This window comes from Zingiber officinale, chromosome 11B (assembly GCF_018446385.1).
Source record: "Zingiber officinale cultivar Zhangliang chromosome 11B, Zo_v1.1, whole genome shotgun sequence".
Lineage (NCBI taxonomy): Eukaryota > Viridiplantae > Streptophyta > Magnoliopsida > Zingiberales > Zingiberaceae > Zingiber > Zingiber officinale.
The window spans coordinates 60,315,628-60,387,716 of NC_056007.1; the positions used below are offsets into that span (position 1 = coordinate 60,315,628).

At 39.9% G+C, this 72,089-nt stretch overlaps 2 protein-coding genes across 2 annotated transcripts; one reads left to right on the forward strand and one right to left on the reverse strand.

Annotated features, from left to right (window-relative positions):
• Positions 1 to 32,329: 32,329 nt before the first annotated feature.
• Positions 32,330 to 33,161, reverse strand: LOC122033951 (uncharacterized protein ycf23-like). The gene is made up of 5 exons (XM_042593095.1): positions 33,078 to 33,161; positions 32,939 to 32,998; positions 32,758 to 32,847; positions 32,573 to 32,680; positions 32,330 to 32,497 (listed from the first exon to the last, which is right to left on the reverse strand). The coding sequence occupies exons 1-5, from the start codon at positions 33,159 to 33,161 to the stop codon at positions 32,330 to 32,332; spliced, it is 510 nt and encodes a 169-aa protein (XP_042449029.1).
• Positions 33,162 to 34,871: 1,710 nt separating this feature from the next.
• On the forward strand, positions 34,872 to 57,323 carry LOC122033952 (cytochrome c1-like). The gene is made up of 2 exons (XM_042593096.1): positions 34,872 to 35,250; positions 57,235 to 57,323. Exons 1-2 carry the CDS (start codon positions 34,872 to 34,874, stop codon positions 57,321 to 57,323), a joined length of 468 nt encoding a protein of 155 aa, XP_042449030.1.
• The last annotated feature ends 14,766 nt before the right edge of the window (positions 57,324 to 72,089 follow it).

Sequence of the window (72,089 nt, forward strand, 5' to 3'; positions counted from 1 at the left end):
ATTCTTGAAGAAGAACTCTCCTCCTCTTCTTCCTTAGATGTTGAGTAGCCCTCAACTTCTAATTCCTCTTCTCCATGATGTGAGCTACTTGGCTCACTTGACTCCTCTTCATGGCTTGAAGTGGAGTTCCCCTCATGGAACTTAGCCAAGTTGTTCCACAACTCCTTGGCATTGTTGTATCCATCTATCCTACACAATATATCGTTAGGTAATGAGAATTCAAATATTTTCATTACCTCGTCGTTGATTGCGGATTGGTGGATTTGCTCCTTCGTCCACTTCTTCTTCTCAAGAGGTTTTCCTTCTTTATCCATCGGAGGAGTGAAACCTAATTGTACACAAGTCCAATTTTCAATGTTAGTCATAAGGAAATACTTCATCCTTACCTTCCAATACGCGAAGTCGTCGCGATCGTAGAAGGGTGGAATGGTGATGTCTTCTCCGAGTTGATCCATCTCTAGCTTGTGCTCCCTCGGGTGTTAATCCGGCGAAGAGCGACCTCGCTCTGATACCACTTGTTAGGATCTCTTCGTACGGCTAGAGAGGGGGGTGTGAATAGCCGACCCCAAATCGCTCGTTTCTTCCTACAATTCGTTAGCGCAGGGGAAAAATAAACTAGAAACGAAAGGAAGAATATCAAACCTTAACACAGCGATGTACGAGGTTCGGAGATGATGCTCCTACTCCTCGGCGTGTCCGTAAGGTGGACGAACCCAATCAATCCGTCGGTGGATGAGTCCCCGGAAAACCGGCTAATAAAAACTCCTTCTGGGTGGAGAAACCTCGCCACACTTGTTTGCAACAGCAAACAGGAGTACAAGTACAAAGAATAAGCAAGAAATACAATAAGAATACACAAGCACTCTACCAATCTTGCTTTCTCGTCGACTGGAGTCCGGATGAAACAGCAGCTTCAAAAACCAGTCGGGGAAGCTCACGCGAAGCTTTCGGAAGGAACTCAAACAGAGCTCTTATCACAGCCCACAAATCTTCAGCAGAAGAGAAAAAAAGAAGAGAGCACTAGCACCGAAGATGCCCTCGATCCTTTATACCTGTGAAGAAGAAACAGCGAAGAAACTAGCCGTTGCGTCGATTAGAACCACGATCGGCGTGGACCGATCAGGAGGTTCCCCGATCGGTCCATGGACCGATCAGAACCTCCTGATCGGTCCACGCATCGATCAGGAACTTCGATCGGTCCGGGACCGATCAGGCTTTAGCCGATCGGTCCCCGACCGATCGCCCCTCTGTCCGCTCGATCAACTCCCGATCGGTCACCGGACCGATCAGTTATCAGATGCTATGATGATCGGTCACCGCACCGATCGAATATTCAGCGGTATCACTGGATCGATCACGGATCGATCCATCTTTGCGCTCACAAACCAACTCAAAACCAACATCCGGTCAATCTTGACCTGTTGGTACATTGCGCCTAGCATCCGGTCACTACTAGGACTCCCTGCTAAGTGTCCGGTCAATCCCTTTGACCCACTTAGACTTTTCTCTCCGTACCAAGTATCCGGTCACTCCTATGACCTACTTGGACTTCCCATCACCAGATGTCCGATCACCCTTGATCCATCTGGATTTTCCCTTGCCCGGCTTCACTCACCAGGACTTTCACCTAGCTTCACTCACTAGGGTTTTCACACTGCCTAACATCCCAGTTAGGACTTTCACCTAGCTTCACTCACTAGGGTTTTCACACTGCCTAACATCCCAGTTAGGACTTTCACCTAGCTTCACTCACTAGGGTTTTCACACTGCCTAACATCCCAGTTAGGACTTTCCCACTGCCTGGCTTCACTCACCAGGACTTTGCACACTGCCTAACATCCCAGTTAGGACTTTCCCACTGCCTGGCTTCACTCACCAGGACTTTCCACACTGCCTAACATCCCAGTTAGGACTTTCCCACTGCCTGGCTTCACTCACCAGGACTTTCCACACTGCCTAACATCCCAGTTAGGACTTTCCCACTTGCCAAGCTCCCTGCTTGGACTTTTCCCGTGCCAAGCTCCCTGCTTGGACTTTTCCAGTGCCAAGTCTCCATACTTGGACTTTTCGCGTGCCAAGCTCCCTGCTTGGACTTTCCCAGTGCCAAGTCTCCATACTTGGACTTTTCTAGTCAACCAGGTCAATCCTTGACCTAGGGTTGGACCAATAATCTCCCAACCATCTATTCTTGTCACACATCAAGAATAGAACTCTCTCACGAGTGTCAAACATCAACATGCAACTCAACTAGGTCAACCTTGACCTAAGGTTGCACCGACAATCTTCCCAAGTCAAACATCAAAATACAACTCGAGTCAAGTCACCTCGAGTCGGGTCAACCAGGTCAACCTCGACCTAAGGTTGCACCAACAACCATCTTCTCTTATCCATGTGGTGCCCACTAACTATCCTTAGGATCATAAGTCTCCTATTCAAGTCTATTAAAAGGAAGTGAGAGTTCGACTGACTAGACTATTGTGTGATCGAAACAATTTCAGTTGTCTTGACTATTTAAGCCACATGAATGATCTATTTTGTTTTTCTAAAGAAATTACGCATTAAATGTTAGCATGCCTAAGTCTTTATGTCTTTAAATACAATCACTCCTTTTAAATATGCCGCCTGCATCATCCACCTCGATTCTTGAGCTTAGAATGTACTAGTGTATCTCTTAAGTTGCATCACATTATTGTAATATTACCTACAATAGAAGAGACTAAGCGTATTTTACCAAGTAATGGTTACTTGGATTTTATTTGTTTCATGTGCTTGATCTTATGGTGAAAGATTTGTCCCGCTCCTGTAACAACATAGATCCAATGATGCCTATTGAGCAAGTCGGACAATATTAAGTTAGATAAAAATGTCCCTACACACAATTGCTGATTCTGCATTCACTGTTTTTTTATCTTCTTCGTCTATGAGCTTTCCTTCTCATCCAATAAGTTGTTTAAGTTGGTCTTTACTATTCTTCTTTTCACCAGTCTTTGCAGCACACTCTATGGTCGAGGAATCTTCTTCTGCTCCTTGGTATAGATCTACCACCTTAAATTTTATCGATACATCCTTGGATCAGTTATGAACGACCTATGAGATTCTGTCCGATCATCTATTAGGGCTTCCAAACGGCAATGATCGGTCGAATCCTCCTCCAAGTGTTGTTTTTTTCTTTCGAAGCCACATGTTGAGTGGGTTGTATTTTCCTATCCCAGTTTTCTTTATCAAAGTATCATAATATTTTTGCATCCTATTATCACAATTTCGCCCCAATTCCTTTTACATCTTCACTAGGGTCGTAATCCTTTTCTATTTATATCATATTCTGCTTTCTCCTTGCTTCTTCTATTTCTTGTTTTACCTAAAGACGATGGAGAATGGGGTCCTTTTCTTCTCCTCTCGAGTTGAGATTTATCTGATCAAGGTGCTTTCTTCATCACACAAGGGGTGGAAATCCCAGTTCTTTTTCGCCAAACTCCAAGGTTCCATTTCTTATTTGACTCACTTATCAATGGGAATTGCCTCCGGCTCTGGCTTTGAAGGACTACCACCTAGAGCGGGGTTACTTCAGTGTGTCCCAAAAGCTACTAGGTTTGTAGTTTAGCAACAATGTCCTATTCAAGGAATGATTATCCTTTTCCTAAAATAATTTGAGATTTACATGATGGTTATCCTTTTCCTGAAATGGTTTTGCATTCCAAGTTGAGTCGCCAAGGAGAACGGAGACCAAGGAGTCAACACATCGAGAAGTCAAGGTGCATCCCAAAAGTCGAGATGTGCCCAAGAAGTTGGGGCGCGCCTCAAAAGTTGGGGATCAACTCAGTTTTAGCTTTGTTAGAATCACCACCATAGCAAGGTCACCATCTTTTTTATCCATGTGGTGCCCACTAACTATCCTCTGGATCACAAGTCTTCCCTTCAAATCTAGTCGAAGGAGGTGAGAGTCTGACTGACTAGATTATTGTGTGATCGGAACAATTTCGATTGCCTCGATTGCTTAAGCAACTTGGTAGATCTATTTTGTATTTCTAAAGAAATTACACATTAAATGTTGGAAAACCTCAGTCATTATGTCTTTAAATGCAACCACTCCTTTTAAGTATGCCATCTGTATCATATGCCTTGATTCTCAAGCCAAGAATGTACTAGTGTGTCTATGAGGTTGCATCGTATTAATATGATGTGACCTACGATAGAGGAGACTAAGCATCTTTTACCATGTACTGATTACTTAGATTTTATTTGTTCCATGTGTTTAATCCTATGATAAAAGATTTATCCCTCTCTTGTAACAACAGAGATCCAACAGTCCTTATTGTGCGAGTCGGCCAATATTTGGTTAGATAAGAATTTCTCTACACACAATTGCTAATTATGCATTCGTCATTCTTCATCTTCTTCATCTCCAAGCTCTCCTTCTCAACCAATAAGTTGTTTTAGTTGGTCTTTAGGATTCTTTTTTTCACTATTCTTTGGTAGCATACTCTATGATCGGAGAATCTTCCTCTGCTTCTTAGTATAGATCTACCACCTCAAGATTTACGGATACATCCTTAGATTAGTTAAGGATGACTTATGGGATTCCGATCGATCATCTGTTAGGGCTTCCAAATAGTAATGATCGGATGGATCATCCTTCTCCACGTTTTGTGACCTTCTTATGAAGCATGTTGAGTGGGTTATGTTTTTCTATCCTAGTTTTCTTTATCAAAGTATCGCAATATTTTCACATCCCAGTTTTACAACTTTGTCCCAATTCCTTCCGCATCTTGACTTGGGTGGTAATCTATTTCCATTTATATCGTATTCCGCTTTCTTCTCGCTTCTTCAATTTCTTCTGTTACTTGAAGAAGATGGAGAATGAGGTCTTTTTCTTTGCCTCCTGAGTTGGGATTAATTTGATCAAGGAGCTTCCTTCATCACACAAGGGTTGAAAACTGATAAACCCTAATTTTTTCATGAAATGAGTATCAAATTAAATATCAAAACCCCTTCCTACACTAGTACAATATAGGGAATAACTCGAATTGTCTCTCAAGGAGTGTATCTGGTGAATTCAAATCTTAGGATCAAATTTATTCAAAATTGGGTTGGATTTTCAAATGCTAAAGCTACACCCAAAGAATGGAATTCAATTCAACCATTATAAATACAAATTCACTAAACTATGAACATGAAGGAAATAATGGCATCATGAAGTAATACAATGACATGAAGTAAAACATGTATACTACATCCATAGAACAATTCATGAAAGAACATTACAGTAATAAAACAAGGAAACTTAAGGAATGCAATTAAAAAATATTCAAGAAACCTACACTACGATTGCAATTCAATTTATGAGAAATTAACAACAAGGAATCTAACTAATCTAACCTACTACATTGAAAGAAATAACAAACAAAAATAACCTAATGCAGTAATTAAGCAAAACCTAGATTGTGTAAACATCGAGAACAGTGCCATTAACCGAAGGTCTCAAAGCAATAGCACGGGAGATCAAGGAGTCGAGACATCAAGAAGTTGAGGTGCACCCAAAAGTCGGGGTGCGTCCAAGAAGTCGGGGCGCGCCCAAGGAGTCAGGGGTCGACTCAGTTTTTATTTTACTGGAACTACTAGCACAGCTAGGTCACCATCTTCTCTTATCCATGTGGTTCCCACTAACTATCCTTAGGATCATAAGTCTCCTATTCAAGTCTAGTAAAAGGAAGTGAGAGTTCGACTGACTAGACTATTGTGTGATCGAAACAATTTCAGTTGTCTTGACTGTTTAAGCCACATGACGGATCTATTTTGTTTTTCTAAAGAAATTACGCATTAAATGTTAGCATGCCTAAGACAATCACTCCTTTTAAATATGCCGCCTGCATCATCCACCTCGATTCTTGAGCTTAGAATGTACTAGTGTATCTCTTAAGTTGCATCACATTATTGTAATATTACCTACAATAGAAGAGACTAAGCGTATTTTACCAAGTAATGGTTACTTGGATTTTATTTGTTTCATGTGCTTGATCTTATGGTGAAAGATTTGTCCCACTCCTGTAACAACATAGATCCAATGATGCCTATTGAGCAAGTCGGACAATATTAAGTTAGATAAAAATGTACCTACACACAATTGCTGATTCTACATTCACTGTTTTTTCATCTTCTTCGTCTCTGAGCTTTCCTTCTCATCCAATAAGTTGTTTAAGTTGGTCTTTACTATTCTTCTTTTCACCAGTCTTTGCAGCACACTCTATGGTCGAGGAATCTTCTTCTGCTCCTTGGTATAGATCTACCACCCCAAATTTTATCGATACATCCTTGGATCAGTTATGAACGACCTATGAGATTCTGTCCGATCATCTATTAGGGCTTCCAAACGGCAATGATCGGACGAATCCTCCTCCAAGTGTTGTGTTTTTCTTTCGAACCCACATGTTGAGTGGGTTGCATTTTCCTATCCCAGTTTTCTTTATCAAAGTATCATAATATTTTTGCATCCTATTATCACAATTTCGCCCCAATTCCTTTTACATCTTCACTAGGGTCGTAATCCTTTTCCATTTATATCATATTCTGCTTTCTCCTTGCTTCTTCTATTTCTTCTTTTACCTGAAGACGATGGAGAATGGGGTCCTTTTCTTCTCCTCTCGAGTTGAGATTTATCTGATCAAGGTGCTTTCTTCATCACACAAGGGGTGGAAATCCCAGTTCTTTTTCGCCAAACTCCAAGGTTCCATTTCTTATTGGACTCACTTATCAATGGGAATTGCCTCCGCCTCTGGCTTTGAAGGACTACCACCTAGAGCGGGGTTACTTCAGTGCGTCCCAAAAGCTACTAGGTTTGTAGTTTAGCAACAATGTCCTATTCAAGGAATGATTATCCTTTTCCTAAAATAATTTGAGATTTACATGATGGTTATCCTTTTCCTGAAATGGTTTTGCATTCCAAGTTGAGTCGCCAAGGAGAACGGAGACCAAGGAGTCAACACATCGAGAAGTCAAGGTGCATCCCAAAAGTCGGTATGTGCCCAAGAAGTTGGGGCGCGCCCCAAAAGTTGGGGATCAACTCAGTTTTAGCTTTGTTAGAATCACCACCATTGCAAGGTCACCATCTTTTTTATCCATGTGGTGCCCACTAACTATCCTCTGGATCACAAGTCTTCCCTTCAAATCTAGTCGAAGGAGGTGAGAGTCTGACTGACTAGATTATTGTGTGATCGGAACAATTTCAATTGCCTCGATTGCTTAAGCAACTTGGTAGATCTATTGTGTATTTCTAAAGAAATTACACATTAAATGTTGGAAAACCTCAGTCATTATGTCTTTAAATGCAACCACTCCTTTTAAGTATGCCATCTGTATCATATGCCTTGATTCTCAAGCCAAGAATGTACTAGTGTGTCTATGAGGTTGCATCGTATTAATATGATGTGACCTACGATAGAGGAGACTAAGCATCTTTTACCATGTACTGATTACTTAGATTTTATTTGTTCCATGTGTTTAATCCTATGGTAAAAGATTTATCCCTCTCTTGTAACAACAGAGATCTAACAGTCCTTATTGAGCGAGTCGGCCAATATTTGGTTAGATAAGAATGTCTCTACACACAATTGCTAATTATGCATTCGTCATTCTTCATCTTCTTCATCTCCAAGCTCTCCTTCTCAACCAATAAGTTGTTTTAGTTGGTCTTTAGGATTCTTTTTTTCACTATTCTTTGGTAGCATACTCTATGATCGGAGAATCTTCCTCTGCTTCTTAGTATAGATCTACCACCTCAAGATTTACGGATACATCCTTAGATTAGTTAAGGATGACTTATGGGATTCCGATCGATCATCTGTTAGGGCTTCCAAATAGTAATGATCGGATGGATCATCCTTCTCCGCATTTTGTGACCTTCTTATGAAGCATGTTGAGTGGGTTATGTTTTTCTATCCTAGTTTTCTTTATCAAAGTATTGCAATATTTTCACATCCCAGTTTTACAACTTTGTCCCAATTCCTTCCGCATCTTGACTTGGGTGGTAATCTATTTCCATTTATATCGTATTCCGCTTTCTTCTCGCTTCTTCAATTTCTTCTGTTACTTGAAGAAGATGGAGAATGAGGTCTTTTTCTTTGCCTCCTGAGTTGGGATTAATTTGATCAAGGAGCTTCCTTCATCACACAAGGGTTGAAAACTGATAAACCCTAATTTTTTCATGAAATGAGTATCAAATTAAATATCAAAACCCCTTCCTACACTAGTACAATATAGGGAATAACTCGGATTGTCTCTCAAGGAGTGTATCTGGTGAATTCAAATCTTAGGATCAAATTTATTCAAAATTGGGTTGGATTTTCAAATGCTAAAGCTACACCCAAAGAATGGAATTCAATTCAACCATTATAAATACAAATTCACTAAACTATGAACATGAAGGAAATAATGGCATCATGAAGTAATACAATGACATGAAGTAAAACATGTATACTACATCCATAGAACAATTCATGAAAGAATATTACAGTAATAAAACAAGGAAACTTAAGGAATGCAATTAAAAAAAATTCAAGAAACCTACACTACGATTGCAATTCAATTTATGATAAATTAACAACAAGGAATCTAACTAATCTAACCTACTACATTGGAAGAAATAACAAACAAAAATAACCTAATGCAGCAATTAAGCAAAACCTAAATTGTGTAAACATCGAGAACAGTGGCATTAACCGAAGGTCTCAAAGCAATAGCACGGGAATTTGAATCAACTATGCCATGATCAACTGCAACAATAAAGTGACAATTCAAACAAAGATGAAAAAACTAGCATACAAAAAGATTCACACTAATCAAACTAGGGAAACCTTAGCTTGGATCTTATGTGCATCAGATAAGGAACTCGGCAATAAGATGAACTAAGGAGGCTGATCGGAGGTGATGATTGGACTACGATTGGTAGGTTGGAGGTGGAATTTGAGAAGTAAGGAAAAGCCCTTGAACCTCTTGGTGATAGGTCGCAGTGTGGATCGTGGAGACGAGCGGTAGCCGATGATCGAAGGATGAAACTAGCGGAGAATGGAAATGATGGCTGGAGCTCTGATGGATGTGGAGATGGAGATGAACGAGGTAGGAAAATCCCCTAGACCTCAGTGGATGAGAAGGATCGATCTCTGGTGGCCGACAGTGGTGGTGGAAATCGTGATCTTCCTCCCCCTGCTTCGCACTATTGTGTGCTTTGTAACAAATTTGACGAAGCTTTCTGTTATGATAGCTTCTCAATTTAAATCTCCTAGATCTGAATCAATGGCCTAGAATTCTCTAGATCTTGATCAATGATTGGATCGATTCAGATCTGGTTCAAAAGCTTCAGATCTAGATCAGTGGTCCTGATCTACTCTATCTTTGACTTGGATGGATCAGATTGTGATGGATGGCCTAGATCTCATCAAATCTCGAATGAACAACCTAGATTACTTCAGAAATTGATCTCCCCAATTAATCTCAGAATTGAGCCCAATTTTGATAGATCCGGCTTGAGTCCATGGCCCCTTCATTGCCTACAAAGACCACGTTTAAATGATTAACCATAATTTCACAAATAAATGATATATTGTATTAAAGCTCAAAAATAAGTCTAACTTATGAAACATGATATAAATATAGATTTAGCACACAATCAACTCAAAAAATTCAAATATAGGATCCTAAATAATGTGACAAAATGATGGTTATCAAAACCCGAGTTCTTCTTTATCAAACCCCTAGGTTCCATTTCTTGTCTGACTCGCTGGCAGTGAGAATTGCCCCCACCTCAAGTTTTAAAGGACTACCACTTGAAGCGGGGCTACTTCAGTGTGTCCCAAAAGCTATTGGATTTGTAGTTTAGCAGCAATGCCCTATTTGAGGAAGAACTGCTGCATATGTTTAGGTTGAGCACTAGACCGACACCCCTCAACACTTCGTTTGGTAAGAATTCTCATCATCACAAGTTTTAATATCTAACTAAAGACATATTATTTTTTATAGTTGGCAAGATGATGAGGACATCACTGAACAAGGTGATGAAGCTTACTATGGCAGAACTAGAGGCACAGAGCAACCATTATTGATCTTTTCGAAGTAGCACCCGAGGAAAGAACACCCCTGACTCTGGTTACAATCCCAATAGAGGTGGCTCCCCAATTGGTGGAGAGAGCACCTATGATTTCAAGAAATTTTTTGATAAATCCAGTAGATAGAAATCCGTATTGGAAAATTTGGAATATATACAGTTTCTTAAAATCATTACAATTTGGCCTTTATGATTTCTCAAATACCAGTTTCGCCCTCTAAAATATCAAAAATTTGGAACTTGTAAAAAAAATTGAATTTGAGCATGTAGAATCCTTGTTGAACATCTCTATTTGATCTTTTAATTTTTATTTCCATTTTTAATTCATAGGTGGGTGCTCCCCCTTCATTGTTGCTCTCTTCTGAAATGCTTTGGTCGTCTTTAGGTTGGTGGTTGGTCATTAGTGCTAGTTTGGCATATTCCTTGGTCTTGAACTCTTCTAAAGACGAGTCGCTCCACATTGCTTTGACTTATTATGCTTGAACTTTCTTGACCCTTTGTTCTTGCCCTTTTTTGTGCCTTTTAATTTTGGACAATTATCCTTGATATTCCCTTCTTCATCACAGTTGTAGCACCTAACTTTTCTTTTTCTTTGTAGAAACTTCTTTGCTTGATTCTTATCAAAATTGTTAGAATTAAATAATTTTTAAAATTTTCTTACCATATAAGCCTCCAAATCTTCGTCGAGAAATGACTCTGAATCCAGCTCATTCTTTGTTTTAACTTTTAGAACTAAGTTCTTTTTGGCTTCTTTTCTTTTCTTAGTCCAACACATCTTGACTCGTGTAATTCTAAAGTAGAAAATAATTTTTCTAAATTACATACCTCGAGGCCCTTAGAGATGTAGTAGGAGTGTACTATCGAAATCCACTCTTGAGTTCTTGGAAAAACATTTAGAGCATATCTAAGTGAGTCTCAATTTGTTACCAATTAACCAAGGTTGTTAAGTCCTGTAATTAACTCCTTTAGCTTGGAGTGTATCTGAGCAACTATTTCTCCCTTTTCAAGTAAGAAGTTACTTAGTTGTCTTTTGAGTAGATCTCTTCTGGCTAATTTTCTTTCAGATGTACCTTCATGTAATTCTAAAAATTTCTCCCAAAGATCCTCGGTAGAGTTCTATGTACCAATTCTATTGAGTTACTAAGCTGGCAATTATTAGAATGCATACTAAAAGTCTAGCTTTTGTATAAACATTTATTTTGAAATAAGAATCACATTGGTCAAATGTCTGCATTTATATGCTAAATGTAGTTGTTCATTTAATTTATATTGTAGATAACATGGTGTGTGGTGTCACACAGAAGATCATGTTATCAGTTCCTTATAAATTATAAATAGTAGCTCACAACCAAGATGGAATGGGACAAATCATTGGAGTGATTGTATTGTAATTTGGTATTAGTTTATCTTGATAATAAAATTATACTAGTACACTATGAGTGTATTGAGCAGGACCATTTGAGGTAGTTTCTTTTTATACTGACTACATAAAAGAACAAAACCTCTGTTATTATGGAAGTGCTACTCTTAATCATGATATAATAACAAGCACGTATACTTAATATTTATTTCTTTAATTTATCAAAGGGGGAGATTTAGTTCGTTAAATCAATAGGGCCGATAAGTTGGGAAGTGATATTATTTATATGGTGTGTTATTGATTATAGAATGAAACTATGTCCTAGTAATCTAGGTTGGTGATGTCCCCTTGAGGAGCTCATAAGGATTGTCATGTAAACTCTGAAGGTGGACTTAGTCCGAAATGACAATAAGATTGAGTGATACTACTTTTGGAGCTAGTATTAATTAAGTGAGTTGTCGGTAACTCATTTAATTAGTGGGCATTCGATATCTTAAACACAGGGAGACTAACACACTCATGATAAGAAGGAGCCCATATTGTAATATGGGATTGGTGCGGTAGTTCAATAATAACTCTTTTGTGGAATGAGATATTATTGATGAACTCGAGTTGGATGTCCGGGGTGAACACAGGAACTCAAGTTCATCGGGAGACCAAAACCAATTCCTCCTCTCGGTCCCTGTCGTAGCCTCTTAATTATAAAGTCTTATACCCACATAAAGTTAAGCTGCTTACCCATCTTGTTGTGGCTGGCCAAGCCAAGTTTGGAGCCCAAGCTAGGGCCGACCAAGCCAAAGGATGGATGAGTTTGTAAGTGATGCAACAAACTTGCGTGTTGGCTCTGTGTGCCTCCCTCCACAATGGATGAGTTTGTTTGCAGATCAATAGGTCAAACTTCCTTTATGGATGGTTATAGGAAATTATTTAGGAGCATGTGATCTTCTCCAACTGAAGGGGTACAATCCTATTTAATGGACTAAGTATCAAGTAATGGTATACACTTAGGCACATTTAATAGTATCCTCCCCAACGGAGTCACTGCTATTATTTGTGTGACCAAAGGAATACCAACTATTAATTTTATTTGTCAAAAAGTTAGGATGACATGATAATAAAATTAATGGATAAGACCTTCCTCATACAAATGTTTGATTTTGTATACGTCCACATTAATGTCGCATGTAAAATTCACGGTGTTTTGAGGTGTTGGTAAATTTAAATAATATTATTTGAGGAATCAATATTATTCTAAATTTAGAGTCTTGACCAAAAGTTTTTTTTGTGATTCTTAGGATGACTTTCAACCCACTGGCTATTATACTGAAAGAGAACAAACTTACTAGTCCAAATTACATAGTGTTGGTGCAGGAAGCATCAGACGATCGAACCCAAGTTTTGATAATGGTAAAGGGTTCAAAGTTAAGTCGTCTGGAGATCTAACAAGTTCATGGAGCTTGCAGGAAAGTCCTAAGTAGTACTTAGGCAAAAGTCCTAGCTGCGGTTAGGCAGGTGGAAAACCCTAGGGGGTGGTAACCCTAGGTCACAGGGGGTGGTAACCCTATGTGGAAAGTCTTGGCGGGTCGAGAGCTTTAGGCAAAAGTCCTAGGGGGTGGTAACCCTAGGTGGAAAGTCATGGTGCTGCGAACTAGGTGGAAGACTGGACGGGCAGGGAAGCGGAAGTCCAGCAGAAAGTCCAGAAGTTTCGAACGCTGAGTAAAAGTCCAGTCGATCTGGAGGATCGCACTAGCAACAGGTAAATCTCCTGAGTGGAGTAGGTGAGGACGCGCTCCCCGTAGAGGGAACAGTAGGCGTTGGGTCGACCTAGGATTTCCGGTTGGAAGTCCGAAGTCAGACCCGGACAGTCCGATGACTGTCGATTATATCATTTATAATATGTCTGTACTAACTTTGTTTTGCAGGGTTTTTGTTTGGGACTAACATATTTTGCAGGAACAAAGAAGCACATTTGGCCTCGGATGAACAGTGTCTGAGGCGCCTCCATGGGGATTGGAGGTGCCTCGGGTGCAAGCCGAAGCTAGCAGTCTAGAGGAGTTAGAGGTACCTCGGAGGAAGCTGGAGGCGCCTTGGACCAGGGCTTGAAGGCGCCTTGAGGAGGCTTGAAGGTGCCTTACACCTGATAAGGTGCGACCAGGTTTGCGCTGATCCACCCGTGCGACTAGGCGACCTGGAGGCGTCTCGGACAGGCTTAGAGGCGCCTCCAACACTGTTTAAAAGAGGGGCTGAGGTAGAGGCTCAGAACATCAATTCTAAAGCTGTTATTCATCAACGTGTTGCTCAAAAATGACCCGGCGAAGCTACGACGAGTTTTCGACAACCCAAAGCTACAAGTCTTCCTCTTAGTGTTGTCGGTATAAGTTACTGTTAATACATTCAATTGTAATCTCTTTTTGTACCAAATTTGCGATTTGATAGTGAATTACCCACAGTAATCGCTCAACGAGCGAGGGCCTTGGAGTAGGAGTCACCCAAGGCTCCGAACCAAGTAAAAACACTTGGGTCCTTTTTGTGTTTTCTTTTATTGTTATTTCCGCTGCATTACACTCGAACGCTTTACAAATTCGAATCGAACGAAATAGCCACGAGCGCTATTCACCGCCCCCCCTCTAGCGCTTCTCGATCCAACAATTGGTATCAGAGCGGGGTCGCGTTGATTTGGTGCAACCACCAATCACGCAAACTTTTTTGTGGTGTTTTCGATTTTACGGAGTCAATTAGAATCTAGCTTAATAGCTACCTTCTAATTATTTTTTTCGAATCGGTTTTAGCTCGAAGTTGGTGCAACACCACTCGAGCTCGTAATCTTAATTTTATTTCCCACACTGCTAATGCAAGACCTAGTCTTGGGACATTTCTATTTTGTCTTTGTTTTTGCATATTATCAATGGCCCAATAAGATGGATTCAGCACCGTTCGTCCCCCGCTCTTCACCAGAGAAGACTTTTGGTATTGGAAGGGATGAATGGAGACATTCCTCAAAATCCAGTTCGAGACGTGGATGATCGTCAAGACTGGACTGCAACTTCCAACCGACGAAGACGACAAGTCTACACCCTGCGAAAAATGGGAACCATCCCTAATCAAGAAAGTGGAGGTCGATGCCAGAGCGATCTGCACCCTACAGTGCGGACTGACCAAAGAAGAGCTCAACAGAGTTGGATCGTTCTCCAGCGCAAAAGAGCTATGGGAGAAGCTGATCGAACTCCATGAGGGCACCTCCGACACCAAGGTGAGTAAAAGAGACTTTTTGTTTAATAAATTATATAACCTGAAAATGCAGGACGGAGAGACAGTAAGTCAACTCCATGCACGCATACAAGACATTCTCAACTCCCTCCATACGATAGGGCAAAGAGTCGAGAATCGAGATATTATAAGGTACGCTCTAAATGCTTTTCCAAGGAGTACATTGTGGGCATCAATGGTAGATGCCTACAAAGTCTCCAAGGACTTATCTTCCATTAGATTAGATGAATTGTTTTCGGAATTCGAACTGCATAAATAGGCTAATACACAGCCAATCGAGAAGGGTATTGCTTTGGTTGCAGGTACCAGTCGAACACGCGAACCAAGATCATGGTGAAGAATTGAATCGGAGTCGGAAGACGAACCCGACTCAGACAATGAAGACGATGAATTGACCTCCAAGCTCGTGAATCTTGTGAAGAAGCTCTACAAGAAGAAGAAGGGCTTCAACAAGAGGGACCTAAAGAAAGCAGTCCAATCCAAGGAGAGTCAACCAAGCTCAAAAGTCAAGTTCGAGGTAACTTGCTACGGGTGCAACCAGAAAGGGCACATCAAGGCCAACTGTCCAAATCAGAAGGAAGCAAAGAAGCAGAAGAAAAGAAGGTGCTGAAGGTGACATGGGACGAATCCTCAGAAGAAGAAACAGACGACGAACTCGATCAGACGAGTCTCCTCACACTGATGGCCCGGGACCAGATCATTCTGTCCGAGAGCGAGAGCGAATCGGAAGCCGAGTCTGAGCGAAGCCACGGATCCGTATCCGTTTCCGAAGGGTCTAACACCGCTGTAAGTATTCCTCAGTTAAACAATTTAGTTAATTACTTATTACGCAAATTAGCTAAATCAAACCTTAAGGTCAAGTCACTTCTAAAGGAAGTAGCAGTCCTTAAAGAAGTGACTAACTCTAAAACCTTGCCTAACCCAGTTCAGACCAGAAATTCAACTCAAGTTCAAAAACTTGAGGAAGAAAATTCCAGTCTGAAAACTCAGGTCAGGATTTGAAAAATATATTAGAACGATTCTCTTTGGGCTCCAAGAAACTTGACCTAATTCTTGGGACACAGAGAGCTGTTTATAACAAAACCGGGCTAGGTTATAAAACCAAAAGAAAATATAGATCTTATCTATCCTTAGTAAACAAGCCTAATAGAAAATCAGTCCAAGCATGGGTACCCAAGTCCAACCTGGTTAATCAAGTTGGACTTGGTCAATATTGGGTTCCCAAGGATCAAATGCATTACCTCGATAGACCATATCGAGGCTATGATCCAGGGGGAGCTAGAAGAAAAACAATAAAAATAAAATTAAATGAGAATCCAAAATTAAAATTAAATAAGAATTAAAATTAAAATTAAATTTAAATTTAAATTTAAAATAAATCTAAAATTAAAATTTAAAATTCAAATAAAAATTTAGAAATTAAATTCTTACAAAACCTTAAAAATCCAAGGGAAGGCTCCAGAATAGCTGGCACCTCCAAACTTAATCTACCCGACAAGGGTAACCAAGAGTAGACTACCCGGTAGGGTAATTAAGGTTAGATAAAAAAAAAGGTTAGGTTTAACTTGACTCACGGTACTGGTGAAGTATTGGATGATAGTACGTTGGGGAAGCTTAGTCATCGCATGTCTAGGAAAATATGGCTTCGACCTAGTACGTTTGGTTAAGTGGAACTAACCGAATCTACCCTTTATGGATCCTAACTAGTTAGACCAAGATTTTGTACTAAGTTCTGTTAGTGCGGGAAACATCCGATGATCGACCGTTGTTTTCATAATGGCAAAGGAATTCAAAGTTAAGTTGTTTTGTGATCTAATGCACTTAATTGAGTGTTTCAGGAAAGACCTAGCTGCCGTTAGGCAAGGGGAAAACCCTAGGGGGTGGAACCCTAGGTCATAGGGGGTGGTAACCCTATGCGAAAAGTCTTGGCGAGTCGAGAGCTTTAGGCAAAATTCCTAAGGGGGGGTAACCCTAGGTGGAAAGTCCTGGTGTCGCGAACCAGGTGAAAGACTGGACCAGCCGGGAAGCGGAAGTCCAGCAGAAAGTCCGGAAGCCTCGAACGCTGAGCAAAAGTCCAGTCGATCTGGAGGATCGCACTGACATAAGGTAAATCTCCTGAGTGGAGTAGGTGAGGACGTGTTCCCCGTAGAGGGAACAGTAGGCGTCGGGTCGACCTAGCATTTCCGGTAGGAAATCTGAAGTCAGACCCGGACAGTCCGACGACTGTCAAGTATATTTATCATATTATTTATATGCTAACTTTATTTTGCAGGGTTTGTATTTGAGACTAACACAATTTGCATGAACAAAGGAGTAGCTTAGACCTTGGATGAACAGTGTCCGAGGCGCCTCCATGGGGCTTGGAGGCGCCTCGGGTGCTAGCCGAAACCAGCTGTCCAGAGACGCTGGAGGCGCCTCGGAGGTCATTGGAGGCACCTTGGACCAGGCATTGGAGGCGCCTTGGAGCAGCTTGGAGGCACCTTCAGTGGGATAAGGTGCGACTAGATCAGAGCTGATCCACGCATGCGACTCGGCGGCCTGGAGGCACCTCCAGCACTGTTTAAAAGGGGACTTCAACCAGCAGCTTGAAACAACGAATTCTAAGCAATCCTCACGCTACAAGCTGGCTACGAGATGATCCGGAAGTGCTGCAACAACATCCCGACAACCCGAAGCTTCAATTTCCATTTTGTTGTTGTCGGTATAAAGTTCATTTATAGTTAATTTGTACCTAGCTTGTAATAGATTTTACGAATTATAGTTGTTGCCCATCGTAAACGCTCAATGAGCGTGGGCCTTGGAGTAGGAGTCGCCCTAGGCTCCGAACCAAGTAAATCTTGGTGTGCTTTTGTGTGCGTTCTTTATTTTATTCCGCTGCTTTATAACTCGATAGTTTTACGAATTCGAAAAGAGTGAAAGCCACTAGCGCTATTCACCCCCCCCCTCTAGCGCTTTCAATCCAATAAGTTCAATGGGTAAGACTATTTGGAAAACCTCGAAGCCATGGTTACTTAAATGATGTCCTTGTGACTCACCATAGCCCAGAAATTTATCTAAAGAATGTCAATTTGTTGAACCCAAAGCTAAATCTGAATCTAACACAAAGTTAAACCAAACTCTAAAGTAGAACCATAATTCATCTCACAAAAATTATAGGATTCCCTGATTGAAAATTTAGATCGGGTGAGATGACTAAGGAATAGAAATTAAAAGAAAATCAAAATTAATTCAAATTAAAATTCGAAATTAGAAATTCAAAATTAAAATTTGTAACTAAAATTAATTCAAATTAAAATTCAAAATTTGAAATTCAAATTCGTAATTAAAACTAAATTTATTCAAATTCGAAATTCAAATTCAAATTCGTAATTCAATTAAAATTTAAAATTCAAATTAAATTAACTGAATTATTTTTCAAATTAAATTAACTTAAATTATTTTTCAAAATTAAATTAACTTAATTATTATTCAAATTAAATTAACTTAATTATGTTTCAAAATTAAATTAACTTAAATATTTTTCAAATTAATTAACTTAAATATTTTTCAAATTAAATTAACTTAATAGTTTTTTCAAAATTAATTAACTTAAATATTTTTTCAAATTAATTAACTTAAATATTTTTCAAATTAAATTAACTTAAATTTTTTTTCAAAATTAATTAACTTAAATATTTTTTCAAATTAATTAACTTAAATATTTTTCAAATTAAATTAACTTAAAAATTATTTTCCAAATTTAATTAACTTAATTATATTTCAAATTTAATTAACTTAATTATTTTCCAAATTTAATTAACTTAATTATATTTCAAGTTTAATTAACTTAACTATTTTCCAAAGTAAATTAACTTAATTATTTTTCAAATTTAATTAACTTAATTATTTTCCAAATTTAATTAACTTAATTATATTTCAAATTTAATTAACTTAACTATTTTCCAAATTAAATTAACTTAATTATTTTCAAATTTAATTAACTTAATTATTTTCCAAATTTAATTAACTTAATTATATTTCAAATTTAATTAACTTAACTATTTTCCAAATTAAATTAACTTAACTATTTTCCAAATTAAATTAACTTAATTATTTTTCAAATTAAATTAACTTAATTATTTTTCAAATTAAATTAAGTTAATTACTTTTTAAAATTTAATTAACTTAACTATTTTCCAAATTTAATTAACTTAATTATTTTCAAATTAAATTAACTTAATTATTTTTCAAATTTAATGAACTTAATTATTTTCCAAATTTAATTAACTTAATTATATTTCAAATTTAATTAACTTAACTATTTTCCATATTAAATTAACTTAATTATATTTCAAATTAAATTAAATTAATTATTTTTCAAATTAAATTAACTTAATTATTTTTTAAATTAAATTAACTTAATTATTTTTTTAAATTCAATTAACTTAATTATTTTTCAAATTAAATTAACTTAATTATTTTTCAAATTAAATTAACTTAATTATTTTTCAAATTAAATTAACTTAATTATTTTTCAAATAAAATTAACTGTATTATTTTTCAAAATTAATTAACCTAAATAATTTTTTAAAAATTAATTAAATTAAATATTTTTTCAAAATTAATTAACTTAAATATTTTTTCAAAATTAATTAACTTAAATATCTTTTTTCAAAATTAATTAACTTAAATATTTTTTAAAATTAATTAACTTAAATATTTTTCAAATTAATTAACTTAAATATTTTTCAAATTAATTAACTTAAATATTTTTCTAATTAATTAACTTAAAATATCTTTCAAATTAAATTAACTTAAAAATTATTTTCCAAATTTAATTAACTTAATTATTTTTCAAATTTAATTAACTTAATTATTTTTAAAATTAAATTAAATTAACTATTTTTAAAATTTTAATTAACTTAATTATTTTTCAAAGTAAATTAACTTAATTATTGTTTCAAAATTAAATTAACTTAATTATCCTTTAAAATTTAATTAACTTAATATTTTCAAAAATTAATTTAAACTTAATTCAATTAAGTTGATATTCCTTCAGAAATTAATAACATTTCAAAACTTAATTAATCTTTTTCAAATTTTTATTAACTTAAATAACCTCTTCAAAGTTTAAAAAGTATAAAGCAATTAATAATTTTTTAATAAAAAAAAGGACACGTGGCGCCTGTCAGAGACGCCTCCCACACAAGGGAGGCGCCCTAAACAGCGGCGGGAAAACTCCAGCCGACTTACCTAAGGCGCCTCGGATCATCTCCGAGGCGCCTCCAACAGCACCATAAGGCGCCTTAAACCACCTCTAAGGCGCCTTCAACCCGCAATTTTGTCACGAACAGAAACCTTTCTGTTCGTGTTCTGCCGATGTCGAGCACGAGCTTCTCGTGCGATTTCTCCCCAACCAATGTGCCTTCGACCCACCTCTTCCTCCTCTACTCCTAGCAATGCTTCCTAGGTATACTCTCAACCATCCTTACTCATCTACTACATGATTTTAGTACGAGTTCTTGCTATTTTCTTGTCTATTGTCAAAAATAGAAAACGTCGCATTGTTGATCCTACACCGGCTAGGACCCCTTCCACGGATCCTAGGTTCCCCTCTGAACAACATATGGTAGATTTTGATAGGTTTACATTTGAGTCCATTAAACCTAGGTATGTATGTAGGCAATTTTTTACCCAGTTCTGTCACCCTGTTATCCAGATGATAGATTACTATCACCTAGGGAAACTGGTTGATTGCAACAACACAGTAAACCAGGATTTGTGTGCCCAGTTCTATCATAACCTTGAAAAGGTTGATGATACTACATATTCCACCAGAGTTGGTGGAACTGACATCCAGTTTACCCCCTCCCTGATTCGTACGAGTTTAGAGCTTAGGGAGTCTACCTGCACCTTCTTGTGCTACCCGGGTAGGGATCTACCTCATATCACCTTAGACACCATCTACATGCACTTTTTTGGAGAGGAGAGACCATTTGGACTGACTGAGTTCAGGTCGACTCTTCTTAGAGTTCAGGACTACATCATGTACAGAGTTTTGACAGCATGCATCTTGCCAATCACATCTCGAGACATCTCGAAAATGCGACCATCCCACTCATTCTTTCTGTACGCTCTTAGTTAGCGCTTAGATATAGACATTGCTCTGCATATGTTCTATAACATCATTCATGCATCTAGTACAGTCACGTCTGGAGTGGTCCATATACCCTACTGTCATATCCTGACCCAGATTTTCTCCACCTCTAGGATAGATACGACCATAGGGACACTCATCCCACTTACCATATACGATGAGTTAGGGCAGCGTAGTCTTCGATTAGCCGGTATAGAGGTCACCGCCGAGGGGATTCTGGCCTGGAAGGGCCGGCCGTCGCTAGTCGCTGCTCCTATTGCTCCAGAGGTCGAGGATGCACCGGGCGAGGGAGAGGAGTGGCCCGACTTCTTAGCAGAGGAGTTTTTCGCAGATCCTTTACCTTCCACCTCTGTTGGCACCTCTACATCAGCCGGTCCTTCGACTTCGGCATCACTCTCCGTCGAGGACAGACTTGCCCGTCTTGAGGTTTAGTCCATTGAGACTCGACGTGCTGTTCGAGAGAGCCATCGCTTCCTCCAATGTCTACGATCCGAGATAGCTGCAGGGTTCGCCTCTCTCCAAGGCGAGATACGTCGCCAGGGACAACCTCAGCCTGCACCCGAGAAGCCCCTTGCACCACCTCCAGCTGACGTCACTCCAGCTGATGATCCTGCCTTCGATGATCCTGCTTTATGACTCTATCATTTGATGTATCTTGGATAGACACCTATATTGTCTAGTTTGACTGTACTGGTGCTTAGTTGAACTCTACTTACTTATGCTTACTAGTTTTTGTTTACATTCTATGCTTAGAAGACAAATAGGAATGTGTTGGGTAGAATAGGTATTGATTTTCAAATCAGTTTCCTACCTTTACTCTTAAATGTTTTACTTGTTTTCAAAATCTGCTTAAGTTTAAAATTATATTTTTAAATTCTAGGCAAAATTTTGGTTTTAAAATCCCAATTCTTCTTAGATTTTCAAAATATGGACTTAGCCTAGGCTCAAATCTTAGATATCATGTTCCCCTAGAATTGAGCCAGAGCATCTCACAAACACCTAGGCTTACCATGATTGTGCTTGAAAAACATAGAATGGTGTGAGATGCATAGGGTACAGCCTGGACTCAAGAATTCTTATATCTGTGCATCAATATGAGTCTGGGCGTTAAATACCTAATATACAGTAATCAAGTCAAGTCATCCAACCCTAGTCAAATCTAACTGGATCTATTGACTTAACTTGACTAACCAAGTGAAAGCCATTTTCCTCTAGACAATCAGCTAGTAGCTAGATGGTTAGACATGTGGCCAAGAAATTAAGTATTTGACCTTTTTTAGGGTTACTCAACTTGCATATTAGGGCTCTGATACCTTACTAAAAGAACCTAATTAACTTGCAATCAAATTAACTCATGCTTGGACATTAAGGTTTAACCTAATTGCTCCTCCTTGGCCGTTCAGTATTTTGGAATTCATTATTCAGTTACATATTCTTAAAAAAAATAGTCTTAGACTTTCTTAATATTTTTTTTCCTTTGAAAATTTAGTGAAGTTTTGTTCTTTTCAAGATATTATTCAAAAAGCTTGTTCAAAATTAAAAGAATATTTACCAATAAAGCTTTGAAAATCTATCTAACAAAGTTTGAAAATTTTAAATTCCCCCCCAAAGATTTCAACTAAGTTTCAAAATTGGCTAAAGTTATTTTTCAAAGTAAACTTTTTACTAGCTTAGTTGAAAGAAAATTATCTCTTTAGACATTTAGCTAAGAATTTTACAATGGAATTAATTATAAAAAGCTAAGTGTTTGAAAAGTTCTTTAAATTAGCCTAAAATCACTTCTTTAAAGCTAAGTGTTTTCTTTAAAAGCTTTTTCCAAACTTAATTCAATTTTCGTACTTAAGAAAATCCCTTTTAAAAGACTTTTAAGTTTAATGAAAAATCTTTAATAAAGTCTTTAAAAGCTTAAGTTTTCAAGATTTTGGCTAAACAGAATTGTTTTGCACTTAAATTATTTTTACTTAGCCAAATTTTACTAAGTTTTTCCTACAAAGTTTTAAAAGCCAGGTATTTAAATGATATTTTTGGGCTTCAATATTTTTCAAAAGTTTTCCTACAAAGTTTTTGATATATGGCAAAAGGGGAGAGTAGGACAAAAATTCAAATTAAGGATAAGAGTGGAAAAAAATTCAAATTAAGGATAAGAGTTCTCTTATTAAGGGGGAGCCTTAACTTTGTAAATTTTAAGGTAAACTTAAATTTTAAAATCTCTTTAGCTTGTACTTAACTTGGTAATTAAGTATGCTTACGTTTGTGCTTAAACTTCTTATTTAAAAGCATGCTTATGTTTACTTATGCATTCTGTTTTACTTAACTTTGAATCTGAGTTGTCATAATAAAAAAGGGGGAAATTGTTGGTACAGGAAGCATCAGACGATCGAACCCAAGTTTTGATAATGGCAAAGAGTTCAAAGTTAAGTCGTTTTGTGATCTAACAAGTTCATGGAGCTTGCAGGAATGTCCTAAGTAGTACTTAGGCAAAAGTTCTAGCTGCGGTTAGACAGGTGGAAAACCCTAAGGGGTGGTAACCCTAGGTCATAGGGGGTGGTAACCCTATGCAGAAAGTCTTGGCGGGTCGAGAGCTTCAGGAAAAAGTCCTAGGGGGTGGTAACCCTAGGTGGAAAGTCCTGGTGTCGCGAACCAGGTGGAAGACTGGATGGGCCAGGAAGCGGAAGTCCAGCAGAAAGTCTGGAAGCTTCGAACGCTGAGAAAAAGTCCATTCAATCTGGAGGATCGCACTGGCAACAGGTAAATCTCCTGAGTGGAGTAGGTGAGGATGTGTTCCTCGTAGAGGGAACAGTAGGCGTCGGGTCGACCTAGGGTTTCCGGTTGGAAGTCCGAAGTCAGACCCGAACAGTTTGATGACTGTCGATTATATCACTTATAATATGTCTGTGCTAACTTTGTTTTGCAGGTTTATGTTTGAGACTAACACATTTTGCAGGAACAAAGAAGCACATTTGACCTTGGATGAACAGTGTCCGAGGCGCCTCCATGGCGCTTGGAGGTGCCTCGGGTGCAAGCCGAAGCCAGCTGTCCAGAGGAGCTGGAGGTGCCTCGGAGGAAGCTGGAGGTGCCTTGGACCAGGGCTTGAAGGCGCCTTGAGGAGGCTTGAAGGCGTCTTACACCTGATAAGGTGCGACCAAGTTTGCGCTGATCCACCTGTGCGACTCGACGACCTGGAGGCGCCTCGGACAGGCTTGGAGGCGCCTCCAGCACTGTTTAAAAGAGGGGTCGAGGCAGAGGCTCAGAACATCAATTCTAAAGCTATTATTCATCAACGTGCTACTCATAAATGACCCAGCGAAGCTACGACGAGTTTTCGACAACCCAAAGCTACAAATCTTCCTCTTAGTATTGTTGGTATGACTTACTGTTAGTACTTTCAATTGTAATATCTTTTTGTACCAAATTTGTGATTTGATAGTGAATTGCCCACAGTAATCGCTCAATGAGCGAGGGCCTTTGAGTAGGAGTCGCCCAAGGCTCCGAACCAAGTAAAAACACTTGGGTCCTTTTTTGTGTTTACTTTTATTGTTATTTTCGCTGCATTACACTTGAACGCTTTACGAATTCGAATCGAACGAAATAGCCACGAGCGCTATTCACCCCCTTTAGAGCTTCTCTATCCAACACATAGATTGGAAAATAAACCTGGACATTGTTCTAACTGCTGAAGGCTATAAGTTTGTACTGTTAGAGACCTGACCTGAAGTGACTAATAGTGATTCTAGTGAAGAGGAGATTGAATATCATAAGAAATGGGTAAAGGCAGATAAGATGGCGTGGTGTTACATTTTGGCTTCAATGTCAAATGTACTGCAACATCAGCATCAGGACTTGCCAACTGCTTATGATATGATGAACAATCTTAAGGAACTCTTCGGACACCAGAGTCGGGCTGCTAGGCAAGAGGCAATGAGAAAATTAATGACAGTCACCATATCAGAAGGGACACCCGTAAGGGATCATATCCTAAAGATGATGGCTTACTTGAACGAAATACAAATCCTTGCAGCTGAAATCGATGGGGAAACCCAGGTCGATATTATTCTCCAAACGCTACCCAGAAGTTTTAAGCAGTTCCGCCTGAACTATAATATGAATAAAAGGATGTATTCATTGGCAGAACTACTGACAGAACTTCAGGCAGCAGAAGGGTTATTTTGTCATAATTCTCAAATTCACTTTGCTGAAAATATTTTTATTTCTAAGTCGAAAGGCAAGAAGAAGAACAAGAAACAAGCTGGCTCAGCAAAGAAAGTGAAACAATCTCTAGGTACTGGACTTAAAGCAGGAATGATGAAGCCGAAGGGCAAGTGCTTCATTTGCAAGCAGTCGGGACATTGGAAGGTGGACTGTCCTCGTAGGAGAGAGAACAATAAAGGTATATCTTATTCTTTAGTAGTTGAAACATGTTTAGCGGTGTTATCTACCAGTACTTGGTGTGTAGATACAGGAGTCACTGATCATGTCTGCAATACATTGCAGGGGTTCCAAGAACCCCGACGACTATATGAGGGAGAGATAACCGTCTACATGGGCAATGCTACGAAAGTGGCGGCTGTTGCAGTGGGAGACGTCTACTTATCATTTGATAGGAATAAGAGTTTGGTTTTGAGAAATTGTCTTTATGTACCAACTTTTAGAAAGAATTTAATTTCAGTTTCTAAACTATTTAAGGATGAATATTCTGTTTCTTTTGATGACAAAGTAGTTATCAAGAAGAATAGGGTTATTATTGGTTCTGATACATTAATAGACAATTTGTATACTCTAAATCCAATAACTCCCATAAAGCAACAAATGGAAATTAATAGCACATCTTCTAATTCTAATAAGAGAAAGGAACCTTCGCAAATGAACCAAACATATCTTTGGCATCTAAGGCTTGGTCATATTAACTTGAGTAGGATTCAAAGACTTATAGCCGATGGACTCTTGGGTTCATTAGTGTTGGAAAACTTTCCAACTTGTGAATCTTGCTTGCAAGGTAAAAATGACCAAGAGACCTTTTAAGGCCAAGGGGTATAGAGCCAAAGATATGTTAGAACTGGTTCATTCTGATTTGTGTGGTCCTATGTCTATCCAGGCAAGAGTTGGTTTCGAGTATTTTGTCTCCTTTATAGATGACTATTCGAGATATGGATACATTTACCTGATGCACTGCAAGTCTGAATGCTTTGATAAGTTCAAAGAGTACAAGGATGATGTGGAGAAATGTCATGGTAAAAGTATTAAGACACTACGGTCTGATCATGGTGGTGAATACCTCTTTGGAGAGTTTAGGAATTACTTATCAGCGGCCGGGATTCAATCCCAATTATCTGCACCTGGTACACCCCAACAGAATGGTGTGGTAGAAAGAAGGAATAAAACTCTTATGGAAATGGTTAGATTAATGATGAGTTATTCAGAATTACTTGATTCATTTTGGGGATATGCTATGGAAACAGCAGTGTACATTCTGAATATAATATCTTCTAAATTAGTACCCTCTACTCCCATGGAAATGTGGAATGGGCGTAAGCCTAGTCTGAGTCATATTCGGATATGGGGTAGTCCAGCACATGTGCTAAAGGGAGATACTAATAAGTTGGAATCACGTACAGAAGTTTGTCTGTTTGTAGGATATTCTAAGGGAACGAAAGGTGGTTTGTTTTATAATCCTAAAAATCAGAAGATCATTGTTAGAACCAATGCTCTATTTTTAGAGTAAGATTATGTAATAAACCATAAGCCCATGAGTAAAATTATTCTAGAAGAAATGCGAGAAGACATGCCTACTTTAGTACCAACAGTGCAAGATGAAATATCACAAGAAACTCCAACACGTATCACATATGATACGCAACAACAGACAGTGCCTCGTCGTAGTGGGAGGGTTGTTAGGTAACCTGAAAGATTTATGTTTTTGGGAGAGTTGTCGGAATTGGTCCCAGGTAAACACGAACCTGATCCTCGGACATATGACGAAGCACTCCAAGATATAGATGCAGAATCTTGGCAAAGAGCAATGAATTCAGAAATAGAATCTATGTATTCTAATAAGGGCTGGGTGCTTGTAGAACCACCAATGGTGTAAAAGCCGTTGGATGTAAGTGGATCAACAAAAGGAAAAGCGGGACAGATGGGAAGGTGGAAACCTTCAAAGCAAGGTTAGTTGCGAAAGGGTACACTCAGAAAGAGGGAATCGATTATGAGGAAACTTTTTCGCTGGTGGCCATGTTTAAGTCTATCCAGATACTCTTATCCATTGCCGCTCATATGGATTATGAGGTTTGGCAAATGGATGTCAAGACAGCTTTCCTTAACGAAAGTCTTGAAGAAAACATCCATATGAAGCAACCAGAGAGATTTATTGAAAAAGGCAAAGAACATCTAGTGTGTAAGCTCAATCGGTTGATTTATGTACTGAAGCAAGCTTCAAGATCTTAGAACATCCGGTTTAATGAAGTAATCCAATCGTATGGATTTATTCAGTGTCCGGATGAGTCGTGTGTATGCAAGAAGTGTGATGGAAACGTGGTGGTATTTCTTGTACTATACGTAGATGACATTTTGTTAGTTGGAAACAATATTAAAGTGTTATCGGAAGTAAGGGTATGGTTGTCCAAGCAATTCGATATGAAAGAATTAGGAGAATGCTCACATATTCTTGGGATCAAATTAATAAGGGATCACATGAAAAGGATGTTATGCTTGTCCTAAGCTTCATATATCGATACAATCCTTGCTCGTTTTAGCATGCAAGACTCCAAGAAAGATTTTCTACCTTTTAGGCATAGAGTAGCATTATCTAAAGAGATGTCTCCAAAGACATCAAAGGAGATAGAGGACATGAAAGCAGTTCCTTATGCTTCGGCTGTCGGAAGCCTTATGTATGCTATGTTATGCACGAGGCCGGATATCTGTTTTGCCGTGGGCTTGGATAGCAGATATCAAAGTAACCCTGGACAAGGATATTGGACTGCTGTAAAGCATATATTGAAGTACCTGAGAAAGACTAAAGATTATATGCTTGTTTACCAAGTAGATGATTTGCTCCCTGTGGATTACACGGATTCTGACTTCTAATCAGATAGGGACAATAGTAAGTCTACATCAGGCTATGTGTTTACTTTAGGAGGTGGAGCCATTGCATGGAGGAGTGTTAAGCAGAAATGCGTTTCAGACTCAACCATGGAAGCTGAGTATGTGGCAGCCTCTGAGGCAGCCAAAGAAGTTGTATGGCTTAGGAACTTCCTAATGGACTTAGATGTGATTCCTGGTTTGCCCAAAATCATCACAATTTATTGTGATAATAGTGGTGCAGTAGCAAACTCGAAGGAACCACGAGCCCATAAGGTGAGTAAACACATAGAGCGCAAGTACCACCTGATACGAGACATCGTAAAGCGAGAAGAAGTTGCTGTCGCTAAGATTGCATCAGTAGATAACCTGGCAGATCCTTTTGTTAGGTTTTTCGGGCCGCGAATATAGCTTTTTCGCGTCGCGGAAACCCCGAAGGCCCCTAGCCAACGGATCCATGCAAAGAAAAGGTTTGAAAAACATACGAATACGAGTTTCTATCTAGATCTACACTTAGATCTACAAAAGAAAAAGGTTATACCCTTGAAGCGAAGCCCTTCACGTTCCCGCTCGTCCAAATAGTGCCGGATCTCGAAGTTGTCAACGTAGACAACTCTCTATATGTATCCACACAAACAAGTAGGTGGAGAAAAACCACACAAAAGGTGTGCTAGCACCTTTGGATGGTTCGGCCAAGAGAGGAGAGGGAGAGCAAAATTGGAGCAAGGAAGAAGATGATGGAATGAATGAGATTAATTCACAAAATGAAAACACATCAACCCATTCATGTGGCCGGCCACATTAAGAGGGTGTGTAACTCCCATGGAATGCCAAGAGTCACAACTCTTGGTAACTCCCATGAGGTGGCATCCCACTTAAGCAAGCATGATGATGTGGAGCATCATCATTGGCCCACTCAATGCCAACTCACCAATGAGGTGGCATAAAGTCAAGTCAAACTTGACTCTTCATCTTCCTCTCAAGTAAAGTCAAACTTGACTTAATCTCTCTCATGGTTGATCTAATCCAACCATTTAATTCAAGCCAATTTAATATATAATGAATCTAATTCATTTAATTAAATTGATTCAATGAGTCATAATCCAAATTAGACTCATTAAACACATGAATCAACTTGAGTCTAACTCAATTAGCCCAATTAGGATTACTCTTAATCCAATTTGATTCATCAAATGAATCTAATCCTCTTGGTTCATCATATGAACATAATCTCCATCTAATTGTACTTAGTGTGTGACCCTATAGGTTCTTGTAACGTTGGCAATACCCCTAAACCCATTTAGGAGCATAAGTAATGAGCGGTATCTAGCAACACATCATTACTACCCAATGTTACAAGAATGTTGAGATCCAACATCACCTTTGTGACTACTAATTGTGAATCCTCACAAAATATGACAAGTGTCCTTCTATCCTAGACATCTAGATTGATCAATGTGAGGCATAGACCGTGTCATCCTTTGATCAATCTAAATCTTGAACTCCAAGTAGACTCACTAAATCAAATGAGCTCAATATCTTATATGACTCATTTGGGCATGGCCATGCACTTTGTGGTCTCACTCTATCAAGAATACTGATGTCTCTCCCGTCATATAGGAGGGATAGATCCCATCTACATCACTCACATCCCTCCGCATAATTTGTTACATACCCAGTAATCGCCTTTATAGTCCACCCAATTACGGGTGACGTTTGACGAAACCAAAGTACATAACTCCTTATGTAGGGAACCATGGTGAGTTCAGGTCCAAGGACTAGTAGTCATACTACACTACAAGAAAAAAGCTAAACAACAACGCTTTTTTGGCGTTGTCGTATGTACTTAAAAAGTGATGTTGTAGATGGTGTTGTAGAAAGTCATATCAAAGACAACGCTTTAAAAGCGTTGTGGTTGGTCACAAAGACAACGCTTTTTAAGCGTTGTCTTTTCGTTCTTAAAAAGCGTTGTTATAGATGCTGTTGTAAAAATGCACATATCAAAGACAACGCTTTAAAAGCGTTGTGGTTGGTCACAAAGACAACGCTTTTTAAGCGTTGTCTATTCGTTCTTAAAAAGCGTTGTTAAAGATGCTGTTGTAAAAATGCACATATCAAAGACAACGCTTTAAAAGCGTTGTGGTTGGTCTCAAAGACATTGTTTTTTAAGCGTTGTCCAAATACTCAAAATTATAAAAATACTCAAAATTTACATATAATTGAATATCCACAACCACAATCATTTTTATAATAAGACTATTTAACAAATAAATAAAACTTTATATTATACAAACAAAATGTATACATATTGATCCACAAATTAAATTTGTATCATACAAGTTATCCTTAACTTCATGACAATAATTTTTCAAACACACAAGTTTTACAAAACCTCATCATTGACTAACCGCTGTTGTTGGTGTCCATCGCATGGAATTGCTTCTTTAAGTCCAGCAATCTCTTCTTCTGAAAGGCTTTCAGCTATCACTCTTAGAGCCATCTTCTTCAACTTGTCATCAGCACACCTGGGGTTGTAGGCAATCAAGAAATTTTGTATGAAAACTTTCATACATGTAAATCTCGTACTAAATAATATGTCAATGTTATATATACATGTAATTCATACCGTAAGTGTGTTTATATCGTAACTGACAAGTTTTCTTTAGGGCCAACTTCTACTCAAGCTCTTTAAACACTGCATCAAAATAAAAAAATTGGCATTAGTTCTGTGCTAATCCCTGAAATTTAGATGCTGAGCTACATCAGAAAGAAATTATAAAAGATGTGAAGAGATAACAATGAACAAGAACTATCAGAACCTAATCTGTTTATGTCCATTAAAAACACAACATATCAGATTGAACAAAGAGCAGGTCCTTACCATTCAGAAGCTTCAAAGAAGTGATGCAGGCTCCAAAGAGATAAATCTCTGTGGCATTGCACAATAACCATGCGATATATAAGCTCGTCGACATACATAATTCACCCATAGACGGCAATTTCAATTTTCAATAAACTGAGGAGGAACACATTACAAAAGCAATGATCAATTCATAACTGGATATATAGTAGGATACATATTACCGGTGGATCTCCCTATCCGTTGCTTTCAAAAAAAAAATTGTGATATATATACAACATAAAATTTAAATCTTAAAAAATCGGAAATAATTCATTAAACCTTTTACACAGAAATTACGGAACAAGTAGAAGAGAAAGGGGCAGATTGATAAACCTGCCATGAGGAGAATTGGAGAAATCAAAGGAACTTTGGGAAACCCTCCGCTCCCTTCCTTGATTCTGATGCCTTTCGCATATGCAGTTCGATCTACACTGCCAAGCACGAATATTCTGCTCGATCTATCCATAAAGATTCAAAAGAGAGAAACCAGAAACACAAAAGGGGTAGCTAGAAGCCCGGTTAGAGAAGTAGACAAAAGATCAAACAGAAAGGAACAAAGCAGGGGAGTAGAAAAGGAGTGCTGTAGATGGATATATTAACCAAGCATATTAATGTTTGACCTGTCTTTACAAGTTCTAAGCATATATATTAACCAAGCATATAACCTAAGAGGAATAAGTTACAAAATGCTACTTGATGTTTGACCTGTCTTTATTGGATTTTGCGGCCCCGGTCTTCTTGTAGCCAGGCACAATGTAATACTTGATGTTGACTCTACCTTTGCAGTTGTTTCGGCTTGAGGAGTGGCAAAGAATGGTGGAGTAGAGGATGGATTTCAGGTATTCATCCGTGCCATCGAGGAAATGACTCCAGTAGGTGACTAGCATGTTGACCAGGGCATGCTTGGAGAAGATGACTTGTTTCAGAAGCTTTTTAGATCAAAGATACGAAGTGCATTGTTATAAAACTAGATGCACGAACACTTGCTTATACGGTTCTTGAAATAAAATACATTCGTAATCGTCACTAGCCCAAGCTCAATAAGGAAAATTCACGGTAAATGTGCATAGTATACCTCAGATACTGCAGATGATAGGGAAGGCCAGAAGACAGTTTGACGCAAATATTGAGATTGCCCAAGCCAATCCATGGTACTAATCCTGACAGCTCCTCCAAATCGCACTAACTTGATTGTGTCCACCCATCCTTGTTCATCAGCTTGGAACCTTTGAAATGAAAGCTGCATTGGGTACATGGAAAAAACAACAAAAAGGGAGGATAAATGATAGCCACCAACCTAATTGTTCACAAATATCTGTATAAGTTATTAAGGGTGTTCATAGAAGTTGATCCTTTAGCCGTGTCTGTTAGATGGTCAAATCTAGGCGCCAACTCAAAAATGTTGGCGTCCAAGTGTTAGTGTTCAACTACTTCTGACAATGAAGTAGTAGCAGATAATCAAGAACACAAGAGAATCTGAAAGAGTCTATATTTCTTTCACTAGTAGCAGATAATGATTAGATTAGAAAGCAAAAGAACGCATACCACACCAGCTGCTCCTGCTGTTAAAGCCATAGGTGCAGTGACAGCGCTTAATCCAGATGAGCACATAACTGGAATCTGAACTGCTCGGGAAATGGAGTATGCAGCTGCTAGCGTTGGTGTGGCCTACATTTTAAAGAGGAAAAATATCACATTTTTCATCACAAGTGTGCTAAGATTTCTTATTCGTACTGTTGTTACCTTCTCGATCAAACCAAGGACACCAGGTTTTGATGGACTTGAGTATTTCCCTCCTTCAGTTTGGATTATATCAGCACCTTCCTGTTCCAGCAACTCTGCTAGCTTCACCTTTTTAAATTGAACAAAAAACAACGAGAGATTGTGTTAGTGACAAATCTCAGTTTACGAGGAAATAAATGAGCTACCTGATCAGGGAGACTAAGCATGTGTGGCACGGTTACAGACAGTGTAATGGATGGAAGAATCCTTCTAGTTTCTCTAGTGAGCTTTAGAATCTGACAATGGCACCACAGAATAGTGACGAGATAGAAATAGCTGAAAATACTCGAGGAACTGCAAGGAAAAGTACGATCATGATTCATATACCTGTTCAGGGGAAAACTGAATTCCCATCTCGTAGAAAGAATCATAATTTCCAATTTCCACCTGCATTTAGCACAAGGATTTTAATGTTTGGTATGACAGACAATCCGATCGAAACCAGTCAAGTTCATCGCATCCTAACCATTTGGGCACCTGCTTCCACTGCAGAAGGAAATGCCAAAGGGTCCACAGAGGAAACACAAATCTGCAAGAACAAGATCATCATAAGAAAGAAGAGCTGTGGAACTCTGAAAATGCGAGCTACTGAGGCAGCGAGCAATCTGCTTGAACAAGGTAATCATGCAGCGTTGGAACTCTGTCGTGAGCATCAAAGACCAAATATTACCAAATATTAAGATCACTGACAAACCAAATAATACCTTATTTTTAACAGCTATCTAGAGGATCTGGCTTTTTGACTTGAAGCTGGTTCAAAGAAGACAAATCAAATATACAAATACTAAGATGAAAGCATAATGAAGTAGTTAACTTTTTCTACTTTACCTGATTATAAGATCTACAGCTTCTTGCTCAGTATTTTGCTGCACGAGTAATTATTAGAAAAACAAACCCAATAGTGGAACAAAAGCTAGATAAAGAAACTAGATAATTTACACTGACAGAACTTTACAGAATAACATATAATACAGTGCTTTGTACTTGCATATTAATCCAGAAAACATCCTTTCACCTAAGTGACAATTTTTCCAAAACATCATCATTCACAAAACATCATCATACTTTCAAAGGAGAAGTAATTTACCATGAAACCATACTACCAGACTGTTTGGAATAAGTAATATCAACTTTTAATTTGTATATCATATATAGTTGAAGAAAATACTTTCGTTTAATGGCCTAAATTCAACACAAATTGACAAAGAAAAGTGTTTTTTTTTGTTAATGCAAATATATTTAACCTCCAGCCTTTTCTTTGATATCGTTCGCTGTGGCCCAAGAAAGTTCCGGCGACTGCTTAATTACTTTACTCTTTTTTTGTATATATGAACATTTCTGAATTGGATTAGTTTCCATATGATCAATCTCTAAATTACTAAACTGCTGCTAAACAGCATTTAAGCTTTGTTCCTTTCTTCTAACGCTAATATTCGTCGATATTGAGATAGTTTATTTGAATAGCCCAGGTACAGTTAAATCTTATACAGAGCTTAGTTGGTTAACCAGTAAATTATTAACCAGCCGCCGCACTAACGATTCATGATCTTAGCAACTGTGTAAATAAGACCCTGGAAATCCTACAGCCCGAGTGAACCCAATCGGATTGTCGTAGCAAACACCCTTCACAACAACAGAGGCCCCTTGAGCCCCGACCTTCTCTACCCAAGTGGCCATAGCAATTCCAAAGCGACGAGTAACCTTAGTCGAGCAAGCAGTCTGGAACACCAACCACTGACATATCCTAACAAAAAATCAATTACAACAAGGTTAAACACAGAGAGCAACGTCAAGTTAACGATCAGATAACACCAATAATCCAGATGGATGGTTGTCACAAATTAAAACATCATCATTCACAAAACAGAAGTAGTACTACCAGACGACACGGCATCGAACGAACTCGGAGCAAAGGAACTGCCACTTCCAAAGGAGAAAGGAGAGGTCGAAATGCTGGTGATGGCAGGAGAGGAGGTAGCGTAGAGAAGAGAGAATAGAGGGGAGGAGGAGGCGGAAGCGGGCGCTGAAAGCGGAGAGGGCGACGCATGCTGATGGAGAGTGAGGAGCTGACGAAGCAAACAGTGTCTGAGCCGAGGACAAGGCCGGCGCCGGCGCCGGAGGGGAAGCGGAAGTACCAAACAAAGGAGAGGCAGCAGTGGAAGACGAACCGAAGCCGAAGTTGGGAGTCGAAGCCCCCAATCCAAAACCAAAATTAGGGCTTGAGGAAGCGGTAGGTGCGGCGGATGCTGAGGGAAAAGGGATGGGTTTGGGAGAAGAGACCGCCTGTGAGGAAATGAGACCGGGGGTAGTAGAGGCGGAGGATGGAGCAGATGGCGAGAAAAGACTAGAGGTAGTAGAGGCGGAGGATGGAGCAGATGGCGGGAAAAGACTGAAGGTAGAAGCGGCGGAAGATGGAGCAGACGTCGAGAAAAGACTGGAGGTAGAAAAGGCTGAGGATGCGGCCGATGAGGAGCCAAAGGTTGAGAGGCCGAAGAGAGATGGGGAGGAACCGGCGGAGGAAGAAGCGCCTAGGGAGAAACCAGTGGCGGAAGATGAGGCGGCGCCAGCGGCGGTGGGAGCGAAGGAGAAGGGGGAGGCGGAGGAGAGGGAGAAAGAGGAGGAAGCGGAAGAGACTGAGGGTTTGGGTCGACTTGGAGGAGTTTGGGTCGAGATTAGGGTTCAGAGGAGATCACGCGGCAAGGAGAGGAGAAGGCGCTCGTGGAGGGGAGAAGGCGGGAAGGAGCGAGTGGAGAGGAGGGGGGAGGGGGAGGCGCTCGTGGAGAGGAGAAGGAGAGGAGAAGGCACTCGTGGAGAGGAGAAGGAGAGGAGAAGGCACTCGTGGAGAGGAGTGGTGAGGAGAAGGCGCGCGCGCGTTGAGGGTTTAGAGTTTAGCAAAGCGAGGGCTGCGAATTTATTTTAAGTGAGTTTAGGGGAAACATACACAACACTTTAAAAAACGTTTTTTAAAAAAATGTTGTCTTTGACCATAAACAACAACACTAAAGACAACACTTCATTAAAAACCGTTGTCTTTAGTAAAAAGTAAATACCATAGACAACGCTTTTCACTAAAAGCGTTGTAAAACAAAGAACGACAACGTTTTTATTAAAAAGCGTTGTCTATTGGGTGTTGTTGAATGCAAAAATTCTTGTAGTGCTAATAGCCACATGAGAAAGTATATGACACTCATATAACGATCCATGATACTTTCTCATGGCGGGTCATTCAGTATACATTCTCTAATGCATACCCATGTGTCAACTTGATATCTCTATATCCATGACTTGTGAGATCAAGTCATCGAGTTGACCTACATGCTATTCTTATTGCATTAACATTGTCCCTGAATGTTAATACTCGACTAGGAATGATTAAGAGTAGTGTTCCCTATATCATCTCACTATCGATTCAACCAATCGATTGATATAGGTAAGAACCTTCTACTCAAGGACGTTGTTATACTTCGTTTATTTGGCACCAATACAAGTAAGTATAATAACCAAAAACCAAATGCCTTTATTTATATAGAATATGATACAACAAGTCTAAAAATACAATCATCAAATGATTGGCTCTAGGGCTCTAGCTAACAATCTCCCACTAGCACTAGTGCCAATCAGTGTAGGCTCTAAGCCCCAATGACCTAGTGTGACCATCATGCTTCCTCTGTGCCAAAGCCTTGGTCAAGGGATCTGTGATGTTAGCCTCTGTAGGTACTCTGCAAATCTTCACATCTCCTCTCTCGATGATCTCTCGAATGAGATGGAAGCGCCGTAGTATGTGTTTGGTCCATTTGGTGTGAGCGAGGTTCCTTCGCACGTGCTATAGCTCCATTGTTGTCACAATAGAGCTCAATAGGCAATGCTAGGAACCACCCCAAGTTCGATGATAAACTTGTGAATCCAAGCGCCTCCTTTACGCCTCGATGCGACAATGTACTCGACTTACATTGTAGAATCGACTCATGTGGTCAACTCTTCGATTGACAACACCACCATTAATGCAAAATACGAACCCCGACTGCGATCTATAGTCATCCTGGTCGGTCTGGAAGCTAGCATCACTGTAACCCTTTACAGCTAGCTCATCATCGCCTCCATATATCAAGAAATATTCTTTGGTCCTTCTTAAGTACTTAAGAATATTCTTGACCGCTATCCAATGACTTTCACCTGGATCTGACTGGTATCTGCTCGTCATGCTCAAAGCATACGAGACATCAGGTCGAGTACATAGCATGGCGTACATGATCGATCCTATGGCTGAGGTATAAGGGATCTGATCCATACGGTCTCTCTCCTCTCTAGAAGAGGGACCTTGAGTCTTCGAAAGACTCACGCCATGTGACATCGGCAGAAATCCCTTCTTGGAGTTCTGCATGACAAACCGTAGGAGTACCTTGTCAATGTATGTACTCTGACTTAGGCCAAGCAATCTCTTAGATCTATCTCTATAGATCTGTAGCCCTAGAATGCGGGATGCCTCACCTAAGTTCTTCATTGAGAAGCAACTCCTTAGCCAGGTCTTGACAGACTGAAGCATAGGGATGTCCTTCCCAATGAGTAGTATGTCATCCACATACAATATGAGGAAGACAACTATATCCCCTACAACCATCTTGTAGACACAAGGCTCATCTTCATTCATGATGAAACCAAACTGTTTGATTGCATCATTGAATCGAAGATTCCAGCTCCGAGAAGCTTGCTTTAGTCCATAATGGACCTATGCAGCTTGCATACTTTGCTAGTATGCTGTGGATCTATAAAACCCTCAGGTTGTGTCATGTACACATCCTCGAGCAGGTTTCCATTCAGAAACATGGTTTTGACATCCATCTGCCATATCTCATAGTCATGGTAGGCTGCAATAGCAAGCATGATCCGAATGGACTTAAACATCGCTACTGGAGAAAAGGTTTCATCATCGTCAATACCATGAATCTGCTTGAAACCTCTAGTTACCAAGCGACCCTTATAGATAAGTCCATCCATATCAGTCTTTCTCTTAAAGACCCACTTACACCCAATGGGTTTTACCCTTTCAGGTGGATCAACCAAAGTCCATAATTGGTTGGTGTACATGGATTCCATCTCGGATCTCATGACTTCTAGCCATTTCTCATAATCTGGTCTCATCACAGCTTCCTGATAGGTGGTAGGCTCATCCTCTATGAGCACAACGTCATCATGGTCAGACAAGAGAAATGAGTATCTCTTAGGCTGACGACGTACCCTATCAGATATGTGAAGAGGTATGTCTACTTGAACTGGTTGTTGTTCCTCAACTCTTTGTGGAACAACATCATCCACAAAACTTTGTGATTCCAGTTCAACTTCCATCGAGGCTTAAGTGCTAGGATCCGCATCTTGAACTTCTCCAAGATCGAATGTACTCCCACTAGTCTTTCTAGAAACAAAGTCCCTTTCTAGAAAGACTCCAGTCTAACTATCTTGTGTTGACTGAGAATGTAGAAGTAATATCCCTTAGTTTCCTTGGGATATCCAATAAAGTAGCACTTGTCGGATTTGGGTCCTAACTTGTCTGAGACTTGACGTCGAACGTAAGCCTCACAACCCCAAATCCTCATGAAAGACACCTGGGCATCTCTCCCAGTCCATATCCTATATGGTGTCTTTATCACGGCCTTGGATGGAACTCGGTTGAGTATAAAAGTTGTCGTGTCTAAAGCATAGCCCCAAATGTATGTCGAAAGATCTGTGTGACTCATCATAGATCGTACCATATCTAATAGGGTACGATTCCTCCTTTCGGATACACCATTCCACTGTGGTGTTCGGGGAGGAAATGGGATAGAATCCCACACTCAGCTAGATAGTCACGGAACTCATGGCTAAGGTATTCTCCACCTCGATCGGATCGAAGTATCTTAATACTCTTTCCAAGCTGGTTCTGTACTTCATTCTTGAATTCTTTGAACTTTTCAAAGGATTCAGACTTATGTGTCATCAAGTACACATAACCATATCTACTGAAGTCATCAGTAAATGTGATGAAGTACCTATAACCGCCTCTAGCAGCGATATTGAAAGTGTCACATACATCACTATGTATGAGTCCTAACAAATCAGTCGCTCTTTCGCTGTGCCCACTAAAGGGAGTCTTGGTCATCTTGCCTAGTAGGCATGACTCACACGTCTCATAAGATTCAAAATCAAATGAGTCCAGCAAACCATCCTTATGGAGCTGGGATAAGCGCTTGTCATTTATATGACCTAAGCGATAATGCCAGAGATAGGTTTGGTTCAGATCATTTGACTTGAACCTCTTGGTATTTATGTTATAGATAGGGCTTTCAAGGTCTAGAATATAGAGTCCGTTTATCAGAGGTGCACTACAATAGAATATATCGTTTAAATAGACGGAACAACATTTGTTCTTTATTGTAAACGAGAAACCTTTCTTGTCCAAACAAGAAACTGATATAATGTTCTTAGTTAATGCAGGCACATAACAACAATCGACTAACTCTAGTACAAGCCCAGAGGGTAGAGATAGAAAATAAGTCCCTACAACAACAGCAGCAACCCGTACTCCATTGCCTACTCGTAGGTCCACCTCGCCCTTTATCAATGCCCTGCTATTTCTCAGTGCCTGCACATCAGTACAATGTGAGAAGCACATCCAGTATCTAATACCCATGATGTAGAAATAGATAGATTGACTTCTATAACATATATACCTGAAGTGGAAGTCTCACTTCGCTTCTTCTTAAGACCCTCCAAGTATACCTTGCAGTTCCTCTTCCAGTGCCCGGTCTAACTGCAGTGGAAGCAGGTAGCATCCTTGGTGACCCCTCCTTTAGGCTTCAGTGCCTTGCCTTTTCCCTTGGCTTGGGACTTTCCCTTGCCTTTGGGCTTGCCCTTGCCCTTATGTTTCTGAACCATCAGAACAGTGTTGGGCTTAGCCTTCTTAAGGTTCAGCTCAACAGTTCGCAATATACTAAGCAGCTAGGGTAGTGGCTTGTCAATCTCGTTCATATTGTAGTTTAGAACGAATTGACTGTAGCTATCCGGCAAGGATTGCAAGATCAGGTCAGTGGCCAGCTCTTGGCCAAGTGGGAACCCCAACCTTTGTAGTGTTGGTGCAATATCCCTTAGGTCAAGGTTGACTGGTTTGACCAAGCTTGAGTCTTGGTCATAGTTTCGATGTTTGACAATACATGTAGACACATGGACAATGCAGGTGTAGTTGTTCATATGGGGAGATTCTGATCAGGGACTGATCAGTGTGAATGAAGAAGAGTCAAGTACAAATACCTGACTGGATGGAAACCCTGGTGAGTGAAGCCAGGTGAAAGTCCTAGTGAGTGAAGCTAGGCAGAAGGAAACCCTGGTGAGTGAAGCCAGGTGAAAGTCCTAGTGAGTGAAGCTAGGCAGATGGAAATCCTGGTGGTTGAAGCCAGGTGAAAATCCTAGTGAGTGAAGCTAGGTAAAAGTCCAAGTAGGTCAAGAGAGTGACCGGATACTTGGCATGAAAGAAAAGTCCAAGTAGGTCAAGAGAGTGACTGGATACTTGGCATGAAAGAAAAGTCCAAGTAGGTCAAGAGAGTGACCGGATACTTGGCATGAAAGAAAAGTCCAAGTGGGTCAAAGGGATTGACCGGACACTTGGTGAGGGAGTCCTAGCAGGTCAAGGGAGTGACTAGATGCTAGGCATGACGTACCAACAGGTTAAGGTTGACCGGATGTTGGTTTGGGAGGTTTGGGACTTGGTTTTGGGCAAAATCCAAGTGCTGGATCGATCAGTGGATCGATCCAGACCTTTCCCAGCGAACAGAAAGCTTCTGGATCGATCAGTGGATCGATCCAGAGGTCTCAATCGATCAGTGGATCGATTTGGACGTTGTTGCTTCGCGCGATAAGCGCTGGATCGATACGTGGATCGATCCAGGCGCTTTTCCAGAGCATAGAGGCGCTCTGGATCGATCCGTGGATTGATCCAAAGCCTCCCCGATCGATTGGGAAAAATCGAATCGATCGGGATCCGACTGTTGAGTCGTATTTGAGCCGCAGGCGAGCGTTGTCTTCGGCACTTCTTCACCGATTCATTTCAGATCTTCACCAGCTCCTCCACAGCGCTTCTAAAGCTCGAGATCGCCAGTTCTTGAAGGTTCTTGGAGGCTCTTGCAAGTCAAGAGGCGGATCAAAGCAAGAAGAAGAAACTAGGGTTAGGGTTTGTGCACTCATTGTAAGCTTGTAAGCTTGTATTTCTTTACTACCATTTCTTCTTCTTGTATTGAGTCTTGTAGGGCTTCTCCGCCCTTGGTAGTTACCATAAAGGAGAGTTTCATTAGTGGAGGGTGTGTGTGTTGGTGTGGATCCTTAGACTAGTCACCTTTTGTGAGGTGGATACCAAGTAAACCAACCGTGTTAGCGTTGTGTGATTTGTTTCTGTATTTTCCGCTGCACATCTTTGAAGAAACAAGCAACGCCGAACAACGGGCACGCGACGAGCTATTCACCCCCCCTCTAGCTACTTTTTTTCCTAACAAGTGGTATCAGAGCAAGGCCGCTCTTCACCGGAATCATCGCCGGAAGGGGCAAACAAAACAAGCAAAGCTAGAGGGCGAAGAAGTTCGAGCAAATTCATCAAAGTCAAAGAAATCAAAAGGCTCAACTTCAAGATGCAATTCCAAGATGGACTTGGATTTGACACAAGGGTGGCTCCACCATACACATCCACAAGCTTCGATTCTTGGAGATCAAGAATCGAAAATTTCTTAATGATGGAGATAGAGCAATGGTTTGCTCTCATGGAAGGATTTGAAGCTCCAACAAACTCCAAGGGCAAGCCTCTCAAGAAAAGTAAATGGAGTCAAGAGCAACTTCAAAGGAGCAAGGCAAACGATAAAGTGACCAAGCTTTTAGTCAACTTATTGCCAAGCAATACTTTGGCTCAAGTTGGAGAATTCAAGGATGCCAAGGAGCTTTGGAGCAAGTTGGCATTAATCCATGAGATCCCCTCCACTGTACCGAATTAAGAGGAATCTAAAGAGGGCGACTCAATGGATCAAGATCAAGAGGAGGACTCCAAGGTTGAGAGATGCTCAACCTCCGAAGAAGAAGTCCAAGAAGAAGCTTCATCCTCAAGGGAATGCATCGAAGGGAACAAGGAGGGAGCATACTCCTTGTTTCATATTCAAGATGATGAAGCCTCCACCTCTAGGATTGAGGGGGAGCGATCCTTGGTGACGCCGGATCAAGAAGAAGGAGAATCCTCCACATCCGGGTCAAGAGAAGAAGAGGATGAAGAAGCTTCCACCTCCACAAGTCAAGATAAATCAATTGGAGGGAAATCGATTTCGGATCAAGAGGAAGCCTCTACATTCATATCAAATGGAGGAGCAAGTGCCACCCCTACACAAGAAGGTATAAATAGTTCAATTAATAATAAGAATCATATTATATGTTTTGAATGTAGGGAACATGGGCACTACAAAAGCAAGTGCCCTAAATTGGCCAAGAAGAAGGGCCAAGTGGCAAAGGAGAAGCCAAAGGAGACCATCCCCAGAACAAAGAAGAGCAAGGAGCACATTGTGTGCTTCTCTTGCAATCAAAAGGGGCATTACCGGAGTCAATGCCCTAAGGGGAAGAAGATGGTCAAGGCTCAAGGAGGAAGCTCAAGTCAAGGGGGAGCCTCTAAGGTAAAAAGGAAGGTAACTTTTATTGAGCCTACCCCTTTACATTATGGTAAAAAGCATGCTAGTTCTAATTTTTATCATTTTAATGCAATTTACCATAAGAATAGAAAGCATGAGGGCTTTAAGGAAAAGCATGTGGCCCTACATGCCAAAACTACCCAACCTAAGGTTAGGAAGGTAGATAGACACTTGGGCGGGAACACTAAGGATAATAGATACATGCCCAAGAACAAAAATGCTCATGGACCAAAACCTAAGGATTTAATGATAGAAAATCAAGTCTTGAGGTCAAGACTTGATAAAATGGAAAAGACCCTAAAACGAATGGAAAATATCCTAAAAGGGAAAAATGAGCATAGCCTAGGTCTAGGAGCACAAAAGCCATCCAATGGCCATAGAGGTTTGGGATACAAACCAAAGGCTAAGAAGGATGTGCCCTCTTACCATAGGGTTCCATATAGTTATGGAACAAACCCTAAGTTTAGAGGTCAAGTCAAGGATACAAGGGAAGATATCCCTAGAAGTATCTTTGCAACCAAAGTGACTAAGACTTCTAAGAAGTCTAAGAAAGTCACTAACAAGGTCACAAGGGAGGCTATCCCTAGAGTTGACCTAGAAAGAGTGACCAAGGCTTCTAAGAAGCCAAACAAGGTCACTAGGAAGGTATCTAGGGAAGTTATCCCTAGTGAGTACCTAGAGCATCCAAGGAGCACCAATAGGTTTTGGGTTCCTAGGAGCATCTTCTCTACCCCATAGATGGGTTAGAGAGTGTCAACTCCGATTAGAAGGGTAGTTAACCCAACTTTGAGGAAATTGACACTCAAGGAGCATTTTCAAGGTTTTTGTTAACCTTTGAAAATAGAATGAAATTATAGTTTACTCCTTGAAAGAGTAAAATGTGTCTATTGGTGGAAAAATTGATTTTATCTTAAAATGGCACAAATTGGGAAAACCTTGAGAAATACCAAGTTGGGTTTTTGGTATTCTCTTGGAAATTTAAGGCAATCCGAGCCTTGATTTATGTGATTACTCTTATGGGAAAATGAAATATGCCAACATTTGAGGAATATTTTAAATTTTCAATTGGCATAATTAATTCAAGAGATTAAAGAAATGTCAAGTTGGGTTTTGACATTTTCTTAAGGAAATTGGGCAATCTAGGGTTTATGCTTAAGGATTAGCTAAGGATACTTAGATAGAAAATCTAGGTATATTTTTAATTATGCTAAATCTTGCCATGTTTGGTTGCCCATTATATGCCACGACATCATGTTTTATTTGTGCATTCATGACTTATTATGAAAAATTCAAAAATACCATGTCATGACATACATACATCATGTAGTTATAGGAAATTTTCTTCTGAAAATTATTCCTTTTTGATGTATGTCATAGAATTATCATGCATTATGTTATTTCCTTAAAATTAAGGACAAATGGCAGTGGTATACCAAATCACATCCTAGGTGGATGGTCAATAACCACTCAAAATGCCTAGATAGATATGCATGATCCCTAGAATAGGGCAAAACCAAAATCTCACATCTCACAAGGACTATAAGGTGACTTATATGTGTTTTAGTGCACATTAAATACAAGTGAGATGTTAGGATGATGAACAAAACTCAAGATGTTGATTTAGTGCATTCGTTTGAGTTTTTAAGTTCATCAAAACACATAGTTATGTGTTTTCCCATCATTGGGAAAGCTAATGTACAAGTCATGTGCATTAAGCCCAAGGAACATGGTGGGATATTGGTTTGAAAATGTTTTCAAAATGATTTTGGAAAACCTTGGTGAAGGCTATCTTTTGATAGTAATCACCATTGAATAGTTAGACACAAACTTGAAGAAAACACTAAAGTTTTTGCAAGTTTTCAAGTTTGTGTCAATCTTTGAAAATATGAAGTATTTTCATAGAAAATTATTTTTCCTTGATAGTATATGCCCTAAATAATGCCTACACAAAATTTCATGATTTTTGGATTTTTGTAGAATTTTCTAGGGGTTTCTGAAGTTGGCTGATTTTGAAATTCAGCAACTATCAGAGCTCCGATCGATCCATGGATCGATTGGAGTGTCTGAATCGATCCATGGATCGATTCATAAGGAAAGTCTCCCGCGAGCAGAAGCTCGCTGGATCGATCAGCCGATCAATCCAGGAAGTCTGAATCGATCAGTGGAACGATTCAGAAAGGTTCAATCGATTGGAACCCAACTCCAATCGATCCAAGTTGCTGATTTTGGCTGGGAAAGCCTGATTTCAACATCTTTAAACCTATTTTAGTCTAGGTAACCATTCCAAACCCCTTAAAATACATGTGTATACATAAAAAGGGGTGTTTTCATGTGAAAACAAGGATGGACTGGTTAAGGAAGGCTAAGTTGAAGTTTAGGTTGAGGTTTGTTTCAGATTTTGAATATTGGAACCTCAAAACTTCTACAATAGGGTTTCCTAAAGTTTTAGGGATTCCAAGTTATTGTTGGTGCAATGACAGAAGTTACCACCATGTCTTTAGGGGGAGGGACTCTTTAAAGGAACGAAAATTATTTTTCATAAACCTTGGAAGGTGGTTAACCTTCCGTTAAGTGAATAATGCTCAAGGATGGGCATTTGCCTACATTGAGGAAGAATGTAGGGTTAAGGATAAATGAAGGGTATGAGACCTTCATTATCGTGTTGGTCACAACGAGTGACGTTGTGAACAACGATGAGCAACTCTTCAGGGGGAGAGTTTTCAACAATGGGGCAGTTGTTGAAGTGTGTCCAAAATTGAGGCATGAGTTTATGTGTGCTCAGAGATGGGTTGATGTGTGCCAATAGGGGGAGAATGTGTGGTTTAAGTTAGGCCTTCATTACCTATGGGGGAGGTCATAGGGGGAGAATGAAGGGAACCAACATTCATAACATTCATACTTTGGCATGAATGGAGTTAAGGCTATGGGATTAGCTTAACTCAGAATGGTCCAAACTTAAAGGTATTGTCAAACATCAAAAAGAGGGAGATTGTTGGTGCAATATCCCTTAGGTCAAGGTTGACTGGTTTGACCAAGCTTGAGTCTTGGTCATAGTTTCGATGTTTGACAATACATGTAGACACATGGACAATGAATGTGCAGTTGTTCATATGGGGAGATTCTGATCAGGGACTGATCAGTGTGAATGAAGAAGAGTCAAGTAGAAATACCTGACTGGATGGAAACCCTGGTGAGTGAAGCCAGGTGAAAGTCCTAGTGAGTGAAGCTAGGCAGAAGAAAACCCTGGTGAGTGAAGTCAGGTGAAAGTCCTAGTGAGTGAAGCTAGGCAGATGGAAATCCTGGTGGTTGAAGCCAGGTGAAAACCCTAGTGAGTGAAGCTAGGTAAAAGTCCAAGTAGGTCAAGAGAGTGACCAGATACTTGGCATGAAAGAAAAGTTCAAGTAGGTCAAGAGAGTGATAGGATACTTGGCATGAAATAAAAGTCCAAGTAGGTCAAGAGAGTGACCGGATACTTGGCATGAAAGAAAAGTCCAAGTAGGTCAAGAGAGTGACCGGATACTTGGCATGAAAGAAAAGTCCAAGTGGGTCAAAGGGATTGACCGGACACTTGGTGAGGGAGTCCTAGCAGGTCAAGGGAGTGACTAGATGCTAGGCATGACGTACCAACAGGTTAAGGTTGACCGGATGTTGGTTTGGGAGGTTTGGGACTTGGTTTTGGGCAAAACCCAAGTGCTGGATCGATCAGTGGATCGATCCAGGCTCTGGATCGATCAGTGGATCGATCCAGACCTTTCCCAGCGAACAGAAAGCTTCTGGATCGATCAGTGGATCGATCCAGAGGTCTCAATCGATCAGTGGATCGATTGGGACGCTGCTGCTTCGCGTTGGATCGATCCAGACGTTTTTCCATAGCACAGAGGCGCTCTGGATCGATCCGTGGATCGATCCAAAGCCTCCCCGATCGATTGGGAAAAATCGAATCGATCGGGATCCGACCGTTGAGTCGTATTTGAGCCGCAGGCGAGCGTTGTCTTCGGCACTTCTTCACCGATTCATTTCAGATCTTCACCAGCTCCTCCACAGCTCTTCTCAAGCTCGAGATCGCCAGTTCTTGAAGGTTCTTGGAGGCTCTTCCAAGTCAAGAGGCGGATCAAAGCAAGAAGAAGAAACTAGGGTTAGGGTTTGTGCACTCATTGTAAGCTTGTAAGCTTGTATTTCTTTACTACCCTTTCTTCTTCTTGTATTGAGTCTTGTAGGGCTTCTCCGCCCTTGGTAGTTACCATAAAGGAGAGTTTCATTAGTGGAGGGTGTGTGTGTTGGTGTGGATCCTTAGACTAGTCACCTCTTGTGAGGTGGATACCAAGTAAACCAACCGTGTTAGCGTTGTGTGATTTGTTTCTGTATTTTCCGCTGCACATCTTCGAAGAAACAAGCAACGCCGAACAACGGGCACGCGACGAGCTATTCACCCCCCCCCCCTCTAGCTACTTTTGGTCCTAACATGTAGGTTCTCTATGTACCCAATCATTTTGAGTACATATGGGCCTACAGGAGCCCCGTCTGACATCTTGCACTGAAACAGTGCCCTTGAGATCTCAAATCTCTCATGCCTCGCTTGACCTTGATACAGTTGACGAAGATGTTCAACCATATCGTAAGCGCTCATTAACTCGTGTTGCTTCTGAAGCTCAGAGTTCATGGTCGCGAGCATTAGACAAGACACATCTAATGCGTCATCTTGATGCTTCTTGAAAGCATCTCGGTCAGCTCGCGGGGCAGTGGCAGGAGGAGCCTCCGGAATGGGTTGCTCCATAACATACAGTTTACGTTCTTGGGTGAGAACTATTCTCAAGTTCCTGTACCAGTCCAGGAAATTTGCTCCGTTGAGCTTGTCCTTCTCAAGAACAGATCGTAGGGATAAAGTGATTGTATTTGACGTCATGGTTATCTACAACAGAAAAATGCAGAAATAAATATCATATTCTTAATCATTTAATTAGGCCTTTAACTAAATGATGCTCCCACTGAATTCTATAATTCATGTGGGACAAGATCCACATCATACTAACCCTTGAGTTAGCTTTGGCTAATACGCCCAAGACTTAGTATGATTGGTAGGTAACTAATTACCAATTACATCTCTATGCAACTCTTGTTTATAGGATAAAATCCGCATTTATATTAAAACTCGAGTTAGCTTTGGCTAATACGCCTAAGAGTTAATATAAACGTGATTTTGACCTATCTACCAACCATTGGATAATGTCTATAGTTAAACTCGATCCAATTGAGTTAACTAGTTACTCAATCTAATTGAGTTGTACTCATCCATGCGTTGAAAGGCGGGACCAAGATTGTCCTTCTGTACCCTACCAAGATAGTATGTGTTGCTCTGCTTTGGCAGATTCAACAACAACATGCGATCGAGGTAGTGGTAGGTATCACGGCATGGTAGGCATTACGAGTTGTCACGATTTAGATCTAATATAAACGATGATGCGTATCATATACTCGATAGATCTAATCTAATCATGGGGTGCATCATGTGCACGATTTAGATCTAATCTAATCGTTAGGCACTAATTAATTACTTAATTAACTAGCATGTATCATATACACACAAAAGCAATTAATTAAATAATTTTGTGATTATGCCATGGCCCTACTACGATCTTCTCAAGCCAATGAGAAGATCGGATGGTCAACCTAAGGTCAACAGCTTCTCAAGCGCCTTCCTTTTGACCACCTTGTGTTGCTCGCGTCTTCCTCGTAACTCCATCTTGAGTGGACCTTCCACCGCTTCAAAATTTACATTACATTTTTGAAACTCGAGTTACATTCGAGTCTAAATCTAATTTACAACCAGAATATAAAAAGGGAGGCACGACTCGCAGGTCGCGTATCAAATACATCACACGCAAACACACAAAATGGCACACAGGCCATATTTTGAATTACAACACAAATTATCCAATCGAATTGGGTATTTGGGCCATAACTATCACAAAAATAATATATAATTCAAAATTATATATTTCTATAATTTTCTGTAATTTTTTCTATAATTTTTACAATTTTTACGAGTACAATTTCCCGGCGGTTCCGTTTAGCGATTTTCAGGCGCAATCGCGGAACGAATCCCCTTGCGGGGCCAGGAGCAGCGCCCCTACCTGAGATATAACCATCGCGAGGGTTCCTTTGCGATCTAACAGCGCCTTAGCCCGCTGTCCCAAAAAGTTTTGGGGCGAAACTTGACCGTTTTGGGAAAAACTTCTCAGTAGTCGAAGCCTACAAGTGTCGAAACACTTGTGCTTCGCTTCTACGAGAAAAATACTCATAAAAACTATAAAAATCATAAATTTACAGAATATTACAGAACTGAAAATTTTCATAAAACACAAAATAAACTCGTATTCGTCTTCGCACGTGGCTCTGATACCACTGTAGGATTTTTCGGGCCGCGAAAACCACTTTTTCGCGTCGCGGAAACCCCGAAAGCCCCTAGCCAACGGATCCGTGCAAAGAAAAGGTTTGAAAAATATACGAATACGAGTTTCTATCTAGATCTACACTTAGATCCACAAAAGAAAAAGGTTATACCTTTGAAGCGAAGCCCTTCGCGTTCCCGCTCGTCCAAATAGTGACGGATCTCGAAGTTGTCAACGTAGACAACTCTCTATATGTATCCACACAAACAAGTAGGTGGAGAAAAACCACACAAAAGGTGTGCTAGCACCTTTGGATGGTTCGGCCAAGAGAGGAGAGGGAGAGCAAAATTGGAGCAAGGAAGAAGATGATGGAATGAATGAGATTAATTCACAAAATGAAAACACATCAACCCATTCATGTGGCCGGCCACATTAAGAGGGTGTGTAACTCCCATGGAATGCCAAGAGTCACAACTCTTGGTAACTCCCATGAGGTGGCATCCCACTTAAGCAAGCATGATGATGTGGAGCATCATCATTGGCCCACTCAATGCCAACTCACCAATGAGGTGGCATAAAGTCAAGTCAAACTTGACTCTTCATCTTCCTCTCAAGTCAAGTCAAACTTGACTTAATCTCTCTCATGGTTGATCTAATCCAACCATTTAATTCAAGCCAATTTAATATATAATGAATCTAATTCATTTAATTAAATTGATTCAATGAGTCATAATCCAAATTAGACTAATTAAACACATGAATCAACTTGAGTCTAGCTCAATTAGCCCAATTAGGATTACTCTTAATCCAATTTGATTCATCAAATGAATCTAATCCTCTTGGTTCATCATATGAACATAATCTCCATCTAATTGTCCTTAGTGTGTGACCCTATAGGTTCTTGTAACGTTGGCAATGCCCCTAAACCCATTTAGGATCATAAGTAATGAGCGGTATCTAGCAACACATCATTACTACCCAATGTTACAAGAATGTTGAGATCCAACATCACCTTTGTGACTACTAATTGTGACTCCTCACAAAATATGACACGTGTCCTTCTATCCTAGACATCTAGATTGATCAATGTGAGGCATAGACCGTGTCATCCTCTGATCAATCTAAATCTTGAACTCCAAGTAGACTTACTAAATCAAATGAGCTCAATATCTTATATGACTCATTTGGGCATGGCCATGCACTTTGTGGTCTCACTCTATCAAGAATACCGATGTCTCTCCCGTCATATAGGAGGGATAGATCCCATCTACATCACTCACATCCCTCCGCATAATTTGTTACATACCCAGTAATCGCTTTTATAGTCCACCCAGTTACGGGTGACGTTTGACGAAATCAAAGTACATAACTCCTTATGTAAGGAACCATGGTGAGTTCAGGTCCAAGGACTAGTAGTCATACTAATAGCCACATGAGAAAGTATATGACACTCATATAACGATCCATGATACTTTCTCATGGCGGGTCATTCAGTATACATTCTCTAATGCATACCCATGTGTCAACTTGATATCTCTATATCCATGACTTGTGAGATCAAGTCATCGAGTTGACCTACATGCTAGTCTTATTGCATTAACATTGTCCCTGAATGTTAATACTCGACTAGGAATGATTAAGAGTAGTGTTCCCTATATCATCTCACTATCGATTCAACCAATCGATTGATATAGGTAAGAACCTTCTACTCAAGGACGTTATTATACTTAGTTTATTTGGCACCAATACAAGTAAGTATAATAACCAAAAACCAAATGCCTTTATTTATATATAATATGATACAACAAGTCCAAAAATACAATCATCAAATGATTGGCTCTAGGGCTCTAGCTAACACCTTTTACTAAGGCCCTTCTGGAGAAAGCTTTTGATCGACATGTTGATGGAATGTGAATCAGATGTATCGCATCGTTTATGACAGTATAGTCTTTTAGTATAAGTGGGAGATTGTTAGAGTGTATACTAAAAGCTTAGCTTTTTGTAAACATTTATTTTGAAATAAAGAATCACATTGGTCAAATGTCTACATTTATATGCTAAGTGTAGTAGTTCAATTAATTTATATTGTAGATAACATGGTGTATGGTGTCACACACAAAAGATCATGTTATCGATTCCTTATAATTTATAAACAGTAGCTCACAACTAAGATGGATAGGAACAAACCATTGGAATAGTCGTAATGTAATTTGACATTAGTTTATCTTGACTATAAAATTATACTAGTACACTCTGAGTGTATTGAGCAGGACCATTTAAGAAAAGTTGTTTTTATACTGACTGCATAAAAGACCAAGACCTTTGTTATTATGGAAGTGTGTGCTCTTAATCATGATATAATAATAAGCACATATACTCAATATTCATTTTCTTTAATTTATCAAAGGGTGCGATTTAGTTCGATAAATCAAAAGGCCCGATAAGTTGGGAAATAGTATTATTTATATGGTGTGTTGTTGATTATAGAATGAAACTGTGTCCTAGTAATCTAGGTTGATGATGCCCCCTTGAGGAGCTCATAAGGATTGTCGTGTAAACCCTGTAGGTGGACTTAGTCCGACATGACGATAAGGTTGAGTGGTACTACTCTTGGAGCTAGATATTAATTAAAGTGAATTGTCAGTAACACATTTAATTAGTGGGCATTCTATATATTAAACACAGGGAGATTAACATACTTATTATAAGAAGGATCTCATATAGTAATATGGGATTGGTGCGGTAGTTTAATAATAACTCTTTAGTGGAATGAGATATTATTGATGAACTCGAGTTGGGTGTTCGGGGCGAACACGGGAAGCTCAAGTTCATCGGGAGACCAAAACCAATTCCTCCTCTCGGTCCCTGTCGTAGCCTCTTAATTATAAAGTCTTATACCCACCTATACCCACCTTCTTACCCATCCTTAGGTGGCCTATCAAGCCAAGCTTGGAGCCCAAGCAAGGGCCGGCCAAGACATGGCTTGGATGGGTTGAAGTGTGGCCGACCCTAGCTTGAACCCAAGCTTAGGTGACCGACCATAATAAATTAAAAGGATTTTATTTTTTAAAATCTTTCTTATGTGGAAGTCATGGTTTTAAAAGAGAGTTTAAAATCTAAATCTTTCCTTTTATAGCTTTTTACAAAAGATTAAGAGAAAGGTTTGATATCTTTCCTTATTTGTAGTTAAAAGGAAGATTTTAATTTTTTATAAAACTTTCCTTTTTTGTAACCATCCTCATGATTTTAAAAAAGAGTTTTAAAATTATAAATCTTTCCTTTTATAGTTTTCTACAAATGATTAAGAGAAAGATTTGATATCTTTCCTTATTTGTAGTTAAAAGGAAGATTTTAATTTTAGAGAAAACTTTATTTTTTGTAAATCATCCACATGTTTTAATAGAGGGATTTTAATTTATAAAAGTTTTCTTTTATGACCAACCATGAAGGGAATTTTTTAAAGAGAAATTTTTATTTCCAGAAACAAATTAGGAAGTTTTAATTTTGTGTTTAAAACTTTCCTTGTTTGGAGGACAAAGAGGTGGCCGACCATTAAGGGTTTAAAAGGAAATTTTTAAATAAATTTTCCTTCTTAAACATTGGCAAGGAATATAAGGAAATTTTATTTATTAAACTTTCTTTATTTGCCAAGACCACGGAATATAAAAGAGAGGGTAGAGGTGCCTTACCTCATAACCTATCATCTATTATTTCTCTTCTCTTCTTTGGTGCGGCCGACCCTCATCCTCTTTCCCTTTTCTTCTTCTTTTGCCGGTGGCATCAACTCTTTAGGAGACCCTTGGTGGCCGGATTGCTTGGAGAAGAAGTAGAGAAAGGAGGCTTTGTTTCTTTGCATCCCTTGAAGCTTGGTTGGTGGTCGAAGACCTTCATCTCTAGGAGATTCTTGGTGGTCGAAACTTCCAAGGAGAAGAAGGAGGCTTGGGTGGATTCTCGTCTCGGTAGATTGTCGCCCACACGACATCCGAGATAAGAAGAGGAATACGATAGAAGATCATGAGGTCTATAAGCTATCAAAGGCATAACTAGTTATTAGTTTCCGCATCATAACTAGTTCATCCTTTTATTTAGATTTTGAAATACCAAACACAAGAGGCTAACGTTTCTAGGTTTTGAATTTATGATTCGAGTTTGTGTTTCTTTTATTTTTTCGAACTTGTGATTCGATTGTTCTTTTTAGTTAAACCTAGGGTTACTATAAAGAAATTAAATATTGAATATCGTTGAAAGACTTTGTCTAGGAAGTGGTTGATGTCCCATACCCAAGAAGGCCTAGTGCCTCGCCATGTTTAACCTGGAAGCCGATCTCTGAAATTAATATTTAATTGAATTTGTAACATGGGTGCATTTGGATCAATAATGTTAAGCATCATTTGCGATCCAAGTCTAAACCACTAAGAACAGATAAGTTGAATTTGGAATCAATGATGTTAAGTTCCGCTTGCGATTCCAAATTTAATTTCTAAAGAACATAATAGGTTGTTAGGAATGGTTCGGGACTTGTACAAAATTTTTGTACAAGGGAATCAATACGATATTTCGAGTATCAACCAACAGTTTAACCTGGAAGCCGATCTTTGAAATAGATATTTGATAACTTTTGTAATATGATTTAACTTAGGAAGATCACATTAGTTAAACTTGGAGTAAAAATGTTAAGTATCATTTCAATCCAAATTTAACTTCTGAAGGAAAATTTGGATTAATAATGTTAAGCATCATTTGCAATCCAAATTAACTTCAGTAGAGCACAAGGGTAGCTAGGATAGTTCTATGCTTGTACAAATTTTGTACTGGGGAACTAGGACGGTATTCCGAGTAGCAACCAACAAGATGCTCCAAGCTTGGTCGACCACAATTTGGCTCCATCCTTTGGCTTGGTCGGCCCTAGCTTGGGCTCCAAACTTGGCTTGGCCGGCCACAACAAGATGGGTAAGAAACTTGACTTTAAGTGGGTATAAGACTTTATAATTAAGAGGCTATGATAGGGACCGAGAGGAGGAATTAGTTTTGGTCTCCCGATGAACTTGAGCTTCCCGTGTTCACCCCGGGCACCCAACTCGAGTTCATCAATAATATCTCATTCCACAAAAGAGTTATTATTGAACTACCGCACCAATCCCATATTACAATATGGGCTCCTTCTTATCATGAGTGCGTTAGTCTCCCTGTGTTTAAGATATTGAATGCCCACTAATTAAATGAGTTACCGACAACTCACTTAATTAATACTAGCTCCAAGAGTAGTACCACTCAACCTTATTGTCATGTCGGACTAAGTCCACCTTCAGAGTTTACATGACAATCCTTATGAGCTCCCCAAGGGGACATCACCAACCTAGATTACTAGGACACAGTTTCATTCTATAATCAACAACACACCATATAAATAATATCACTTCCCAACTTATCGGGCCTATTGATTTAACGAACTAAATCTCACCCTTTGATAAATTAAAGAAATAAATATTAAGTATATGTGCTTGTTATTATATCATGATTAAGAGTAGCACTTTCATAATAACAGAGGTTTTGTTCTTTTATGTAGTCAGTATAAAAAGAAACTACCTCAAATGATCCTGCTCAATACACTCATAATGTACTAGTATAATTTTATAGTCAAGATAAACTAATACCAAATTACAATACAACCACTCCAATGGTTTGTCCCATTCCATCTTGGTTGTGAGCTACTATTTATAATTTATAAGGAACTGATAACATGATCTTCTGTGTGACACCACACACCATGTTATCTACAATATAAATTAAATGAACAACTACATTTAGCATATAAATGCAGACATTTGACCAATGTGATTCTTATTTCAAAATAAATGTTTATACAAAAGCTAGACTTTTAGTATGCATTCTAATAATTGCCAGCTTAGTAACTCAATAGAATTGGTGCATAGAACTCTGCCGAGGATCTTTGGGAGAAATTTTTAGAATTACATGAAGGTACATCTGAAATAAAATTAGCCAGAAGAGATCTACTCAAAAGACAACTAAGTAACTTCTTACTTGAAAAGGGAGAAATTATTGCTCAGATACACTCCAAGCTAAAGGAGTTAATTACAGGGCTTAACAACCTTGGTTAATTGGTAACAAATTGAGACTCACTTAGATATGCTCTAAATGTTTTTCCAAGAACTCAAGAGTGGATTTCGATAGTACACTCCTACTACATCTCTAAGGACCTCAAGGTATGTAATTTAGAAAAATTATTTTCTACTTTAGAATTACACGAGTCAAGATGTGTTGGACTAAGAAAAGAAAAGAAGCCAAAAAAAACTTAGTTCTAAAAGTTAATAAAAAGAATGAGCTGGATTCAGAGTCATTTCTCGACGAAGATTTGGAGGCTTATATGGTAAGAAAATTTAAACAATTATTTAATTCTAACAATTTTAATAAGAATCAAGCAAAGAAGTTTCTACAAAGAAAAAGAAAAGTTAGGTGCTACAACTGTGATGAAGAAGGGAATATCAAGGACAATTGTCCAAAATTAAAAGGCACAAAAAAGGACAAGAACAAAGGGTCAAGAAAGTTCAAGCATAATAAGTCAAAGCAATGTGGAGCGACTCGTCTTTAGAAGAGTTCAAGACCAAGGAATATGCCAAACTAGCACTAATGACCAACCACCAACCTAAAGACGGCCAAAGCATTTCAGAAGAGAGCAATGATGAAGGGGGAGCACCCACCTATGAATCTGACACGGAAAGTGAGGTATGATTCTTACCCTCTAAAAATTATATGTTATAATAAAAATTCTATCTAGATCATTATGAAAATTTAGGAGTATGTTTCTTGAAACTAGAAAAGAAAAATCAATAGTAGAAAAAAAATGGGAAAATGCATGCTTAGAACTAGAAAAGATTAAAAATGGAAATAAAAATTAAAAGATCAAATAGAGATGTTCAACAAGGATTCTACATGCTCAAATTCAATTTTTTTTACAAGTTCCAAATTTTTGATATTTTAGAGGGCCAAACTGGTATTTGAGAAATCATAAAGGCCAAATTGTAATGATTTTAAGAAACTATGTATATTCAAAATTTTCCAATATAGATTTCTATCTACTGGATTTATCAAAAAATTTCTTGAAATCATAGGTGCTCTCTCCACCAATTGGGGAGCCACCTCTATTGGGATTGTAACCAGAGTCAGGGGTCTTCTTTCCTCGGGTGCTACTTCAAAAAGATCAATAATGGTTGCTATGTGCCTCTAGTTCTGCCATAGTAAGCTTCATCACCTTGTTCAGTGATGTCCTCATCATCTTGCCAACTATAAAAAATAATATGTCTTTAGTTAGATATTAAAACTTGTGATGATGAGAATTCTTACCAAACGAAGTGTTGAGGGGTGTCGGTCTAGTGCTCAACCTAAACATATGCAGCAGTTCTTCCTCAAATAGGGCATTGCTGCTAAACTACAAATCCAATAGCTTTTGGGACACACTGAAGTAGCCCCGCTCCAAGTGGTAGTCCTTCAAAACTTGAGGTGGGGGCAATTCCCACTGCCAGCGAGTCAGACAAGAAATGGAACCTAGGGGTTTGACAAAGAAGAACTCGGGTTTTGATAACCATCATTTTGTCACATTATTTAGGATCCTATATTTGAATTTTTTGAGTTGATTGTGTGCTAAATCTATATTTATATCATGTTTCATAAGTTAGACTTATTTTTGAGCTTTAATACAATATATCATTTATTTGTGAAATTATGGTTAATCATTTAAACGTGGTTTTTGTAGGCAATGAAGGGGCCATGGACTCAAGCCGGATCGATCAAAATTGGGCTCAATTCTGAGATTAATTAGGGAGATCAATTTTTGAAGTAATCTAGGTTGTTCATTCGAGATTTGATGAGATCTAGGCCATCCATCACAATCTGATCCATCCAAGTCAAAGATAGAGTAGATCAGGACCACTGATCTAGATTTGAAGCTTTTGAACCAGATCTGAATCGATCCAATCATTGATCAAGATCTAGAGAATTCTAGGCCATTGATTCAGATCTAGGAGATTTAAATTGAGAAGATATGGTAACAGAAAGCTTCGTCAAATTTGTTACAAAGCACACGATAGTGTGAAGCAGGGGGAGGAAGATCACGATTTCCACCACCACTGTCGGCCACCAGAGATCGATCCTTCTCATCCACCAAGGTCTAGGGGATTTTCCTACCTCGTTCATCTCCATCTCCATCTCCACATCCATCAGAGCTCCAGCCATCATTTCCATTCTCCGCTAGTTTCATCCTCCGATCGTTGGCTACCCCTCGTCTCCACGATCCACACTGCGACCTATCACCAAGAGGTTCAAGGGCTTTTCCTTACTTATCAAATTCCACCTCCAACCTACCAATCGTAGTCCAATCATCACCTCCGATCAACATCCTTAGTTCATCTTATTGTCGAGTTCCTTATCTGATGCACATCAGATCCAAGCTAAGGTTTCCCTAGTTTGATTAGTGTGAATCTTTTTGGATGCTAGTTTTTTCATCTTTGTTTGACTTGTCGCTTTATTGTTGCAGTTGATCATGGCATAGTTGATTCAAATTCCCGTGCTATTGCTTTGAGACCTTCGGTTAATGGCACTGTTCTCGATGTTTACACAATTTAGGTTTTGCTTAATTACTGCATTAGGTTATTTTTGTTTGTTATTTCTTTCAATGTAGTAGGTTAGATTAGTTAGATTCCTTGTTGTTAATTTCTCATAAATTGAATTGCAATCGTAGTGTAGGTTTCTTGAATTTTTTTTAATTGCATTCCTTAAGTTTCCTTGTTTTATTACTGTAATGTTCTTTCATGAATTGTTCTATGGATGTAGTATACATGTTTTACTTCATGTCATTGTATTACTTCATGATGCCATTATTTCCTTCATGTTTATAGTTTAGTGAATTTGTATTTATAATGGTTGAATTGAATTCCATTCTTTGGGTGTAGCTTTAGCATTTGAAAATCCAACCCAATTTTGAATAAATTTGATCCTAAGATTTGAATTCACCAGATACACTCCTTGAGAGACAATCCGAGTCATTCCCTATATTGTACTAGTGTAGGAAGGGGTTTTGATATTTAATTTGATACTCATTTCATGACAAAATTAGGGTTTATCAGTTTTCAACCCTTGTGTGATGAAGGAAGCTCCTTGATCAAATTAATCCCAACTCAGGAGGCAAAGAAAAAGACCTCATTCTCCATCTTCTTCAAGTAACAGAAGAAATTGAAGAAGCGAGAAGAAAGCGGAATACGATATAAATGGAAATAGATTACCACCCAAGTCAAGATGCGGAAGGAATTGGGACAAAGTTGTAAAACTGGGATGTGAAAATATTGCAATACTTTGATAAAGAAAACTAGGATAGAAAAACATAACCCACTCAACATGCTTCATAAGAAGGTCACAAAACGCGGAGAAGGATGATCCATCCGATCATTACTATTTGGAAGCCCTAACAGATGATCGATCGGAATCCCATAAGTCATCCTTAACTAATCTAAGGATGTATCCGTAAATCTTGAGGTGGTAGATCTATACTAAGAAGCAGAGGAAGATTCTCCGATCATAGATTATGCTACCAAAAAATAGTGAAAAAAAGAATCCTAAAGACCAACTAAAACAACTTATTGGTTGAGAAGGAGAGCTTGGAGATGAAGAAGATGAAGAATGACGAATGCATAATTAGCAATTGTGTGTAGAGACATTCTTATCTAACCAAATATTGGCCGACTCGCTCAATAAGGACTGTTGGATCTCTGTTGTTACAAGAGAGGGATAAATCTTTTACCATAGGATTAAACACATGGAACAAATAAAATCTAAGTAATCAGTACATGGTAAAAGATGCTTAGTCTCCTCTATCGTAGGTCACATCATATTAATACGATGCAACCTCATAGACACACTAGTACATTCTTGGCTTGAGAATCAAGGCATATGATACAGATGGCATACTTAAAAGGAGTGGTTGCATTTAAAGACATAATGACTGAGATTTTCCAACATTTAATGTGTAATTTCTTTAGAAATACACAATAGATCTACCAAGTTGCTTAAGCAATAGAGGCAATTGAAATTGTTCCGATCACACAATAATCTAGTCAGTCAGACTCTCACCTCCTTCGACTAGATTTGAAGGGAAGACTTGTGATCCAGAGGATAGTTAGTGGGCACCACATGGATAAAAAAGATGGTGACCTTGCTATGGTGGTGATTCTAACAAAGCTAAAACTGAGTTGATCCCCAACTTTTGGGGCGCGCCCCAACTTCTTGGGCACATCCCGACTTTTGGGATGCACCTTGACTTCTCGATGTGTTGACTCCTTGGTCTCCGTTCTCCTTGGCGACTCAACTTGGAATGCAAAACCATTTCAGGAAAAGGATAACCATCATGTAAATCTCAAATTATTTTTGGAAAAGGATAATCATTCCTTGAATAGGACATTGTTGCTAAACTACAAATCTAGTAGCTTTTGGGACGCACTGAACTCTAGGTGGTAGTCCTTCAAAGCCAAAGGCGGAGGCAATTCCCATTGATAAGTGAGTCAAATAAGAAATGGAACCTTGGAGTTTGGCGAAAAAGAACTGGGATTTCCACCCCTTGTGTGATGAAGAAAGCACCTTGATCAGATAAATCTCAACTCGAGAGGAGAAGAAAAGGACCCCATTCTCCATCGTCTTCAGGTAAAAGAAGAAATAGAAGAAGCAAGGAGAAAGCAGAATATGATATAAATGGAAAAGGATTACGACCCTAGTGAAGATGTAAAAGGAATTGGGGCGAAATTGTGATAATAGGATGCAAAAATATTATGATACTTTGATAAAGAAAACTGGGATAGGAAAATGCAACCCACTCAACATGTGGCTTCGAAAGAAAAAAACAACACTTGGAGGAGGATTCGACCGATCATTGCCGTTTGGAAGCCCTAATAGATGATCAGACAGAATCTCATAGGTCGTTCATAACTGATCCAAGGATGTATCGATAAAATTTGAGGTGGTAGATCTATACCAAGGAGCAGAAGAAGATTCCTCGACCATAGAGTGTGCTGCAAAGACTGGTGAAAAGAAGAATAGTAAAGACCAACTTAAACAACTTATTGGATGAGAAGGAAAGCTCAGAGACGAAGAAGATAAAAAAATAGTGAATGCAGAATCAGCAATTGTGTGTAGGGACATTTTTATCTAACTTATTATTGTCCGACTTTCTCAATAGGCATCATTGGATCTATGTTGTTACAGGAGCGGGACAAATCTTTCACCATAAGATCAAGCACATGAAACAAATAAAATCCAAGTAACCATTACTTGGTAAAATACGCTTAGTCTCTTCTATTGTAGGTAATATTACAATAATGTGATGCTGTTGGGACCTTAGATAGCTAGAGGGGGGTGAATAGCCTCTTCGAAAAACACTAAACAACACTTTCTTCAAGAACTTGTTAGCACAGCGGAATTAGAAAACTAAAACAAGAAAACACAGCACACTAACTCAGAGATTTACGAGGTTCGGGGATAACTTGCCCCTACTCCTCGGCGTGTCCGTAAGGTGGACGAATCCTCTTGATCTTTCGGTAGATCACACCCCGGAAGCTATCCGGCTAAAGGATTCTCCTTCTCGGTGGAGTAACCTCTCCACAAAGTCTTTAACAGCAGTAAGAAATTTAAGCACAAGACTTACAGTAGTGGCTCAAGTGAAAATGATCAAGGGAAGCTCACAGCCACAATCAGCGAAGAACAATCAGCGAAGAACAAGCACACTGCTTCAATCTTCAGAGTTTTTCTCCACAGTTTTTCACAGCAAGAGCACAAAAAGCATTGTCTCGAGAGCCTCTCCTCTCCACCTTCATATGCCTCTCTGCTCTGTAACGGATCTCTGCCAAACCTGCAGCAAATCCCTGCAAATCCCTGCAACCGTCCACGACGTCGCCAATCACACTTCTTCCTTGTCTGATTGTCTCAGCTCCCACCAATGGCATCCTCGTTTCCACTGGTACCTCTGAGCTTGAACCTATCAGCACAAGTCAAGCTGATTTCGACCAAACGGCTGCCAGCAGATCGCAAGCGAGACGTTGCTACCAAAACTGGTTTGTCCGCAGCGAGACACAGCAAAAGCTTTTTGTTGCCTTCTACTAATGATCCTTAATTTGAATTCACCCAACATCGTAATCTGTAACCTGAAACTTCGAGAAAACTTGCAGCAGATGGTTAGAAACGAAATAGGTAAAAGCAATTGCGAATCAGAAACAATAAGAGAAAGCGCAAAACAAGCCATCGTGGATCGGTCGTGACCGATCCACGCTTATTTATCGTCACCGATCGGTGCGGGACCCGATCAGTGCTGTCGATCGGTCCCAAGACCGATCCACCCCTTCACGCGACTGGTAACGAAGCCTCGGTCCGGGGACCGATCAGGACTCACCGGATCGGTCCGTAAGACCGATCGATCCACCGAGCTATCGAGGATCATCGATCGGTCCCCGGACGATCGATTCCCGATGTGCATCGAGTGTTATCTGTCGGTCCCCGGACCGATCGATACACTCGATGTGCTTGCGAGTGTTGCCGATCGGTCCCGCCGATCAGAAGAACGATCTGCGCACCGATCAACCGTGCCATTGTGCCACTGGATCGGTCTGCAGACCGATCCAAAACTGTGAGTCTCGAGTCAAGCTTCCAAGCTTGCTGTCCTCACCCCTGACGGTCCAGAGAGCGTGCTACCGAACCCTCTCCGACCATACATGCCAAGCTTCCACACTTGGACTTCCCAATTGCCTGGTTTCACTCACCAGGACTTTCCAAATGCCTAACATCCCAGTTAGGACTTTCCCACTGCCTGGCTTCACTCACCAGGACTTTCCCGTGCCAAGCTCCTCGCTTGGACTTTTCCCAATCAGGTCAATCAGGTTAACCAAGTCAACCTTGATTAGCAATTAGTCTGAGTTAATTTAATATCTGATTCAAACTTAAATCAGTGTCAACATCAAAACAACATCCAGGTCAGACTGTATCAACAATCTCCCCCTTTTTGTTGTTTGACAACACAATTTAAGTTTAGATCAGAAAAATTCTCATATCCATAATTTCAGGGAAATTAAGATCTCCCCCTAAGATGGATATAACTCAGTTACCTTCTCCTCTTTTTTTATATTGATTCAAAGAGGTCAAATCGTCTCTAAACTTAATTATTTTCTCCCCCTTTGTCAAACACCGAAAAGGTGTAAAATAATGAATAAGACTGACAAGCACCTCCCCCTATTAACCAATAACGCCTCAATCTTAATCCACACAAAAAAAACACGGTATATGAAAAACAATGGCATATGAAACATCATAAGTGTATCATGAATAGTGAAGCATCATAAATAGCATGAATATAAGAAACACAGCTAACATCTAGTTCAGATAAATGTATCAAAGACATAGTATCAACAAAACAATCAAAACATAGAGAATGTCAGCCAACATCCTCATCAAGAGGATCATCTGCAGCATCAGCTGGAAGAGTGGAATCCTGAAGAGGCATGCTGCTGCCTGAGGGTAGCTCGCCCGCAGAGTGCTGAGGAGGTGGATGGCCGGCCATCCATCCTAGAAATGCCTGATGTGTCGCCAACTGCTGTCTCTGTAGAGTATCGAAGCGCTGATCAATCTGGAGGCGCAGGCCATCGAACTCTGCAGCCACCATCTCCTCGTGGCGGTCAAACCGGCTCTCCAGCTCAGCGATCTGCCAGCGCAGATCTGGATCCTCCTCGCCATATGCAGCAGCAGGAGGACGAGCAACCTGTCGTGGAAGTGGTAGCTCACCCAGTGCCCTCCCATCCTTCCACCTAACCGTCCCATCCTGACTTAGGATTCCGGACTTGGAAAACGCACGTTTCCCAAGTCGACAATCCTGCCTGACCATCTTCACTATCCTCCCCCTAGAGACGTCAATACCCATGGACTCGAGCCAATCAGTAATTATATGCCCAAAAGGCATATAGATGTTGTCGCCGCTCGGTTCACTATGGGATATGATAGACATATAGACACTCGACATAATATCAAAATCTAGACGTCGACGTAACCCATAAAGCATCAGACAGTGATATGGTCGAATTTCTACCAACGGTTTAGAGGTGATAGGTAGAAGACATTGTGTGACAACTTTGAAAAGGATGTAGTCAGGAGCAGAGAGTCTAAGGGCTGCAAATGTAGGAAAGTCGTCATCTAACTCATCTAAACCATCCAGTCTCGGATGACCAAAAAAGTACTCATAGATTGAGTCAGAAGAGACATTAAGAGGATGAGGTATGGGTTCAGGCAAAACAGGATAGATGGAGAACACCGTTCCCGAACACAAACGACAACCTAAATACCCAAAGAAGTCAATTATGTTGAGATCAACGTTTTGCTTAGCCACTCTTGTCCTATAACTACCATCAGGAGTCTGATGAAGGTTGTTATAGAATTCAGATACTAGATCAAAGTTGATGTCCCTTTCTAGAAAAACCAACGAATCGAGCTTGTAGTAGGCAATGGTTTCTAAAATAGAGGGACAAGATTCCTGCATGAACTTCTTATCAACAGATCGACAAGGGAGTAATTTGAAAGTCCTCTCCTTAAATGATTTTTCAAATTTTTGGTTGGGGAATCTCCCCGAACTAGCCGGTTGAGGTCGGGAGGTAGCAGGAGCTTTGGACTTGGATTTGGATTTCTCGGTTGGTTCCTTAGAGGTACCCTCACCACTAGTGGGTTTCTTCCTAACCATTTTGACAATGGGAAACAAAGAGAGAGCACCGGAGCCACCAACAAATAAGAACCGAGACAAACACAACAACAGATGAGAAATGAAAACACAATGCCAAGTTCTATAGAGGTAGGAGTTACCTTGGAGCCATGGAACTCTCGGCTAGGGCTTCCGAGGGCTGGAGCTTCGGCGTGCAAGGAGAAGAGAAAAGGGAGGACTGGTGGGGAGAGTCGGCTAGGGTTCGCGTGAATGAGGGAAAGAAGGGATCGGGAGGTTTTAAGGGTTAAGATAGGTGTACAGTGAAGAAAGGATCGGACGGTTGTCCGATCGGAAAATATCAGCCCCGATCGGTCACCGCCGATCGAACCTCTGACCGTCCGTAAACCGATCGAAGGTGATCGTAGTTCAATAAGCCGATCGGTCCCGGACCGATCGGGAACTTCCTGATCGGTCCGTAGACCGATCGGTCGATCGAAAGGTTGAAGAGGGTGAGACTCTCCTGGTCCCTGGACCGATCAGATGTGAATCGTCGCGTGAGATTCCTCCGATCGGTCCTCGACCGATCAGATGTCGCGGAGATCCTCTGACGGCCATCCGGACGATCGGTGAAACGAAGCACGAAGATATTGGAGGACCCCCGATCGGTTGTGGACCGATCAGAGTCTCCCGATCGGTCGTGAGACCGATCGATGTCTCGATAATTCAGATTTCGATATCGAATTCGAGCAACCGATTTCGCGATCGCTTTCTCGAGAATTCTGAAAATTTGAACTTCTCAAATTCGAACACGGAACTTAAACATCTATGAACAAGAACATTTCCTAATTGCAAGCTCTGAAAGTCCTAACATTCTAGGTTTTTTTTATTAAGTTACAAGTTAGTTTCGGACATTTCAGAGTTTCAAAAACCTGAAATATCCAACCCTGTCATGTTTAGTTTCAAATTTGTCAAAATATATCCTAAATTACTATTCTTACATTATCAACTCATCTTATCATTAAAAATACCAATCCAAAGTATCAATCAACACATCAATCATGATTAGATAATTTCTAGACAAAAGTCCAACCAAGATTCCTTGGTTGGAATATATGAGTAAGATCTAGGAGTCAAATACACATGAATTATGTAATGACCTTCCCCATACTCAATTTATGTCTCTTCAACCTACTTATTCAAGGGATGCATAATACATTTTGAATAAATTGGTTGTTCCTAGCATCTCACCCCATTTCTAGCAAACAAAAACAATTTGTTAAACCTTATCGTTTGTGTGAGATGTCCCCAAATTGCCCAAATCAGTTTCCCAATTACTCTTGTCATTTTAATAGTCCTTATTGATCATGGTGAAGTTCTAATGACCTAAGGAGCCAAACACATTCCCAACTCCCTCCTTAAATGACTAAATTCATTCTCCGGAAGGGGTTTTGTGAAGATATCGGCTAGGTTTGACTTTGACTCCACATATGTGAGCACAATTTCTCCCCTAGCTACGTGATCTCTTATGAAGTGATGACGCACTTCAATGTGTTTGGTCCTCGAATGATGGACTGGATTTTTAGTTAGGTTGATTGTGCTAATGTTGTCGCATAGCACTTGTACACCCTTATAAGAGAGTCCATAATCCTCTAGGGTGTGTATCATCCACAACAACTGTGATACACTCTCTCCCATGGCAATATATTCAGCCTCGGTCGTGGAGAGAGCAACACAATGTTGCTTCCGACTTGACCAACTAACTAAACATGAACCTAAAAATTGGCAACCTCCACTAGTACTTTTCCGATCCAATTTGCACCCAGCATAATCGGAGTCGGTATAACCTATCAAGTCAAATGATTCAGTACGAGGGTACCAAAGACCTACTCTAATTGTGCCTTTAAGGTATCTCAGAATTCTCTTAACTGCAATTAAGTGAGATTCCTTGGCACAGACTTGATACCTAGCGCACATGCCCACAGCAAAGAGTATGTCCGGTCGACTAGTTGTGAGATATAGAAGACTACCGATCATGCTTCTATATTGCGTTAGATCAACTGATTTTTCACTCTCATCATTGTCAAGACGAGTGCTCGTCGCCATAGGAGTGGATACTTCCTTAGAATCACTCATTTTGAATTTCTTAAGCATCTCTTGAGTGTATTTTGCTTGATGGACATAAATGCCATCTCTAGTTTGTTTGATTTCTAGTCCAAGGAAGAATGTCAATTCTCCCACAAGACTCATTTCAAACTCACTTTCCATGTGAGTGATAAATTCATTTAAATAGCCCTTGTTATTTGAGCCACAAATTATGTCATCGACATATACTTGGGCTACAAAAATATTTTCACCATCTCGACGAAGAAATAGTGTTGGGTCTATTTGACCCCTTACAAAACCCTTTTCTAATAGATAAGTCGACAACCTTTCGTACCAAGCTCGAGGTGCTTGTTTTAGTCCATAAAGAGCTTTCTTGAGCTTGAACACGTGGTTTGGAGCTTCGGTATTCACAAACCCCGGTGGTTGTTCAACGTAGACTTCTTCTTTAATGAAACCATTTAAGAAGGCCGATTTAACGTCCATTTGATAGAGCTTGAAACCTCTATGTGCAGCAAAAGCTAGCATTGAACGAATGGACTCCAATCGTGCCACAGGAGCATAGGTCTCATCATAATCGAGACCTTCAACTTGACTATAGCCCTTGGCTACTAGTCTTGCCTTGTTTCTTACCACCTCTCCCTTTTGGTTTAACTTATTTTTGAAGACCCATTTAGTTCCAATAATGGTGGTCTTCTTAGGTCTAGGAACCAAGTCCCACACTTGGCTTCTTTCAAATTGACCTAACTCATCTTGCATAGCTATGACCCAATCAGGATCATGCAATGCCTCATCAACTAGTTTAGGTTCGATTTCTGAGATCAAAGCAACCTCATTCGACTCATTTCTGAAGAATGATCTAGTCCTAACCCCTTGTTGGATGTCTCCCACAATCTGGTCTTGTGGATGACTAGAGACTATCCTAGATTGCCTTGGAGTTGGCGGTGCCTCATGAGTGGTCTCACTCGGCACAGGCAAGAGATCAGATTGAGCCCTTTCTTGCCTTTGCTCATCATCTTCAGAGTCAACTTCGACTCTTCCAATGTTTTGATCATTCAAACTTAGATTTCTAAGTTCGAATTGAATTTCTCCTACATCCCTTGATTGATCATTTGATTTAGGGATTTCTTCAAATGCTACGTCCGAGGACTCTTCAATCAATTTAGTCCTCTCATTGTAGACTCGATAGGCTTTGTTGGTAAGAGAGTACCCGACCAATATCCTTGATCAGCCTTAGCCGTGAACTTCCCAAGATGGTCCTTGGTGTTTAAGATAAACACTTTACAACCAAACACCCTAAGATGTTTAATTGTAGGCGGTTTCCCAAACCAAAGTTCATGGGGAGTCTTTCCTAAAAACCTATGTATTAAAACTCGATTTTGCACATAGCAAGTTGTATTCACAGCTTCACCCATAAGTAGCTCGGTAGTGAGTACTCATGAAGCATGCTTCTGCAGCCTCTTGTAGGACTCGGTTCTTTCTCTCCACAACCCCATTTTGCTGTGGGGTCCTTGGAGTAGAGAACTCATGCCTATATCCCTTTTCTTGACAAAACTCTAAAAACCTATGATTTTGAAATTCCCCACCATGATCACTTCTAATGGTTTTAATTGTTGTCGATTTTTCATTTTCAGTTCTTCTACAAAAGGAAATAAAAATATCCATAGTTTGGTCCTTATGTTTCAAGAAGAAAGTCCATGTGTATCTAGTAAAATCATCAACGATTACCAAACAATATCTACTTCCATTCAATGATATTACACTACTGCAATCAAATAGGTCCATGTGCAATAAATCTAAAGCAGTAGATGTACTTACATTGCTTTTACCTTTATGGACAGCTTTTGTTTGCTTACCCTTTTGACATGCATCACATAGTTTGGTCTTGTGGAACTTGATGCTTGGTAAGCCTCGCACTAATCCTTGGTTGGCCAACTTCCAGATGTTCTTCATGTTTACATGTGCCAATCTTCTATGCCATAACCAAGACTCTTCTTCTTTCGACATGAAACACTTAATCAAAGTATTAGTAGCACTTTTAAATGATACTTGATAAATATTGTCAACCCTTGTGCCTACTAGTACCGTGTCAAGTGTGTCAATGTGTTTAACCAAACATTGTCTTGAATGAAATTCAATTGTGTAACCCGTATCACACAATTGACTGACACTTAGGAGATTAAAAGTCATCCCCTTGACTAGAAGGACATTCTTGATATGAAGACATTAGGATATATGAATGTCTCCAATTCCTACAACCTTAAGGCTACCATTATTACCAAAAGACACATTACCTCTACTTTTGTTTTGAATGGTAGTAAACAGTGATTTGTTCCCAGTCATGTGCTTGGAGCATCCACTATCAACAAACCAAGTTGATAGATGCTCCCCCTCGACCAATGCCTACAATACACGAAAAATAGAGGTTTTAGGTACCCAAATCTTGGGACCTAATGCTTCTACAACGAAAGACCTAGGAACCCATGCCTTGGTCATACCTTTCCTAGTTCCATGAACTCTAGAAACATGTGATCTACTATTTTGAGTTCTAGACATTAGAGAAATGAAACTCGACTCCTTGGGTTGATACCCTAACCCGGCTTTGTTGTAAACTGCCCTTTGGGCATTTAGAATCATGTCTAGAGTCTTAGAGCTAGTTGAGAATTTCTCAAGCATTTTCTTGAGTTTCTCAACCTCACCCTTTAAGGCCTTGTTCTCATCCTCAAGGACTTCTAGATGTAGGTCATCGACCTCATCTTCCCTAAGGGTCCTTAAGGTTTTTACTTCTTCTTTCAACAATTTATTTTCTGTTTTTGACTTTTTAAGCAATGTAGATAAGTGAGTGATAGTTTTATAACACTTTTCTATATGAGAAGAGGTTACCTCTTCATCATCCGAAGATGATGAAGCCGTGGTTGAAGCGCTTGAGTCATCACTCTCGGATTCTGACTCTTCCCTTGCCATGAGTGCCAATTGCCGAGTGCTCTTTTCAATCTTCTCTTCTTCCTCCGATGAGCTTGATGAGGACTCATCCCAAGTGGCCTTGAGAGCCTTCTTCTTCTTGGCTCTTTCCTCCTTCCTTTTGGCTCGTTCCTCCTTCCTCTTTAGTTTCGGACACTCGCTCCGAATGTGTCCTTTCTTGCTACACTCATAACATGTAACATTAGATTTATCAAAATTTTGATCATTAGTTTTACCTTTTCCTTTGTATCTTCGGCCTCTTCTCATAATCCTCCTTACGAAGTTCGCCATCTCGCTTGATGATGATCCATTTTCATCATCGGATTCGGAAGAAGAGGTGGATGAGGAAATCTCCTTTTCTTTCTTCTTTTCCTTCTTCCTTCTTCCATCCTTGCTCTTTGGTCCTGCAAATAAAGCAATACCCTTCTCTTTTTGACCTTTGTTAGCAAGCTCATGAAGTTCCATCTCACAGAAAAATTCATCTAGTTTAACAATGGAAAGATCCTTGGATACCTTGTAGGCATCTACCATGGATGACCACAAGGCATTCCTAGGAAAAGATTTAAGAGCGTACCTTACTAGGTCACGATTTTCTACCCGTTCATCCACGGAGTGGAGACCATTGATGATCTCCTTGAATCTCCCATGAAGTTCACTCACCGTTTCATTGTCCTTCATGGTTAGATTTTGGAGCTGATTCAAGAATAGGTCCCTCTTGGCAATCCGAGAATCTCGAGTTCCCTCTTGGAGCTCGATGAGTTTGTTCCATAGATCTCTTGCACTTGAGAACGGACCTACCTTGACGAGTTGGTCCTTGGCGATTCCACATTGCAAGGTGACCATAGCCTTGGCATCGGCTTGTGCTTTGAGTTGTTCTGTAGACCACTTTGACGACTCGAGTTCCTTACCTTCTTCATCCTTTGGTGGTGTGAAACCTTCCTTGACTGAGAACCACATGGCTATGTCGGTTTTGAGGTAGTACTCCATGCGGCCCTTCCAATATTGAAAATCTGCTCCTTCGAAGTAAGGTGGACGGTTGGTGCTAAATCCCTCCCTCATGGCCATTGTTTTGCTCTTCGGGTTGTTAAGCCGAAATGAAGAGCACCAGGCTCTGATACCACTTGTTGGGACCTTAGATAGCTAGAGGGGGGTGAATAGCCTCTTCGAAAAACACTAAACAACACTTTCTTCAAGAACTTGTTAGCACAGCGGAATTAGAAAACTAAAACAAGAAAACACAGCACACTAACTCAGAGATTTACGAGGTTCGGGGATAACTTGCCCCTACTCCTCGGCGTGTCCGTAAGGTGGACGAATCCTCTTGATCTTTCGGTAGATCACACCCCGGAAGCTATCCGGCTAAAGGATTCTCCTTCTCGGTGGAGTAACCTCTCCACAAAGTCTTTAACAGCAGTAAGAAATTTAAGCACAAGACTTACAGTAGTGGCTCAAGTGAAAATGATCAAGGGAAGCTCACAGCCACAATCAGCGAAGAACAATCAGCGAAGAACAAGCACACTGCTTCAATCTTCAGAGTTTTTCTCCACAGTTTTTCACAGCAAGAGCACAAAAAGCCTTGTACCGAGAGCCTCTCCTCTCCACCTTCATATGCCTCTCTGCTCTGTAACGGATCTCTGCCAAACCTGCAGCAAATCCCTGCAAATCCCTGCAACCGTCCACGACGTCGCCAATCACACTTCTTCCTTGTCTGATTGTCTCAGCTCCCACCAATGGCATCCTCGTTTCCACTGGTACCTCTGAGCTTGAACCTATCAGCACAAGTCAAGCTGATTTCGACCAAACGGCTGCCAGCAGATCGCAAACGAGACGTTGCTACCAAAACTGGTTTGTCCGCAGCGAGACACAGCAAAAGCTTTTTGTTGCCTTCTACTAATGATCCTTAATTTGAATTCACCCAACATCGTAATCTGTAACCTGAAACTTCGAGAAAACTTGCAGCAGATGGTTAGAAACAAAATAGGTAAAAGCAATTGCGAATCAGAAACAATAAGAGAAAGCGCATGCAAAACAAGCCATACTGTGGATCGGTCAGCAGACCGATCCACGCTTCTATTTATCGTCACTGATCGGTCTGGGGACCGATCATGTGCTTGTCTGATCGGTCCCAAGACCGATCCACCCCTTCACACGAAATCTGGTAACGAAGCCTGATCGGTCTGGGGACCGATCAGGACTCAGCTGGATCGGTCCGTAAGACCGATCAGTATCCACTCAGAGCTACTGAGGATCATCTGATCGGTCCCCGGACCGATCAGTATCCACTCAGTGTGCTACTGAGTGTTATCTGATCGGTCCCCGGACCGATCAGTATACACTCAGTGTGCTACTGAGTGTTGCCTGATCGGTCCCCAGACCGATCAGGAAACTGGAACGGTCTGCAGACCGATCAGCCGTGCCATTGTGCCACTGGATCGGTCTGCAGACCGATCCAAAACTGTGAGTCTCGAGTCAAGCTTCCAAGCTTGCTGTCCTCACCCCTGACGGTCCAGAGAGCGTGCTACCGAACCCTCTCCGACCATACATGCTAAGCTTCCACACTTGGACTTCCCAATTGCCTGGTTTCACTCACCAGGACTTTCCAAATGCCTAACATCCCAGTTAGGACTTTCCCACTGCCTGGCTTCACTCACCAGGACTTTCCCGTGCCAAGCTCCTCGCTTGGACTTTTCCCAATCAGGTTAATTAGGTTAACCAAGTCAACCTTGATTAGCAATTAGTCTGAGTTAATTTAATATCTGATTCAAACTTAAATCAGTGTCAACATCAAAACAACATCCAGGTCAGACTGTATCAACAGATGCAACTTAAGTGATACACTAGTACATTCTAAGCTCAAGAATCGAGGTGGATGATGCAGGCGACATATTTAAAAGGAGTGATTGTATTTAAAGACATAAAGACTTAGGCATGCTAACATTTAATGCGTAATTTCTTTAGAAAAACAAAATAGATCCGTCATGTGGCTTAAATAGTCAAGACAACTGAAATTGTTTCGATCACACAATAGTCTAGTCAGTCGATCTCTCACTTCCTTTTACTAGACTTGAATAGGAGACTTATGATCCTAAGGATAGTTAGTAGGCACCACATGGATAAGAGAAGATGGTGACCTAGCTGTGCTAGTAGTTCCAGTAAAATAAAAACTGAGTCGACCCCTGACTCCTTGGGCGTGCCCCGACTTCTTGGACGCACCCCGACTTTTGGGTGCACCTCAACTTCTTGATGTCTCGACTCCTTGATCTCCCGTCTCCTAGGTGACTCAACCTGGAATGCAAGACAATTTCAGGAAAAGGATAACTATCACGTAAATCTCAGATTGTTTTGGGAAAAGGATAATCATTATGTAAATTTTGGATTATTTTGGGAAAAAGATAGCGACGTGAATAAGTTTTGGATTATTTAAAGAATTAAATAACGATAACGTGAAAATCTGAATAAAAGGAAAAAGTATGTCATCTTTCTATAAAAAGTGATCCTTTTCCGACATCCAAGGTACATGCACACATACGTCTAAAGCCTAACATTTCTCTTTTCCTTCTCCATCCTCTAACTTAGGCATCGAAATAGCTACGTCGAGAACCCCTTGTCGTCAT

Coding starts and splice junctions, on each gene's coding strand:
- LOC122033951 (XM_042593095.1), bottom strand. CDS start 33,161: ATGATGATCTTGTTCTTGCAGATTTGTGTTTCCTCTGTGGACCCTTTG. Junction 32,848..32,938: donor TTCAGTTTTCCCCTGAACAG/GTATATGAATCA, acceptor TGCCATTGTCAG/ATTCTAAAGCTCACTAGAGA. Junction 32,681..32,757: donor TGCTTAGTCTCCCTGATCAG/GTAGCTCATTTA, acceptor CAATTTAAAAAG/GTGAAGCTAGCAGAGTTGCT.
- LOC122033952 (XM_042593096.1), top strand. CDS start 34,872: ATGGGTTTGGGAGAAGAGACCGCCTGTGAGGAAATGAGACCGGGGGTA. Junction 35,251..57,234: donor GGAAGCGGAAGAGACTGAGG/GTTTGGGTCGAC, acceptor TTATTGTTGCAG/TTGATCATGGCATAGTTGAT.